The sequence below is a fragment of the Schistocerca nitens genome, chromosome 5 (assembly GCF_023898315.1).
Source record: "Schistocerca nitens isolate TAMUIC-IGC-003100 chromosome 5, iqSchNite1.1, whole genome shotgun sequence".
Classification (NCBI taxonomy): Eukaryota; Metazoa; Arthropoda; class Insecta; order Orthoptera; family Acrididae; genus Schistocerca; species Schistocerca nitens.
The window spans coordinates 636,506,947-636,579,035 of record NC_064618.1 but is presented as its reverse complement, the minus strand read 5'-3'; positions in this window follow the sequence as shown (position 1 = coordinate 636,579,035).

The following is a 72,089-nucleotide window of genomic DNA, read 5'->3' as shown; positions in this document are numbered from 1 at the left end:
TATACTACACTAAACTTAAGAGGCCCAACTCCTTTTACCAAGAGCTCCCAGTGTGTTGATAAAACCGGCCGAGTTGCGTATATGGTGTGAACGTTTGCCAAGAAATGGTCTACGCAAGAAAGGAAAATGTTCGGCTAAATCATGTGTACGAGTATCAGTGTTACTATTGGTCGCAAAGGTAGACCCACTTTACGAATTTTATGAATGCAGACACTACCACAGGCGATAACTGCACAACATTCCATGATCAAATTCACATAAATAAATGGACGATGCGACGTTAGTCTGCCTCACGTGAATGGTCACATCACATACGCAATGTGGCCAAATTGTTACAATCAAAGACGACAGAGTACGTCAATGGCCATGACGAGCGACAACACTTAGGACTTTTTGAGTTCCACAGTTCCTCCAGTGACGCGCTGTTCGTCAGATACTGTGATCAGTCTCTCTCCATTATGTTAACGCAAGTGTGGAGTGCACAAAGCACGATTCTAAATAGCATGACAGGGTAAGTCTTCTTCGGCCTTACATGGCTCACATACAGATAACTGTCAGGTACCAAGTCGAGGGGCAGTCAAATGACTAACTTTATTTTATATGCTGAAGTGACCAGGAACATTCTCATAGCACAGTGTAATAATTAAGGGAGATTTAACATAAGTTAAACTACGATAAATTTAAGCCGTAATATTTAAAACAGAACTTACGTAACCATTCCCCGTCCGAGTTTCCTTATAGGGGTGACTCGTGCAATGCAAATGGACTTGCACATTGTATCCTACAACACCAAAAAAAAAAAAAACTGAGTTAACCAAGTGCCTTGAATCTCCACTACGACACGCACTTACCTTGCTAGCTGAAAATTTTGTCTAAAGGTAAGAAAGTACTATCATTGCTGAAGGCTGTTCATTCCCTCTCGACTTTAAATATGGATATGGGTTTGCATACATAGGATGAAAGGTGTCTACAACAGTCGGATTTCTAGGAAAATACACAGTTCGGGCGCTGAGGCGTGTGGAAGTTTGAGAACCGTTGTGTCGAAGTTTCTTCGGACTTTGTTTGAAATCCTATCGAGTTACGCAACCTCTTAGCCATCAGTATAAGGTGAATGCACGAGTTGCGATAGTAACCTTCCAGTACATATGGTTCAAATGGCTCTGAGCACTATGGGACTTAACTTCTGAGGTCATCAGTCCCCGAGAACTTAGAACCACTTAAACCTAACTGACCTAAGGACATCACACACATCCATGCCAGAGGCAGGATTCGAACCTGCGACCGTGGCGGTCGCGCGGTTCCAGACTATAGCGCCTAGAACCGCTCGGCCACCCCCGCCGGCTCCAGTACATATTCTGCACCTTTACATAGTCCTTATCTATGTAACCGCGTAGTTGTGATGTGTACCACCGCAGTAATGTTGTTCCCAACATTACGACCTGTTCCAGTACCTAAATACCGAAACGAAACTGCCAATACACCAAAGAGACTAAAGTCACGGAATTACTGCTAATATCGTGTTGGACCTCCTTTTGCCCAGCGTACTGCTGCAGTTCGACGTGGCATGTGCTCATCAAGTCTTTGGAAATCCCGTGGAGAAACACCGAGCCATGCTACTCCCATAGCCGTCTAGAACTACGACAGTGTTTGTGGCGCAGGATGTTTTACACGAACTGTTCTCTCGTTTACGTCCCATAAATGTTCGATGGGTTTCATGTCGGACGATCTGACTGGCCTGATTATTTGCCCAAATTGTCCAGAAGGTTGTTCAAACCCATCGCGATCAATTGTGGCTCGGTGACATGACGCATTGTCATCCGTAGACATTCCATCTTTGTTTGAGAACATGAAGTCCATGAATGGTTGCAAATAGTATCCAGTTAGCCGAACATAGCCATTTCAAGTCAATCATCAATTCAGATGGACTAAAGGCCCGAGTCCATTCCATGTAAAGACAGTCCACATTATTATGAATACACCGACAGCTTGGGCAGTGCCATCCTGGGCTCATCGCTTCGTGGGATCTGCGCCACTATCGAACTCTACCGTTAGCTCTTATTAAATGAAAGCGGGACCCATCTGACCAGGCCACAGTTTTACAGTTCTCTAGAGCCCAATCGATATGGTCACGAGCCTACGAGAGGCGCTACAGGCGATGTCAAGTTGTTAGCAAGAGACTCGCGTCTCTCTTCTGTTGCCACAGCCCATTAACGCCAAACTTCACTCCATTGTCCTAACGGACACGTTAGTCGTACGTCCCACATTAGTTTCTGTGATTACTTCACGCAGTGTTGCTTATCTGTTAGCACTGAATACTCTACGCAAGCGCAGCTGCTGTCGGTTGTGAAGGCCGTCGGCCACTGTGCTGTCCATGGTGAGAGGTAATGCCTGAAATTTGGCATTCTCGGTACACTCTTGACACTGTGGATCTCGGAAAACTGAATTCCTTTACGATTTCCGAAATGTAATATCCCATGCGTCTAGCTCCAATTACCATTCCGTGTTCAAAGTCTGTTAATTCCCATCGCGTAGCCCTTATCGCATCGAAAACCTTTTCACATAATCACCTGAGTACAAATGCTGCCAATGTACTGCAATTTTACACATTGTGTAAGCGATACTACCGCCATCAGTATATGTGCGTATCGATATCCCATGACTTGTCACCTTAGTGTATACTCCTCGTAAGCATCAGAGTTGATGGCGACAACGGAGCTGCTCCACAATTCTGTGCCGAAACGTTTCCAAACGGAAATACTGTCATTCCTCTTTCAGAAAAACTGAGAGTAGTTTAAAAACTAGAAAGTTGCAAGTTTGCAAGTAGGTGCAGTATATTCCGCCTAGAGTGTTCCCTAAATCGTTCCCTAAATCGTGGCAAACAAAGTGCATTTTTTGTCCTAGATACATTTTATAATATTATTCTTTTTTTCATGACCGTTATGATGAGTCGAAAATGAACTCCGGCCGTCCACGATCGGTCGGAACAGCTGCCTTTTAAGAGGAAGCTCTGAAACATGTCCGCTAGTACTCGGAAAGTGGTGCAAGCATTTGATACATTGTCGTGTCGTGTCCTGTCATAGGTGGGAGAGGGAGAAAAGGGGTTACTGGTCAGTCTGCGCTCCCGAGCGGTACAGAGCAGAAGGCAGAAGGACAATTCACGGTGAAGGCATTTGATTGTTTTCTTCTATCTAAGCCAACACTGGTACAGGCATTTACTATAAATGCAGGTGGTGAGACTCGGTAGGGAACTCGTTGTGGAGACTCTTGGTTAAAAAGGGTTTGATATAATTGTTTATTCCATACAGGACTAAATAATACACTGGAGGCTAGTTCTAGGGCTAGAAAAATCATGAATAACACTGTTACAACAAAAGCCGGTGCAGAAGTCCCAGGAGTGGATGCTAACCACAGTAGCAAACACTCGCAGGATCTTAAGGCAACAACTTAGTTGCAAAACAAAGCATACTGAATGTGACACTGTTCACTGAGGCACTCCAAGTGAGAGAGCAGACTTACGCGGAGCTGGACTGAGGCTGGAGTCGACGGACGCGGATTCGGCGCCCAGATCGTCTGACTGAGAACTCCGCCAAAATTCGAAATCTAGGGGTTTTAAAGAGTCGCGTGAGGGCTCTGTTTTTCCCACTTAAAGCCACCCAGCCAATCCCGTAGGTCTCTTGCAGCCGCCTGCCAAACACGGTTTAGTTAGGTTCCCTCTACTGCTCCTAAGGCCGGTATGTTAATGCAGATGCAATAAGTCCGTATTTTGAATCAACATTGTTCAGCTGAAAGCTAAACGTAACTGCTCTGCCAAATAAGGCTGGCAACATTATTGTTATACGTCATTTAGCCCCGCCCCTCGGGCTCTCCGGAGTAGGGACTGCTAGGCCAACAGTTTTCTAGTGTTGTCGCTCTCTTTCTAACCCTTGTGAGCCTACTGACGTTGCTGTTCTCAGGGCAGGTATCAAACTGGCTTTATACGCTAGTACGTGCCTGTTGGTTACAAACTTCTACGGTGGCATCTACCACAGCGTCTAGGCGACATATGAAGTTACATTTTAATTCCTTAAAGAGTAACTAACGCCCTGGGACCGCGTCTGGGGGCGTCTGCATTTTAGCAAGGTTCTCCGTTTACGGTTTACTTCATGTAACAATATCTCTCCTTGTTTCGTCTGCCCTCAGCATCGTCTCTGCTTATGCGCCTTGGAGCGTCTGTCCTCCTTTCTCACAGCTTCAAGATAACACTACAGTAGCAAAGAATAATCAATACATTACAACATATTAACGTATGAAGAGTTGTCTGCACCATCTGCAGAAAGCCCAGGCACTACTAGCGGAGAGCCACCCACGATGGCATGGTATTTACTGCGCTGATACTCGAGCCCCAAAATTCTCGACTTTGGTGCTAGTCCCCAATCGATACACGTTCAGCAGAGACGACTCGTGAACTGCCACGACGTTCGTATCTGGGGCAAACAGAACTTGCCACGACGTTCGTATCTGGGGCAAACAGAACTCCGTGTGAGGAAGTGGTAGTCAATACAGGTTCAGTGTGCTCGATAGGGGGGGGGGGGGGGGGAAATCATACAATTTTAACTATCACTTCGAAATAAATCAGGTTGCGATCTTGAAACATCGTGGTGGCGTTAGTCCTTCTTTACGTGTTCACCCATAAATGTGACACATTTTTCCAAACAATAAATGACTCGGCTGAGACCTTGGTCGCGTAAACCTGTCCGATCTCCCGCGTAACGGCCGGCTGCACACAGCTGTGACTCTGCAATGCTGGAACATGCGGACACTCTCATTCGACGTGATCGACGGGTCACAAACATCTCACTGCACAACTGGACGTCTCTGTTGGTAGTGCTGAAACACTCGTCCACCAGTTTGGGTACTCAAAGTTACGCCACCTAACAGAAGACCATAAAGATCAACCAAGGACCCTCAGCGAGGAGTTGCTAGCGCATTACGAGTCTGATCGTAACAATATTTGGTACTTAAAATCTACGAACGCTACAAATAATTCAATACCTTCTCTTGCTGACAGTACGGGTAATGTAACTGATGATGATAAGCAGAAGGCCGAAACTCTAAACCTAGCTTTCACAAACTCGTTTACGGTAGAGGACTGCAGCACCATTCCCCTTTCAATTATCGAACAAACGCAAGGATGGCTGACGTAATGTTTAGTGTATCTGGGATTGTAAAACAGTTAAGATCCTTAGACGCCCGCCAGGAAGGCATCTGGCCCAGACGGTATCCCCGTAAGATTATATGTTGACTATGCTACAAATATAGCACCATTCTTATCCGTCATCTATCAGAGATCATTGGAACAGTGGAACGTTCCACGGGACTGGAAGAAGGCCCAGGTCATAGCAATCTATAAAAGGGGTAGAAAATCAGATGCACATAATTACCAGCCAATTTCACTGGCATCGATTTGTTGTAGAATCATGGAACATATTTTGTGTTCAGACATAATGACCTTTCTAGACTCTGAGAAGCTCATCTGCAGAAACCAGCACGGTCTTAGGAAACAGCGGTCATGCGAGACACAGCTGGCCCTCTTTGTGCATGATATACAACAGGATCTAGATACCGGCTCCCAGGTTGATGGCATATTTCTCGACTTTCGAATGGCGTTCGACTCAGTTCCGCACTGTCGCTTGCTCCAAAAAGTGCGCGCTTACGGTCTATCCAGTGACATATGCGGTTGGTTAGACAGTTTTCTAACAGACAGGGAGCCGTATGTCGTCCTAAACAGGGCGACTTCAACAGAAACAAGCGTGACTTCGGGTGTGCCCCAGGGCAGCGTAGTAGATCCGCTGCTTTTTACAATTTACATAAACGATCTGGTTGATGGTATTGACAGCGGCATTAGACTGTTTGCCGATGATGATGTAGTCTACAGGAAAGTAATATCACATAAAAGTTGTGAACAAATCAATGAGGATTTGCAGAAAATAAATGTGTGGTGTAATGACTGGCAGTTATTTCTCAATATTAGTAAGTGTAACCTACTGCGTATAACAAGGCGAAAATCCCCATTAATGTACGAGTACAAAGTAAATGTCCAGTCATTGGAAGCGGTAACATTCGTCAAGTATCTGGGTGTGACAATTCGAAATGATCTCAAATGGAATGAACAGATTACACAAGTAACGGGTAGGGCAAACTCTAGATTGCGGTTTATTGGTAGAATCCTGAAGCGAAGCAGTGCTTCAACAAAGGAAATAGCTTACAATATGTTAGTTCGACCAGTCTTAGAGTATTGTTCGTCTGTATGGGACCATTCAAGAGATTGAGAAGGTCCGCCGCTACGGTCGCAGTTTCGAATCCTGCCTCGGGCATGGATGTGTGTGATGTCCTTAGGTTAGTTAGGTTTAAGTAGTTCTAAGTTCTAGGGGACTGATGACCTCAGAAGTTAAGTCCCATAGTGCTCAGAGCCATTGAGAAGGTCCAAAGAAGAGCGGCAAGATTCATGACTGGTACATTTAGCCATCGCGAGAGCGTTAAAAATTTCATAGAAAGTTTGAAGTGGGATAGACGGCGCGCTAAACGGAAGGGGGCGCTCACTAAATTCCGAAATCCGATTTTCACCAAGGATGTAGATCATATACAGGGTGATTCAAAAAGAATACCACAACTTTAGGAATTTAAAACTCTGCAACGACAAAAGGCAGAGCTAAGCACTATCTGTCGGCGAATTAAGGGAGCTATAAAGTTTCATTTAGTTGTACATTTGTTCGCTTGAGGCGCTGTTGACTAGGCGTCAGCGTCAGTTGATGCTAAGATGGCGACCGCTCAACAGAAAACTTTTTCTGTTATTGAGTACGGCAGAAGTGAATCGACGACAGTTGTTCAGCGTGCATTTCGAACGAAGTATGGTGTTAAACCTCCTGATAGGTGGTGTATTAAACGTTGGTATAAACGGTTTACAGAGAATGGGTGTTTGTGCAAAGGGAAAAGTTCTGGACGGCCGAGAACGAGTGATGAAAATGTAGCACGTTATAGAATTGGCTGTTCCCTCAGCTCGAACAAGAAGCACAACAATTCATATTTCAGCAGGATGGAGCGCCACCACATTGGCACTTATCTGTCCGTAACTACCTGAACGTCAACTACCCGAGGCGATGGATCGGCCGCCAGGCAGCCCGTGACAGAGCACTTCATCACTGGCCTCCAAGAAGCCCTGATCTTACCCCCTGCGATTTTTTCTTATGGGGGTATGTTAAGGATATGGTTTTTCGGCCACCTCTCCCAGCCACCATTGATGATTTGAAACGAGAAATAACAGCAGCTATCCAAACTGTTACGCCTGATATGCTACAGAGAGTGTGGAACGAGTTGGAGTATCGAGTTGATATTGCTCGTGTGTCTGGAGGGGGCCATATTGAACATCTCTGAACTTGTTTTTGAGTGAAAAAAAACCTTTTTAAATACTCTTTGTAATGATGTATAACAGAAGGTTATATTATGTTTCTTTCATTAAATACACATTTTTAAAGTTGTGGTATTCTTTTTGAATCACCCTGTATTATTACCACCAACTTTCAAATCGCGCAATGATCACCATTCAAACATAAGGGAAATCTGAGCTCGTACTGAGGCGTTCAGACAGTCGTTTTTCCCTCGTGCGTTCCGCGAGTGGAACAGAGGGGGGGAATATGACTTCGGCGCGAATTGTGCCCTCCGCCACACACCGCTTGGTGACTAGCTGAGTATATATGTAGATATGTAGAATATCATCACAGGCGATGAAACATGAGTTCATCACTTCGAACCGGAAACAAACCAGCAACCCATGGAGTGGCACCACATCACCTGTCCTCCAAAGAAAAAGTTCAGCCGGTAAACTCATAGCGGCGGTCTTCTGGCACGCTGAATGGGTTATTCCGTTTGATGTCCTCCCTCATAGTGCAACGATCATCTCTGAAGAGTAGTGTGGTACCCTCGGGAAATTGAAGAAACGCTTTCAGCGTGTACGTCGCCACGAAAATGCAAAAGAACTTATCCTTCCCCACGACAACTCAAGGCCTCACACGAGTTTGCGCATAAGAGAAGGAGCACACAAAACTTCATTAGACTGCTCTTCCTCATCCACTCTACAGCCCGGATCTCGCAGCTTCGGACTTCCATTTGTTTGGCCCAATGAGGAATGCAGTTCGCGGGAAGCAGTACGTGGAGGTTACGGATGCAGCAAGATGTTTGCTCCAACGTCTACCAGTAGAGTGGTACCATTCGGGCGTACAGGTCTTTCCAGTAGGGTGGCACAAGGAAGTCGCACGGAACGGAGATTACGTTGAAAAATAGAGTTTTATAACCAAAAGATTTGGAAATAATACGGTGTATTGGAATTCTGAATAAAACCAACCCATTTTCAGAAAATAAATGTATTGCATTACTCATTGAACGCCTCTCATATTTAACATTTGAAACATTTCTTTCATTCGTCTAAGTCCGTTAGAATCACTTTTGTTATGAGTTTGACAAGCAATCACACAAAATTTGCTCGCAATAAAACATATGACTTTGGATACAGTAAATAGTCCGACAGGTAAAGACAAATTTTACAGTTAGACAGTGTAACCTCGCAACAGAAAAATAATTATAAAATTCACATTTAGTGTAACCTCCCAACAGAAAAATGTGGTTTAGGTTTCTAATAAAAAATTTCTTTCCAATAATAAAATTTCAAGTTTTAATGTGACCTTCCATTAAAGACTGGCTGCATATCGAGATTAATAAGTTTTGACGTCAGCAGCGCTGCGTCATGGCCCTGTGAAATCATCCTGAATAAACTGAAAAATGTCGCCGGGTAACGCTATGTATATATCTGCTCCTGTAAGAAATTTTTGGCACAGCCCGGTGCAATGCTGGCCACTAGATTTTCATTTGTAGGAAAACAACTGATTTTCTTTTGCTTAATCAACATGAGTATGCTCAGGAAAAATTCGTAAAATCTTTAAACTCAGATAAATGACTGGCAAAAGTTTTCTTCAGAACAAAAGTTATTATTGAAACATTTCTGCAAGGAATTACGTGGGACTTTAACATTACAATTGTGGTTACAACATATGCGAGCGGCACCGAAGAACAATATATAAAACCTTATACTTTAACCTTATAATACATCGCTCAGGCACTGCCATCGTTGTGCACGACCGGCCCAACACAAGTCAATCGCTGGACTGCCGTGTCCGAAATCCATAACTCAAGTTCTCTGTGCGAGCTACAAAACATGACTGCTCTCTGCGAGGTACTAAACTCGACTTACTGCCAACACTGCTCTGACCTGCGATTCTATTCTAGCACAGATACTCCATATCGCAGGCAGCGCTTGAGAAATCCATCGAAGTTACATCTGCTGAAGTACGCTAGTGAATAATAATGAACCCCTAATGAACCCCTTACAACAGATGGACACAGATTCACTGATATAAAATCTCAAAAAATTTAACGCATGTAATACTTTTATCTTTCTTTAGTAATGTGCAGCAATTAAATAACAGCGCCGCAGACGCGTTCAGCAGCATTGTCTCCTGAGGGTTGGCCGTCGGCAGGTAGGTTTTGCGCGACCGGCGTTAATCAGACACGCCACAGAGGAAGTACGGGAGTTGCGCTGCTCTACCCTCTCTCGGTGACATGCAACTGACTAAATAAAGACAATTATGTAGTTGCTTTTACTACTTTAACAGTAATACATTACAGACATTACTTGAAAATAACATATTGTCCATAATTTTACTAGGAACGGCGTGCTAAAATGTTTGTAACACTACAACGGGACTTTGTTTCCGGATCTATCCGGTGCTGTTCACACTTACAATCAATGTGCGTCGAAACAGCGTGTTGTTTTCAGTGGCACCCCAAAAATCGCAGTCGGAGTTTTTTGGTTGTCTATGTGTGTTAGTGCCCGGTTCATTTCACAGTTGGTGAGAGGGTATCCTTCTTTCAATTATCGTTTCCTTCACTCTGCCGACGATTTTTAGGATTCTGTACCTCAGTCGGTAAAAACGGTACCCTTACATGATCGCTGTCTGTGTGTCTGTTCGACCGTTAAAAAACCCTTTTCTCATAAATGGGTAGATGTATCAAACTAAAATGTATGTCACATATTAAAGTGTACGTACCATTGACGGTGTAAGATGTGTGTTCAAATGTGTGGGAATTTCTAAGACGCCAAACTACTTAAGTGATCGGCCCCTAGACTTACACACTACTTAAACTAACTTATGCTAAGAACAACACGCACACCCATTCCTGAAGGAGGAGTCGAAACTCTGGCGGCAGGGGCCGCGAAGTCAGTGACATGGCGTCTCTAACCATGCGGCCACTTCGCGCGGCGACGTTGTAAGAAATCGAAGCTTTTAAGTCAGTGAGCTCAAAAGAAACGGCCATTTATATCACAAATTTTTATACTCACAAACTCACTCATCAAAACCTACAGGGTATTTCTCGTTGATCCAAAGCCATGAAATTAGGCAAGAGGCAATGTTTCACAGTACAACTAAAGGAAAAAATCCGAAAATCATTATTTTGCAATTATATCACACGAAAAAATTGTATGATCTGCTATCCGACTGTACGTCTGTCCGACTGTTAAACACCTTTTTCTCAGAAACGGGTCGACGCACTAAGCTCAAATTTATGTCTCGTACAAAGGTCCATGGTCCCTTGGCGGTGTATCGCCTTTAAGCTTCGAAGTCAAAGAATTCAAAAGATACGGACTTTTATGTCACAAATTTCATACACGCAAACTTTCTCATCAAAACCAGCATGGTAATTCCTGTTGACGTGGAATCAGATATTTCGAAAGAAGCAAGATTTCACATTACAAGCAAAGGAAAAAATCCGACAACTGTTAATTTGCAATTGTATCACATGAAAAAATATACGTTTTTTGACATTTGTCACACGACTGTGCCGGCCGATGTGGCCGTGAGGTTAAAGGCGCTTCAGTCTGGAACCGCGTGACCGCTGCGGTCGCAGGTTCGAATCCTGCCTCGGGCATGGATGTGTGTGATGTCCTTAGGTTAGTTAGGTTTAATTAGTTCTAAGTTCTAGGCGACTGATGACCTCAGAAGTTAAGTCGCATAGTGCTCAGAGCCATTTGAACCATTTCACACGACTGTCTGTCCTATTAGGGGCCCCTTTTTCTCAGGAAAGGGCAGATCCATATCTTGCCTGTATTGATATCGATAACAGGCTAAAATCACCGAGATTTCCGATTCCTGGGATGGCTGATTCATCCGCATACATAATTAAGTTTGTACGGAACACACGGTGCACGAGTCCTTCACGCACTTTTCCGGTTCTTTTTTATACGTAAAAAAATTGGCCATTTACCCCATTGTTCAGAGTATTTAGTTATTTAGCGTATGGCATTGCATATGAAGAGTTACTAGTAATTGTGGATTATATAGTTTTACAAAATTTTTCAAAAATACACTCCTGGAAATTGAAATAAGAACACCGTGAATTCATTGTCCCAGGAAGGGGAAACTTTATTGACACATTCCTGGGGTCAGATACATCACATGATCACACTGACAGAACCACAGGCACATAGACACAGGCAACAGAGCATGCACAATGTCGGCACTAGTACAGTGTATATCCACCTTTCGCAGCAATGCAGGCTGCTATTCTCCCATGGAGACGATCGTAGAGATGCTGGATGTAGTCCTGTGGAACGGCTTGCCATGCCATTTCCACCTGGCGCCTCCGTTGGACCAGCGTTCGTGCTGGACGTGCAGACCGCGTGAGACGACGCTTCATCCAGTCCCAAACATGCTCAATGGGGGACAGATCCGGAGATGTTGCTGGCCAGGGTAGTTGACTTACACCTTCTAGAGCACGTTGGGTGGCACGGGATACATGCGGACGTGCATTGTCCTGTTGGAACAGCAAGTTCCCTTGCCGGTCTAGGAATGGTAGAACGATGGGTTCGATGACGGTTTGGATGTACCGTGCACTATTCAGTGTCCCCTCGACGATCACCAGTGGTGTACGGCCAGTGTAGGAGATCGCTCCCCACACCATGATGCCGGGTGTTGGCCCTGTGTGCCTCGGTCGTATGCAGTCCTGATTGTGGCGCTCACCTGCACGGCGCCAAACACGCATACGACCATCATTGGCACCAAGGCAGAAGCGACTCTCATCGCTGAAGACGACACGTCTCCATTCGTCCCTCCATTCACGCCTGTCGCGACACCACTGGAGGCGGGCTGCACGATGTTGGGGCGTGAGCGGAAGACGGCCTAACGGTGTGCGGGACCGTAGCCCAGCTTCATGGAGACGGTTGCGAATGGTCCTCGCCGATACCCCAGGAGCAACAGTGTCCCTAATTTGCTGGGAAGTGGCGGTGCGGTCCCCTACGGCACTGCGTAGGGTCCTACGGTCTTGGCGTGCATCCGTGCGTCGCTGCGGTCCGGTCCCAGGTCGACGGGCACGTGCACCTTCCGCCGACCACTGGCGACAACATCGATGTACTGTGGAGACCTCACGCTCCACGTGTTGAGCAATTCGGCGGTACGTCCACCCGGCCTCCCGCATGCCCACTATACGCCCTCGCTTAAAGTCCGTCAACTGCACATACGGTTCACGTCCACGCTGTCGCGGCATGCTACCAGTGTTAAAGACTGCGATGGAGCTCCGTATGCCACGGCAAACTGGCTGACACTGACGGCGGCGGTGCACAAATGCTGCGCAGCTAGCGCCATTCGACGGCCAACACCGCGGTTCCTGGTGTGTCCGCTGTGCCGTGCGTGTGATCATTGCTTGTACAGCCCTCTCGCAGTGTCCGGAGCAAGTATGGTGGGTCTGACACACCGGTGTCAATGTGTTCTTTTTTCCATTTCCAGGAGTGTATATTAAATTCGTAATTTGTAATTAAAAAAAAATAAGTCTATAAATTAATATTTAATTTGTCGATCCATTCAAGGGCTGCCTCTGTCACTTCAAAAAAATCTTTCAGGTTCCCATGGTAGGCTCTTCTGCTACAGCTTGTTTCAGTGTGATGGATCGTCTGGTGTTCATTTCCACAGTCACACTGAGAAGATGAAGCCCTTCTCCATCGGTAGAGGTTTTCAGCACAGATACCGTGCCTGTGCGGATTCGATTAATTGTTTTCCAGGCACGTCGCGTTAGTTCCATACCTGCTGGTCTTGTGTAAGGTCTCTGGAGTGTCTGATGTTCCTCGTGGGTAAGAGTGTTCCACATTTCGAATGGTTCAAATAACTCTTAAGCACTATGGGAGGTCACCAGTCCCCTAAACTTAGAACTACTAAACCTAGCTAACCTAAGGGCATCACACACATCCATGCCCGAGGCAGTATTCGAACCTGCGACAGTACCAGCAGCGCGGTTCCAGACTGAAGCGCCTAGAACAGCTCGGCCACAGCGGCCGGCGTTCCACATTTCTGTCAACTTTTTGTTGATACTGAAAGTAGCCGCCTGTAGCGATTCTGCCAGTAGGATAGATGGATGCCTCGATTTTAATCGGTTCACTCGGAGTGCAGGAACGTCAGAGTGCATTGGAAGCTCGGGGATTTTAAGTAATTTTTGGTGTTCCCTGAGGAGGGTGTTCTATCTTCGGAGGTCTGGTGGCGCAATGTTGCTTAGAAGTGGTAGATTTTATGCAACCTGTTATTGTCAAAAATGGTTCAAATGGCTCTGAGCACTATGGGACTTAACATCTATGGTCATCAGTCCCCTAGAACTTAGAACTACTTAAACCTAACTAACCTAAGGACAGCACACAACACCCAGTCATCACGAGGCAGAGAAAATCCCTGACCGCGCCGGGAATCGAACCCGGGAACCCGGGCGTGGGAAGCGATAACGCTACCGCACGACCACGAGCTGCGGACCCTGTTATTGTCCTCATTGCTGCGCTTCGGCTCTGAGCACTATGGGACTTAACATCTGTGGTCATCAGTCCCCTAGAACTTAGAACTACTTAAACCTAACTAACCTAAGGACATCACACACATCCATGCCCGAGGCAGGATTCGAACCTGCGACCGTAGCAGTCACGCGGTTCCGGACTGAGCGCCTAGGCTGCGTTTAGCTCAACGTCAATTTTTCTCACATGTGTGCTATTGAGCCACACTGGGGGACAGTATTCGGCAACAGAATAGAGCAGCCCTAAGGCAGCGCATCGCAGAGAACGTGTAGCTGTTCAGAGTAAATTATAGGTTAGAGGAAGGCAAGGGGGCCCACTACCACCAACAGGCCTGTACTAGTCAGCTTCTGATACCTATGTAGGCAAACTTTGACTTCTTCCACAACTGTGTCGTTCGTTATTTGTTTGTTATTTTCCATTCTCCTACTCTTCGTCACCTTTGTCTTTATTCAGAGGGATGTCGCTGCCTATGTAGATGAACTCTTTCACATCTTCCACTACCGCGTCGTTCCCCGTTTCGCTGTTTCGAAGTTGGGCAGTTGTTATTCTCCATTCGCCTACTCTTCGTCACCTTGGTTTTGTTTAACCTTGAGCCATATTATGTGCATAGTACGCTCCACATTCCGCTCAATAGGTCTTCCTAGTCTTTGTTACACTCGACCACAAGGGGTTCCTATGTCATCTACTAACCAGTTTGCACTATTTCTTCACATTGGGAAATGTGTACTTTCTTCACTAGGTAAAAATTTGCGTTTATTAGGTACCGCAACTACCGTCAGATAAGGTACACAGGGGCAGTATAGAGTATGGCGCCACATAGTTATGGGATTACTCGCCACAAGATTGCACCTAACAGGGACCATATTATGCGGCAGTAACGAAGCCCTCGAGGGGAAACACAGACTGTACGTAATATTTTTTACTGATGTTTTTTCGCTTCGTTTAGTTTAACAGTAAACGGAACTAACTTTGTGTTCATTTGCCGCAGTGAAATAGCGACGACTTCCTTATTATACGGAAACGGCATTTGTTTTGGGCTGTGCCTCCAAAAAGAACACAAACAGGTGGGACTGAAAGGCAAAGAGCTAGAGACACAAAATTTTTACATAGACAAAGTAATAGTAATAACGTTGACATTGATAACGGTATTACTACTTTTGTTTTGAAAGATGCATTTAAATGTGCACTGAGCGTAATGCCAACTAATTTTAGAGTTCTAAAGAATAGTTAGAAAGAACAGTTCAGCTCACCTAAAAAAGCAATACTTCGTGTGGTGGACTGGATGGATGGTGCACTTCCACAAATTATTATATGCGTTTTTTTGGAACCAAAGTGAAATTCTTCATCATTAATTGCTACCATGAAAAGAAGCGATAAAATCTGCCACTTATACAGAACAGCTAAGGCGATTCGTTGCTGCTATTGAAAACAAATTAGTCCACGATAATTCATACCCGCCTACGACTAGAACCACCAAAGACGCTAGTGCTGAACTTGGTTGGGAACCACTTCCTTACTTTCCACGTTCAGCGGGCATAGACCTTTACGATTATCATGTTTCTGACTTCTCTTTAACAATATTCATGAAGAAGTATTTCATGACGAAGCTCTTCTTAGCAACTGCTAACAGAATTGTTCACTTCTAAACCGCAACAGTTCTACAGGAGAGGCAGAAACTCCCATCTGGATGCTGGCAGGCGGTCATAGAAAAAGATGATGATTACATCACTGATTGCGAGTAGTGTATCAATCTTATTAATGTGTATTTTCTGTTAAGTAATGCAGTGTATCCTATATTCATGAAAGAAAGTTATGGCAATGGCAAAGTGGCACGAATTAATGCACCAACCTAGTACTCTTTGTCACTGTTATATGTCTGTGGTTGTCGAGCCTTAAGTGCCAAATTGTAACGAATCTAAAGTGTCAAACTGTTAAGCGCCATTTTGCCGGAGAAATTGTATCTAGTCGTCTGTTAGGTTAGTTCTTTCATTGCTCCTCGACACACCCAGGAAGTACTAAACTGCACCCTAAAACGGCATGAAAACAAAGGCGGACGAAATTGCCCACACGAGATGGAAAAACTTCGTAGGAGCAAATAAAAGCTACGTAAAAGGAGGTGTAAACGCCTTTACGGTGGTTCTTCCTTTACTCCAGGCTGATCACCGTGACTGACGAGCCGGCTTACGTCACCTCGGGTTCCTCACGGATAAGAGGAAGATAGGACCACGGGGATCCCGAAGTCTACACACTAGTTTCCACCGTCTTCGGAAGAGCGTGGTTAAAGTGCTTGAACACATTGTTTCCACGTACTGCACTCGTCACAGAAGCAATTCATGTACAACTTGGCCGTGCGGTTAAAGGCGCTGCAGTCTGGAACCGCGAGACCGCTCCGGTCGCAGGTTCGAATCCTGCCTCGGGCATGGATGTTTGTGATGTCCTTAGGTTAGTTAGGTTTAACTAGTTCTAAGTTCTAGGGGACTAATGACCTCAGCAGTTGAGTCCCATAGTGCTCAGAGCCATTTGAACCATTTTTTGAACCATGTACAACTGGAGTCCCAATCCCTCTCAAGTTTTGATTTCTAACAGTTAGAGCTACAATGTAAGAATTATTTAAGTGCTGCCCTTAGTAGCGTGAACCCGAAATCCATTGACTACAGTTTGGAGGTATTTGCGAAATATTATCCGAGTATCACGGTCTCGGGATGTGTATTGCAGTGAAAATAACTGCACACCACTGAAAATGTCGACGAAATGCACTGTCTGTCGTGTTTCGGAATTGAGATGTTCCATTCAGTCACGATACTTATTATTGACAACAGTAGTGGCCACTTTACTCTTCGCCCTCAAGCTTGCATTCAGCACTCCCCCCCTCGCCCCCCCCCCCCTCGTCTTCCAGAGCCATGTAGATTATAAGTACGTTAAGATCACTCACGTTAAAATATGCGGTTACTAATTTAATGAATATTACATTAAATATTACCTGTTGAACGCTTACAATGACTGTCAGATTGCAAAATTTGCCAGCACCAAGAAGTGGCAAATGTCTGTTAGTTGCCGATGCTAATTTGGGCTTCGCCTCCCTACTCGTTATGGGCACAAGTTCGTAAACTTCTTATGTTTAGGACTGCTGCCAACTTCAGTGATCTAAAGTTGTGGCACTCATACCCCATCCTCCAGATGTCAAGATGTCACACACTCAGATTGGTACTGCACGTTGGTGTGTCTTTAGAGTTCAACCAGAACACCGACTTAGTTCGAGCTGTGTGCCGTTGTCACATAGAACATGCGTAAACGGTAATTACAGGTAAGATGAGAACTACGGAGCACAGCAAAAGCATGTCTGTGAGTGATTGTTTTGTAGACTTCGCGTGGGTGAGTTGGTAGAGCGTGAGGTCATCGTAGCAAAGATACCGCGTTCGAATGCCGTTGATGTCAATTTTTTTAACGTTTACGCTTGAAACTGCTATAAAGGAGAACATTTTCCTGCTTTGTAAAAGAACTTTTCGGATTTCGTAGCAATGTTCTTTTGGCAGCCTGCTTTCGCTTCGTTAATTGAAAGCAGCAAACCTACAGAGTACGTTTGTAGTGATAGGTGTGTTGTTCTCTCGGGCAGTGCGACAAAACACCACACCTATCTATACAAATGTACTCTGTAGGTTTGCTACTTTCAATTAACGAAGCGAAAGCAGGCTGCCAAAAGAACATTGCTACGAACTCCGAAAAGTCCTTTTACAAGTCAGGAAAATGTTCTCCCTTGTAACAGTTTCACGTGTAAACAGTTAAAAAAAATTGACGTCAGTGGCGTTCGAATGCAGCATCTTTGGTACGATGACCTCACGCTCTACCAACTCATCCATGCGAAGTCTACGAAACAATCAGTCACAGATACGCCTTTGCTGTTCTCCGTACTTCTAGTGTTACTTTTAGATACCATTTACGCATGTTCTACTGGACGACAGCACATAGCACAAACTAAATCGGTGTTTTGGTTGATACTCTATCGATATACAACGTCTGGTCAGATCTGAGCGTCTGACATCTGGAGTTTGGAGTGTCAATGGAGGATCATGGGCCTAAATTGCATGGAGGCCAGAAAACATAGTGGAAAATCCCCGTTCCTTCCCTTTTAATGTACACATACCTAACGAGCACAACCAGCAGCACCACTATTGCTACAAAATGCTTTATTTGTGTAGACCGATTTGTGCATCCGTTCCAGATGCTCAGTTCTAGTTTCAGCTCCGTAAAGCAATCACCTGATTTTTGATAGCGCCGTCAGTGAAGTCGTGTTTTTGGTGTGTGTTACAAAAATGGAACAGTGGAATTTAGGGCAACGTTGTGCCATCAAGTTTTGTGTTAAACTTAGGAAATTCGCGAGTGTGACCTCTGAAAAATAGAAACAGGCCTATGGGGAACATTTCTTATTAAGAGCACAAGTTTTTCGCTGGGACAGAACGTTTTCGGAAGGCCGGTAACACGATGGAGATGGACCTCGCACAAGGAGACCTTCAGCTTCACAGACGTCGAGCGTGTGCGTGCTCTTGTGGGATCAGACCGACGTTTAATAATAAGGACGATGGCTTACCTGTTAAACATTCCCACTGTACATGCACATGCATAACGTTTGTGCCAAAATGGTGTCGAAAAATCTCACAACTGAGCAGGAGGATAATCGAAGAAACATGTGCGTTGATGTCCTCTAGAGAATTGCAAATTATGACGAATGGTTCAGTCGATCCTGTGACAAAGCGACAAAGTGAGGAGTGAGACACTGAGACATCTCGACAGAAAAAAGCTCGAATGAGCAAATCAAAGAACAAAACAAGGATGATCTGATCATAAGATGATGGCTTTCACGACCGAATGACATAGCTGCTGGTGGTAAACCTTTCGGGATGTGAGGTCGTGGTCCAAGAAACTCTTCTTTTCGCGACGTTTCGTCCAGGACTGCGCTGGACATCCTCAGAGGCGCTCCTCCGCTGAGTCTTGAGTCGGCAGGCTCACGACCCCACATCCTGAAAGGTTGCCAGCAGCAATGCTGATCTGCTTTTTTGGCAGTAGGAGTATCATGTGCAAAGAATTTATTCCTCCAAGACAAACTGTCAACTAAGTATTTTACGAAGATGTGCCTGAAAGGCTCAGGTAACGGGTGTATCGAGTGAGACCAGAGATTGCAGACGAGTGGATGCTGCACTATGACAATGCCTCATGTGACACGGTTACTTCCATCACGAAATTTTTGACTTCAAAAGGCATTTCTTTCGTTCCACATACTCCCTATTCATCTTATCTGAGTCCTTGTGACTTTTTTCTTTTCCCAAAATTGAAAAAAACGTCATAAAAGGACGGCATTTTGGGACTCTGGAAAACATTCCAAAGAATGTGACCGACATTTTGTAGGCCCTACCAGTTGAAGCCTATCAGCACTGCTATCAAGACTGGGAGCAACGACTCCACCGGTGAATAGCTGCGAAGTGAACTACTTTCAAGAGGAAAATATAATTGTTTGGAAAAAAATTAAAAAATTTGATAGATGAAAAATCAGTTGGTTACTTTTCTTACAGACTTTGTAAATGACCTAGGGGGATAACATCGGAAGCTCTATGAAGCTGGTGACAGATAGTGGTGTTGAATATTGTAGAGGAATCGTAATGCTAGAAAATTGTACCGAAATGCAGGAAGACCTGTAAAGGACCGATGTTTCGTGTTGGTGTTATGAGTTGACTCTCACCTTAAGCAAACGCACCGTATTTAGTATAAACAGGCGTAATTACCCATTGTCGTACGGTTACGCTGTTCTCGAACAGTCACATTCATTAGACATCGGGAGCTTACGGAACGACTTAAAGTGGAACTATCACTTAAAACTAATCATATCAAAGGCTTATACCAGACTGAGATTCTTTGAAAGAACGCTCAAAAAGTGTAGGCGATCGAAAAAGGAGATAGTTTAAGAAACCACCGCGAAAAATACTCGAATATTGCTCGTTACTCTGGGATCCATGCCAGATAGGATTGATAAGGAAAACAGAGAAGGTCCAAGGAAGTTCAGCGCATTACGTTACAAGTTCATTTAATAAGCGCAGAAGCGTCACTGAGATGCACAGTCGACTCCCGTGGTAGACGCTGCAAGAGAGGCATTCTGCATTCTTTTTTTTTTTCCTTTGTTGGATTTCGATTCCCTCCGAAGGGGGAGAGCTGGCAGCAGCTTAATACGCCGCTCTTCAGCCTACAGAGTTTTTAAAACATAAGAAGATAAGAGACAATAAAAACAGGCGATAAAACGGTGACGTAGAATGTAAAATGGTGGAAAATTGTGGAAAGTTAAAATATAAAACTAATGCTGGGCGATGATAATAAAATACATAGGTAGCAGACAGGGAAAAGTAGACAGACAATTAAAAAAACACGGCGACAGTCTGGATTCTGTTCGCAAGAGATATAAAAAAAATCACACCCAGCGACAGCATGATGTCCGTTCGTAACACTTCAGAAAAGACACACTTAACAATCACTAGGAACACTGTACTAAAAGGTCAGCACGAAGATGACACTCCACAGGCAAGGGAAGATGGGAGGGGGGACCTGGACAGAGGAGGGGGAAGAAAAAAGGGGGGAGAGGAGAGGAAGAAACGAAAGGCAAGGGCAACGACGACGAAGGGAGAGGACTCAGAAGGGGGCAGCAGGGTAGACCCAAGAGGGAATGGGGAAAGGCAGAGGAAGGAAAACGGAAAAGGACTTGGGGGAGAGAAGGGAGGCAGAGAGAAGGTAGGTGGGGAAAAAACAGGATGGAGGGGGGAGGGGAAGAGGGAGCCCGGGAAAAGGACAAAGGAAAGGAGTGGGGGAGAGGATCAGAGTTGATGGGAGGGATAAATGGAGGGAGAGAGGGCATCTTCCAGGAGGGGGAGTTGATGGAAGCTACCTTGGGAAAGGAGATGAAGGGTGTAGAGATGTAGGGTAGGGGGGACACAACAGTGAAGGCGTGGCAGAGGGCGGGGTTGGAGAGGAGAGGAGCAACCAGGGGATGGGGGGAATCAAGGCGGTGGGAGGTGCAGAGAATGCGGATATGTGGAGGAATAGGAGCAGATGGGGGAAAGGAATGAGGTCGTAGAGGATCTGTTCTGCATTCCAGCATACTATTATTTTTAAAATTCCTAGAGCGTATGTTGCTACAAGAGTTAACTAATATAATGCTTAGTCCTGCGTATTGTGAAGCAGGATTTCGGTGGGAGTGGTGTTTGGCATACAATCAGAAAAAACTTAACCTACGAGGGACGTTCAATAAGTAGTGCAGCAATTTTTTTTCGGCCAGTTTCGCTGGAAAAATGTATTTCTTGTGGAGCATCATGGAATATTTCAGCTTCAGCCACTGTGCTTTCATGAAATTCCGATAGGTGGCGGCAATATGCGTAGCCTTGTAAGGGGTTCACCACCCTGCCGGAACAAATGTAATCTTGATGTATTGCTCACTTGCTAGGACGATAATTCACAGGCGCTGCCACATACATAAAATATCTTTGCCCCTGTCAAAAGAGAGCTGCAATAGAGTCGCAGGTCAGAGCAGTCTCTGCCACAGTCGCAGTCGCTCGCTGCTACAGTGTACTTGTAGTCTGTCGCTGGTAGAGCACAGTTTACAGTTAGTAGTTGTTAGAGTCACAGTGCAGAACAAATTGTAAAATTTTATTATATGGAACTGAATAATAATTGTGATCAGCTGCAAAGTTAAATGACACCATGGAATGAGATGATGATGAACAAATGAATAATTGTTAATATAATGAAAAATCAACAGTGTAATTAAGTCAACCATCTATTATAAGGTAAATTTTATTATTTTTATTGGCATGCGTGTAGTTAAGTCACTTGTCTGAGATGTAAATATGAATTTTTTTCAATCTTTTCTTTTGTGATTTATCAGCACCAGTTGACCCAGATTTGTAATATATTCAGTTTGCTCATGTAATGGATTGTATATCTTTATCAATAAAGTAAAATATTTTCAGAATATAATTTTTTTACCAGTCAACTATAAAAGTATAATTTCCCCTTAAGTCATTGCCAGTCCCGATCCAGTCATTTATCTAAATTAAAATATTCCAGAATTTTTGTCAGATCATAGCCATGTGTTCTTTAGTAATCAGACGACCAGTTGTGCAGCTGTGTCACTAAGTAAAGTCTGTTTTTCTCGTAAATCAGATCTCAGACACATGTGATCCAGTATTAGTAGATAGGCCAGCATTGCACTAAACTGGGCCGTTTACAAGCAGTTATATAGACAGCGTTATCCGGCGACACCATCAGGAGGTAAGATGTTTTCAGTTTATTTCTCACAGAGAGATTCAGATTGATTTCACAGGGCCATGGCGTAGTGCTGCTTATGTTAAAATTTATCAGTTTTTCATGATTTAAGATTTATCATTTTTCATACATCAGAATTTAATTATCCAAATTTAATTATTTTTATTTTTTATTTTCTGCTCGGGAAGGTTACACATCATTATTTTATATATTTTTTTTATTTATGTGAGAAAATGGCGTTGTAACGGAGGTGCGTTCCTAGCAGAAAGCTCTCATTGAGTTTCTTTTGGCAGAAAACAGAACATCGCAGATATTGATAGGCAGTTGCAGAACGTTTACGGAGATCTGACAGTGAACAAAAGCACGGTGAGTCGTTGGGCGAGACGTCTGTCACCGTCACCGGGTAAACTTGTTCGATCTCCCACGTGCCGGCCGGCCGCACGCAGCTGTCTCTCCTGCAATGTTGGAAAGTGTGGACACTGTCATTCGAGGCGATCGACGGGTCACAATGAAGCACCTCGCTGCTCAACTGGACGTCTCCATTGGTAGTGCTGACTCACTCGTCCATCAGTTGGGGGACTCGAAGGTGAGTGCCCACTGGCTTCCTCCGAGCCTAACAGAAGATTATAAAGAGTGACGAGTGACCATCTGTGGCGAGTTCCTTGCCCGTTACGAGGCTGATCGTGACAATTTTTTGTCGAACTTCGTCGTAGGAGATGAAACATGGGATCATCATTTCGAACCAGAAACACTCCTTCCGAAAAAGAAGTTCAAAGCCACACCCTCAGTCTGCAAAGTTATGGTGACAGTCTTCGGGAATTTTGAAGGGGTTATTCTGTTTGATGACCTCCCTGAAGGTGCAACGATCAACTCGGAAGTGTATTGTGCTACCCTCAGGAAATTGAAAAATGACTTCTGCGTGTTGGTAGCCACAAAAATGCAGTCGAACTTCTCCATGGCAACTCAAGGCCTCATATAGATCAGCGCATCCGAGAGGAATTCACAAAACTTCATTGGAATGTTCTTGTTCATCTACCCCAAAGCCGGATCTCGCACCTTCGGACTTACATCTACTTGGTCCAATGAAGGATGCACTCCATAGGTAGCAGTACGTCGATGATGGGGAGATTATTGATGCAGCTGGACGTTGGCTCTGACGTCGACTAGTAGAGTGGTACCATGGGGGCAAACAGGCCCTCCCAGTAAGGTGGTGTGAGGCCGTCACATTGAACGGAAAGTATGTTGAAAAACTGCAGCCAGAAGAGTGGGAAATAACATGGTGTACTGGAATCCTGAATAAAACTAACCTTCTTTCAGGAAAAAAATGTGTTGCATTAGTCATTGAGCGACTCTCATTGTACACACACCAACCAATATAGTTACTTCACCCCATTGAGACTGCTTTACAAAAGGGGCAGTCAGTATAACCTACAACAACACATGCAGGTCAACAAGGGAGCACAACGACACTCCACTATGTTCAACCCCTTAAGCAAACACGGAAGACAACACAGACAACGGACACAAACAACAGTAACATAATAACCAAACGTGCATCAATTATCAAGAGCCGCGCGGAGTGGCCGCGCGGTTTGAGGCGCTATGTCACGGACTGCGCAGCCGCTCCCGCCGGAGGTCGAGTCCTCCCTCGGGCACGGGTTTGTGTGTTGTTCTTAGCATAAGTTAGTCTGGGTAGTGTGTAAGTCTAGGGACCGATGACGTCAGCAGTTTGGTCCCTTAGGCATTCACACACATTTGAACATTTGAATTATCAAGATGCACAGAAACTCAAACTGAACCCCTAAAAGCTTATTACTAAAATACAATTCCTCAGATAATTCACTGCCTGACAATATACAGGCCCTACACACCTCACCACATCTCATCAAAATACAATCCACATATGCAATACAACACACATCAAATTACAGGCCCAATAGCATCCCCATGTTTCATTGGTTCGAAATCTTGGCAATACACTAATGCCACCACATACTCCAAGGTCAGCACAAGAAAATGGCCACAAGTCATTCTTGCGCACAACCTTCCGCTTATTGTAACGGAAATCTTCTTCCCAGAAACGCTTCCCGACTCCCATCTGCCGTATCCTCTAGCAAACGCCGTCTGCTACTCTGGCAAACAACGCTTTACTTAACAGTAGGCCACGCCCAACATTGGTGGGCCGCAAACCCACGTTTTTGCTGCATCTACGCTATTTGCTCCCGATTCCAGGTGGCACTCTCGAGCGACCTCCAGAAAGTGTTTGGTTTCACCAGTAGATTCCAGGTGCGGCTGCCTCACGCTGGCCTCTGGTCGCCTGTCCTCTGTCACACAAAGCCGTAAGGACACCGGCACGTCCTCAGCCGGTTCCGGCGATACCAAACGAGCTCTGTTGTCACGCCAGTTTTCGGCAGCCAGCGATGCACCACAGACTTGCTACACATTTCCCACGGCACACAGTGGAACAGAATCCTGAAAACCTGGGGCCAAAAATTTAGAATCTTCCCCAATATGACCAAAAATTGGTATAATGGCAGTTCTTATCCTTTTGACAATGATTTTTATACCAAAATTGAAAAAATTCAAAATTTCGAGTCCAATATGGTGAAAAGAATCTGGAGAAAGATTAACGAAGCGGACAAAACATGTTTTCGGCGAACGTCTATAATTTTAATGGTAAACTTTATCACAAAACTGCCTCTATTACTCTCTTTACTACCGAAAACATTTATTAGTACCAGAAGTTTAAAGTTTTATAAGTCTCGAACTATCAGTTTAATAAGTCACGGCTGCAAAATACTAAAACGAACTCCTTACAGACGAATGGAAAAACTGACACAAGCCGACCTCTGGGAAGATCAGTTTGGATTCCGTAGAAATTTTAGAACACGCGTGGCAGTACTGACCCTACGACTTACCTTAGAAGATAGATTGAGAAAAGGTAAACCTACGTTTCTAGCATTTGTAGACTTAGAGAAAGCTTTTGACAATGTTGACTGGAATACTCTCTTCAAAATTATGAAGGTGGTAGAGGTAAAATACAGGGAGCGAAAGGCTATTTACAATTTCTACAGAAACCAGATCGCAGTTATAAGAGTCGAGGGGCACGAAAAGGAAGCAATGGTTGAGAACGGAGTAAGACAGGGTTGTAGCCTCTCCCCGATGTTATTCAATCTGTCTATTGAGCAATCAGTAAAGGAAACAAAAGAAAAATTCGGAGTAGGGATTAAAATCCATGGAAAAGAAATAAAAACTTTGAGGTTTGCCGATGACATTGTAATTCTGTCAAAGACAGCAAAGGAACTGGGAGAGCAGTTGAACGGAATGGACGGTGTCTTTTTTAAAGGAGGATATAAGATGAACACCAATAAAAGCAAAACGAGAATAATGGAATGTAGTCTAATTAATTCAGGTGATGCTCAGGGAATTAGATTAGGAAATGAGGCACTTAAAGTAGTAGATGAGTTTTGCTATTTGGTGAGCAAAATAACTGATGATGGTCGAAGTAGAGAGGATAAAAAATGTACGCTGGCAATGGCAAGGAAAGCGTTTCTGAAGCAGAAAAATTGGTTAAACAAAGTGTATAGATCTAAGTGTCAGGAAATCTTTTCTGAAAGTATTTGTATGGAGTGTAGCCATGTATGGAGGTGAAGCATGGACGATAAATAGTTTAGACAGGGAGAGAATAGAAGCTTTCGAAATGTGGTGCTACAGATAGAAGCTGAAGATTAGATGGATAGATCACGTACTAATGAGCAGATACGGAATAGAACTAGGGAGGACTTTGTGGCACAACCTGACTAAAAGAAGGGATCGGCTGGTAGGACATGTTAGGAGGTATTAAGGGATCACTAATTTAGTATTAGAGGGAAGCGTGGAGGGTTAAAATCGTAGAGGGCGACCAAGAGATGAATACAGAAAGCAGATTCAGAAGGATGTTGGTTGCAGTAGTTACTCAAAGATGAAGAGGCTTGCACAGGATAAAGTAGGATGGAGAGCTTCATCAAACCAGTCTCTGGACTGGAGACAATAACAACAAGAAGTTCAAAAATGGTTCAAATGGCTCTGAGACTTAACATCTGTGGTCATCAGTCCCCTAGAACTTAGAACTACTTAAACCCAACTAACCTAAGGACATCACACACATCCATGCCCGAGGCAGGATTCGAACCTGCGACCGGAGCGGTCACGCGGCTCCAGACTGAAGCGCCTAGAACCGCGCGGCCACACGGGCCGGCCCAACAACAACAAGTCTTCTTAATCTTCCTCTTCTTGTGCTTCTAGTTATTCATCTTCTTTTACTTCTTGATCTCCTTCCCCACCGACATTTGTATCCTATTCATCATCCTCGGCATCTCATTCCTCGTAATCCTCTACTGCAGGTACCAGGACGGTGACAGCTTCCGACGACAAAGTGCTCACTTTCCTCGGAGATAGTTTCCGCAAAGAAGTACAGGGACCGTCTGTTGCCAGAAGTCTCCGGAATACATCCTCCACATTTTTCACGCCAGACGACTTCGCGGCAAAGCTTAGACGATAATACCTTATTAACTTGTTTGTTGATTACTCCTCATCTTCCGACCTCTGGCCGTTTGGTAAAATTGTAACAGCTATTATATCTGGCCCATGAATCAACAGTTTATCGACTCCTGTTGGCAGATTGTACCGTGAGTACTCATTGACATAATGCCTGGCTGTTGCAATGGCATCGTGAACTTTTCAGCCTCAATTTCTGTTTTCTTCGCGTACACGACGGCATTTTACGACTGTCACTTAAAAAGTGGCCTAAGGCGAAGGTGTGGCTAGTAGTTGGATTATAAAACTGATTAGCGAAGATAATATTGTAGAGGGCGTACTGAAATTCCCGTTACAAACTTGAAGGAATTAGAGACGGGAGCGAGTACATAACACGTTCAACAGGAATCCATGTCGGGAAACGTACCGTTTCCGTTCTATGACGCTTTTAGTTCAAATGTTTAACTCATCCACTTCTGCTTGAGGAACTCATTTAGGCGAGATGCAGTGCAATTATTGGGTAACAATACGAAACATAACGAAATGACCCTTTGGATCAATTAAGTGCTTAACACTTAAACATTACGAGTTTACATTGTTCCAAAACAAAAAATAACCCAGCATTCCGTACATAAAGAACACTACTGATGCATTACAACAGCGGCTCGATGTGGTGACCACCAAAGATGTTACAGACATTGTGCTTCCGAAGCAGAACGCAAATTCTCCATCCTACTTGGTGTCTCTCCAATTTCTAGTCCAACGACCAGAATTCATCCCAGCAGATCTCCTTGTGTCTCTACAAGGAGGCTCATAAATTAAGCAAAGCAGACGTTAAATGAAATCAGATGACAGCCCAACGTAATGCACGTCATCCTGTCTATTCTATCAGGACAAGTAACTGTTGAGACTGTTTTGCTCTTTCCCTCAGCAGACATGGACGCGTTACACATCTGAATTGAAACTGTCGTAGATCGGAAACGGTACGTTTCCGGACATGGGTATTCATGTTACTATGTACTCACTCCCCTCTACAAATAATACAAGTCTGTAACGGGCATTTCCGAACAAACTGTATACTTAAGGGCGGAATGTCGGGAAATATAGGACTCGTTTTTTCACTCGCATTTTACGATTTCCTTGTTGGCATTTTGGTAAAAAGTTAATTAACAAAAATCGGTTGTTAATTATGATTAAGTAATGAAATAAGTGTTCGTAATTAAGTACGTGCTTTCTAGAATAGCCTCCAACTAAAAAAATCAGTCTGATTTCGCTGAACAAAAATATTTCATCGACACGATGCAGTTCGATTTTACACAGAGAACGCGAAGGAACTTGCCCCCCTTCTTGCAGCGGTGTACCGTAGGTCTCTAGAAGAGCGTAGCGTTCCAAAGGATTGGGAAAGGGCACAAGTCATCCCCGTTTTCAAGAAGGGACGTCGAACAGATGTGCAGAACTATAGACCTATATCTATAACGTCGATTAGTTGTAGAATTTTGGAACACGTATTATGTTCGAGTATAATGACTTTTCTGGAGACTAGAAATCTACTCCGTAGGAATCAGCATGGGTTTCGAAAAAGACGATCGTGTGAGACCCAGCTCGGGCTATTCGTCCACGAGACTCAGAGGGCCATAGACACGGGTTCCCAGGTGGATGCCGTGTTTCTTGACTTCCGCAAGGCGTTCGATACAGTTCCCCACAGTCGTTTAACAAACAAAGTAAGAGCATATGGACTATCAGACCAATTGTGTGATTGGATTGAAGAGTTCCTAGATAACAGATCGCAGCATGTCATTTCAATGGAGAGAGAAGTCTTCCGAAGTAAGAGTGATTTCAAGTGTGCCGCAGGGGAGTGTCGTAGGACCGTTGCTATTCACAATATGCATAAATGACGTGTGGATGCCATCGAAAGTTCACTGAGGCTTTTTGCGGATGATGCTGTGGTATATCGAGAGGATGTAACAATGGAAAATTGTACTGGAATGCCGGCCGCAGTGACCGAGCGGTTCTAGGCGCGTCAGTCCGGAACCGCGCAACTGCTACGGTCGCAGGTTCGAATCCTGCCTCGGGCATGGATGTGTGTGATGTCCTTAGGTTAGTTAGGTTTAAGTAGTTCTAAGTTCTAGGGGACTGATGACCTAAGATGTTAAGTCCCATAGTGCTCAGAGCCATTTGAACCATTTTTGTACTGAAATGCAGGAGGATCTGCAGCGAATTGACGCATGGTGCAGGTAACGGCAATTGAATCTCAATGTAGACAAGTGTAATGTGCTGCGAATACATAGAAAGAAAGATCCCTTATCATTTAGCTACAAATAGCAGGTCAGCAACTGGAAGCAGTTAATTCCATAAATTATCTGGGAGTACGCATTAGGAGTGATTTAAAATGGAATGATCATATAAAGTTGATCGTCGGTAAAGCAGATGCCAGACTGAGATTCATTGGAAGAGTCCTAAGGAAATGCAATCCGAAAACAATGGAAGTATGTTACAGCCCACTGCTTGAATACTGCTCAGTAGAGTGGGATCCGTACCAGATAGGGTTGATAGAAGAGATAGAGAAGCTCCAACGGAGAGCAGCGCGCTTCGTTACAGCGAAAGCGTTACGGAGATGATAGATAAACTCCAGTGGAAGACTCTGCAGGAGAGATGCTCAGTAGCTCGGTACGGGCTTTTGTTGAAGTTTCGAGAACACACCTTCACCGAGGAGTCAAGCAGTATATTGCTCCCTCCTACGTATATCTCGCGAAGAGACCATGAGGATAAAATCAGAGATATTAGAGCCCACACAGAGGCACACCGACAATCCTTCTTTCCACGGACAATACGAGACTGGAATAGAAGGGAGAACCGATAGAGGTACTCAAGGTACCCTCCGCCACGCGCCGTCAGGTGGCTTGCGGAGTATGGATGTAGATGTAGATGTACTTTCCCATCCCTGCTAGGTCAGCACGCGGCTTACAGGTGAATGCCGCTATGATACTGAAACAGCAGGCCGCTTCTGTGACAGGGACTCAGTAATCCCAATACTTCTCTAGCCAATCTATTAAATTAAACTTCTTAAACTCCGCACTTTCCTTCCACATGGTCACTTTTCTCGGACTCTGACCTAATGCGCGGCGGCCGGACACTGGCTTCCAGAAGATGTGGCTGATTCCGTACCAGGTGTGCAATCCATCTGTACCGAACTGCGTTCACTGCAGCAAATCCGTGGGATAGCCACACAATGCTGAATACCTTCGGCCGGTGCACCGTGCAAGGATCGCGGCGCCACGCAGTGACTTGTCGACCGCTGCCCACAGTCGAAGTTTCCGCTCCAGTTCCAGCTGACATTAGGCATTAGGCACCCTGCACTGCCAGAACACACCTCGGAGCGGCGCTGCGTCCGACAACTAGTAGAGAGCCTGTATAGGGAGAGAGTGGCCAAATAAATAGAGATGGGGCCCCTCCACGCCCGCACCAACGTGGTGACCAAACCAAAAGTTCTACTGTCACCTCCGTAAACATGTTAGTTATCTAGTAGGTGGATCACAGGATGCTGGGCTGTGATGTAGTCCGTGCGTCTGGGTATGGCTACGCATTAACACGGTCCATCAGGTGATAGATAGTGGACGAAACGCGAGTGAGGGTAGCGATTTGAAGAGCAGAGGGAAAAAAGTGCCATGGCTCGTGCCGTGGGAAAAAAACCTCTGCGACAGTGGGATGGGTAGTGAGAGCAGTAGTGGCTTACTAGCTGCGATAGCTCATGCAAGGTTGGATTTGTTAGTATAGGTATCATGCATCATTACCGTGACAAGCGATGGCGATGTGCCCCAGTTGCTGCAGCTGCTACATTCCTGGAACAATCAAGATCGTTTTACAGTAGTGGGAGATCGGCCATAGATCATATCACTGTGTGGGGGATGTGTGGAGCTTGTTTGCATGCAGTGTACGGTACGGCTTCCCTGTGTGGTGCCAGTTACTCGGCAGTGTATTTCAGCTGGAAATCCAGTAAATGCGTCTGATTAACAGGGGCTCGCCTGTGCCGTTATGTTTGCGTATGCTTGGCCATAGATGTTATGTCCTTGCAAGTATGTCTTTTGGAGAGTGGCCAACCGGCAACCGGACGATACGGCGGTCATTTTTCTGCCAAACTGCGGGCGGGACTTTTGAATGGCCAGTAGTGGAGTGGTGGAGTACACACTCGCCGAATCAAAAGCACAAGACAATATGGCGAAATGATTCGTTAAATGCCTTTCTTTACAGCTATAATATACTCATAGTAGCCTACTACGTACAGCACAGGAAAATTTGATACAGTGGCTGTAAAAATTATTCGTTACTGGCATTTATCTCCTGCTAAAGATTTGACGTACGTGTATTACGTCACATGAATGAAAGTCGTATGCAGTTGTTTACTTGTGACATGCAAAAAGTGTGAGACGTTTTAGAACTTCTTGTCACGTCTTCAAACTTTTTGCATGCCACAAGTAAACAACTGCTTAGGATTTTATTTCATATATATACTGAATGCCTCTCGTAGATAACAAACGAAAATGATTACAAAAATCAGGTAATGTTAAATGTAGGCTACTGTAATAACGACCAAATATAACAAGAAAACTACCGTAGCCCTTCTACCCCACAGTAAGTAGGCCATTTAAAAATTGTCTTCAAGAGTACCTACAATTATTTACTACGAATAATGTTTCAGCAACCACGACAACTGCGGAAAACATGCTTACAACTTGCCTGCGTCAACAGTCAGGCACTAATACTGAAACCAAAATAATGCCTAGTGTTCTGATTCGGAACGAAATAAAGTTTGACGCTATAAAGTCGAATGAGCATGACACAATAATTACAGGAACTTCCCGTTTCCAGCAAGGACTGTCAAATAATGGCTTCAGAAAAGCTTGTGATGCTACCAGTATGCAAGAACTGTTAAAGAAATGAGAGCTTAAAAATGCAGTAAATTGGAACAACCAAATGCAGCACAACCTGGCATCGTTTACGAACGTCTGCAGAACGAATTACAGATGTCAAAAACAATACTGTACAATTACTAAAGTGTTTACCTCAAACATGTAGGCCTACCGACTTCATCACAAAACGCTTCATTATTTCAACTCGTATTTAAGATCGCAAACGCTAATTACGTACTAAAATCGATATACAACTAAATCGAACATGTATGCACAACGCATAACAAGTCTCTCAATAATTCAAATACCTTTTAATCGTTTCCAAAAGTCCTCTTAACTTCAATTCAACTCAAAAGCACGGCGAACATCGGAAGCGCGAGGAACGTTTGGCAGAAAAATGGCGCCAATCACGGGCAACTTCACCTACGGCCACTGCCTTTGTATACAGGCTCTCTACAACTAGCCGATGCCCGCACCCTCTGGTGCGACTGGCGCGAGCTGCTGGCCGGGGAGAGAATTCAAGCAGGCAGCGTGTCTCACACAGAGTCCACTGAAATAAAACAGGAATGACTCGAGCTCGGAGGCCTACCAACATTCGTTGGCCCCGTGCACCATCCCCAGGCGGTGCACGAAAAGGGGAAAGACACAGCGGTACACAAAGTGCCCTCCACCACATAGCATAACATGTCTTGCTGAGTATAGACGTAGATGCGGACGTTAAGGTATGTACCACGTTCTCTCACCCTGCACAGCACAATATTTTACAGTAGTGGTGAAAGGGAGAATGTTTACACGGATCCAGCGGTGAAATAAAGTGAAAAGTCTCTATTTATCTACACTGACGGAAAAAAATGCTAACACAAAAAAATAACTAATGTAGAGTAATGAAATTTCAGGAACACATTTCTCTAGGTAACATATTTAAGTGATTAACGTTGCGAGATTATAGATTTACGTAAGCGCGAGAAAAACCACTGCAAACATTGGCTTGGTTCAAATGGCTCTGAGAACTATGGGACTTAATTTCTGAGGTCATCAGTCGCCCAGAACTTAGAACTAATTAAACCTAACTAACCTAAGGACATGAACACATCCATGCCCGAGGCAGGATTCGAACCTGCGACCGTAGCGGTCGCTCGGTTCCAGACTGTAGCGCCTAGAACCGCACGGCCACTCCGGCCGGCTATTGCAAACATTAAATACTGGCACATTAATAACCAGTGTAACGGCCAGAATGTTGCACAGGTGCCGAATATCAGTTTGTGGAATGAGGCGCCGTGCCTGTTGCACTTGGTCGGTCAGTACAGGAACGGTTAATGATGATTGTGGATGACGCTGGAGTTGTAGTCCGATGATAGGTGGTTGACTGGAGACAGCTCTGATGATCGAGCAGGCCAAGGTTACACGTCGAAACTCTGTAGAGCATGTTGGCTTACAACAGCGGTATGTAGTCGAGATTATCCTATTGGAAAACACCCCCTGGAACGCTTTTTGCGAATAGCAGCACAACAGGACAAATCACTAGACTGTCAGACATTTTCAATTAGGGTGCATCGTATCAACATGAGAGTGGTACTGCTGTCTTGAGAAATCGCACCTCAGTCCACAACTCCGGGTGTAGGTATGGTGTGTCTAGGCAACAGACAGGTTGCTTGCAAGAGCTCACCTGGTCTCTTTCTAACCAGACACGGCCATCACTAGCACCTAGGCACAATCGGCTTTCATAAAACACACAAGAGACCTCCACTCCTCCCTGAAATGAGCTCTCGCTTGATACCACTGAAGTCGCAAACGGCGGTGATTTAGGTTCAGTGGAATGCACGCTACAATGCGTCTGGCTCGGAGCTGTGCTTGAAGTAAGCGATTTGTAACAGTTTGTTGCATCACTGTGGTGCTAAATGGTGCCCGAACTGCTGCTACAGACGCAGAGCGATGCTCCACAGCCATGCACAGAACACGACGTTCTTCCCTCTCCATAGTGCCGTGTGGCAGTCCGGTGCCCAGTCGTACTGCGACCGTATATTCCCATGCCCACGGCTGTCAGAGATCATGCAAAGTGCCGAGTTTTTCTGCAGTATCGCAGAAGGAACATGCAGCTTCTCGTAGCCCTACTAAGCGACCTCTTTCAAACTCTTTTAGCAGTTGATAATGGTCTCTTCGTCGTCTTAAAAGCATTCTTGACGGACTTCAACTCACTACGTCCAGTCTCAAAGGTAGCTAACGCTCACGGTCGCTACAGCTCGTAATTCAAGAAACCTGATTTGCATCCTCTATTGGCGCTACCAGCGCCACTACTGTGCAACTGGCGCGAAATCTGAATAGACGTCATCTTTGAGATGTACGAACACTCCTGCCAGCTATCGTTTATCTCGCACAACTCCTTCTTGGTGTTGGGCCCCAGGAAGCCGACGGTTCAAACCCGCTACGACCCTCCAGATTTTCCGTAGTTTCCTGAATAGCTTCAGGCAAATGCCGGGTTGGTTCCTTTGAAAGGGTACGGACCATTTCCTTCCCCATCCTCGACATAATCCGAGCTTGTGCTCTCCCCCTAATGACTTCGACGTCGACAGGACGTTGAAACCAATCTTCTTTCCTTTCTACTTCCTGTATGATTCGATTGCAGGTTTCTTGCCAAATAAACCTTAACATTCGATAGTTTGTAATGTAGACGTACATGTTGAATAACTAAGATGACAGGGTGACTACGACGAATTTCAGAGGATGCAGAACTAGTGATATAACTGGATGTTGACTGGGAACTCCCTCGTTAAAAAATCTGATCTCTGAACTAAATAGCTTGCTGTCGATCGATATACGTTCGATTTATAACGCCTTAGCTTCAAGAAATCGATTGTAATCAACCTAAAGGTGGACTGGAACATCTTTGATTACTGATTTCTTGGTGTACCAAATTTTCGTCGTCAATTTTGATAGACATTTTTAGTGGAAAAATGTTGTCTGTCTGCTTTTGAAACGTAAATATGAAATTTTGCTACAATGAAGTGACGGAATAATCCATTTCTATGAAAAATGTTTGCACTTGCCGTACCTTTCTGATATCAGTATCATAACGCTGATCAGTTGACAAGTATTATAATATCATCACTCCAAGTACATTTGCGATTCCAGTCGTAAACATGCATAATTAACTTCATCATCTGATCTCAGCCATTAGACTTTTTCCAGTATTGCCCTAAAACATTAGAATTATTAAGTATTCACTGATTATGAGTGAAATTTTGTCAAATGAATATGTAGACGCCATTACGTGAATATATACGCTTCACAAAACTGAATTTCCAATTACTAAAACGTTATACACGAAATAGATGGTATTTTTTATACAAAAGGAGAAACGTAGCCGCTGACAGGTGTTACAGACTTACGTCACATGTTTCATTATTTCATAAACAGTTAATGACTTCCATATTGAGATGTCTATGCATAGAAAGAAATACTGCTATATGTACTTTCTGTTCATTCATCCTCAGTGAGAAAATTCTCAAGGATGTGGAACGTACCATAAAAACAAAAATACAGATTACGTTATTTACAAACGAAGAGATATACGAATGTTTCTTCCACAAATACTAAGAGAAATTACGCTCAAGGAAATGGAATAAGTAGAACAATGATGAAATGTTATTTTTCATTTAAAGTTAATTTTCGTTGCCAAATTTATGGCTGATGGCTGGCGTTCTGGAGCCAAGAACTAACTATACATATCAAACACACTCATAAAACTAGTCTATGAATTTTTATGAGCCTCAGAATACGTATCAAGATTTATTAAAAGGCTGTCAATACTTCGTTTAGCTAACTGTCTAATTTTATGGTACGATGAGCATCATGTGACTCGTGTAACTGTTGTCAGTGTAGTCACTTGTAAAGGTGGTCAGTAGTCAATGTGGGATGCTGAGTATCAGCTGTATAGAGGTTAATGACGAACTGTTTGTAACTTAGATGTTCCGAATCGAAATGACAACACTTGATTATTCAGTAATGGAGATGTCCAATTGACAGTATATACAGCAGTGATCATTCGTCAATAAAAAACCGACTGACATCTAAAGCGTAATTTCATTTCACATAGTCGCTTCCTATAGCACAATATTTGGCAGTGCAGGTCTTCTTTAACTGGGTGCGTGATTCCCCGGACAACATGAACTGCAGAAATTACTCAGTTTTATGTGAGTGACTGAGACTGGAAACTAGATGTACAGCGTAAGGTACTAGAGGCTTTAGTCATTTTTCAACCATATAGGATAACGGTTTGATGGTTGAGAAGCATTGTGATGATGATGTTTGGTTTTTTTTGGGGGGGGGGCGGTGGGGGGGCACTCAACTGCGCGGTTATCAGCGCCCGTACAAATTCCCAACCTTTGCTTAGCCCAATCTCGCCACTTTCATAAATGAGGATGAAATGATGAGGACAACACAAACACTCAGTCATCTCGAGGCAGGTGAAAATCCCTGACCCCGCCGGGAATCGAACCCGGGAGAAGCATTGTGTGACACATGCGGTGTTCGAACAATGTACGCTGATGAAGCTGAAGAAAGCTTTCCGCTGTCTTTCACAGACGTACTTTCCAATTCCGTCCTCTGGGAGAGACAGATGACGAGTTTAACACGACGCGGGCAGATTAGCGATGTGATTGATGAGCCGTGTAGCGCGGGTGACGTAATTAGCGATGCCGCGCTCTGGGTTTTGTTCACCGAACTAGGCCCTTGATCCCGTCACTTTCATTCGCGAATAGCTGGCGTTTTCCTCCGTGCTGTTTCGGAACAAAGAACTGCGGGTTTTATCTTCGATAAGAAGTGCAATCATCGTTAATGCCTACTTTAGGGATTTACTACGCTCATAAATGTCGAAAGGTCATTATTTCGGGTCGCGAGAACGGAGCAGCCAACGTTTCTTAACTTCTCCTTTAGAGCTTACTGTAGGTGAAGGAGGTAGAAAAGATAGATTAGTGTTTAAAGTCACGTCGACGGGGCGGTGATAGGAGACAGAACACAAGCTCAGATTGGGCAGTGGTGGGAAAGGAAATCGACCGTACCCTTGCAAACGAAAACCTGTAAAGGTATAGCTCTAGGGAGCCTATAAAAAATTTTTATCCTTTTATTATTTTGTTTCATTCATTATACTCGTATTTAGTAATAAATGCCATTATATTATTTTAATACATCTATCTACACATAACTTTTGCAATCTAATTTTACATGGTATCTTTGCTGTAAGAAAGCCTGCATCAACAACTGTCGAAACTCAGTTCTAGAGTGTTAGGGTTCAGTGAGAAAAACGGTGACCGTTGGAATGACGGCATGACCGGTGGGTTGGGATTATGGATGGAAAAAACCGAATGGCTAAAACCGATACCGGTGTTTTAGTACTGAATAATTACTAGTTTTCGGGATTTGTTTGGTGTCGATTATAACAGGTTTTATTTATCTATTTTTTAACAAATAACCTATAAAATAAACTGAAATATAAATTAGCCATAACAGAAGTACAAAATTTTTTGGTTTTCCATCGATCTTTTTTAAAAAGCAGTAATTTTTATTGGTAAAATTTGCATTGGTTTGAGATATTACGGTATTATATAAAACGGGAAAAGCGATCAGCGCTCTTTTAATAACAATGCCGACCGAAATAAGCAACAAACACTTCTACATCTACATCTACAGGGTTATTCTGCAATTCACACTTAGTGCCTGGCAGACGGTTCATCGAACCATTTTCATACTACTTCTCTACCATTTCACTCTCGAATGGCGCGTGGGAAAAAGGAATACTTAAATCTTTCCGTTCGACCTCTGATTTCTCTTATTTTATTATGATGGTCATTTCTCCCTACGTAGATGGGTGTCAACAAAATATTATCGCATTCGGAAGAGAAAGTTGGTGATTGAAATTTCGTAAAAAGCTCTCGCCGCAAAGAAAACCGCCTTTGTTTCAGTGACTGCCACCCCAACTCCCGTATCATATCAGTGACACTCTCACCCCCATTGCGCGATAACACGAAACGAGCTGCCCTTCTTTGCACTTTTTCGATGTCCTCCGTCAATCCTACCTGGTAAGGATCCCATATCGCGCAGCAATATTCCAGCAGAGGACGGACAAGAGTAATGTAGGCTGTCTCTTTAGTGCGTTTGCCGCATCTTGTAAGTGTTCTGCCAAAAATGGTTCAAATGGCTCTGAGCACTATGGGACTCAACTGCTGGGGTCATTAGTCCCCTAGAACTTAGAACTAGTTAAACCTAACTAACCTAAGGACATCACACACATCCATGCCCGAGGCAGGATTCGAACCTGCGACCGTAGCGGTCTCGCGGTTCCAGACTGCAGCGCCAGAACCGCGCGGCCACTTCGGCCGGCTAAGTGTTCTGTCAACAAAGCGCAGTCTTTATTTCGCCTTCCCCACAATATTATCTATGTGGCCTTTTCAATTTAAGTTGCTCGTAATTTTAATTCCTAGGTATTTAGTCGAATTGACAGCCCTTAGATTTGTGCGATTTATCGGATACCCAAAATTTATCTGATTTCTTTTAGTACCCATGTGGATGACCTCGCACTTTTCTTTGTTTAGTGCTAATTGCCACCATTCGCACCATACAGAATTTCACTCTAGATCATTTTGTAATTGGAATTGATCGTCTGATGATTTTACTCGACGGTAAATTACTGCGTCATCTGCAAACAATCTAAGGGGGCTGCTCAGATTATCACCTAGATCATTTATATAAATCAGGAACAGCAGAGGGCCTATGACACTACCTTGCGGAACGCCAGATATCACTTCTGTTCTACTCGATGATTTACTGTTTATCACTACGATCTGTTACCTTTCTGAGAGGAAATCACGAATCCAGTCACACAACTGAGACTATACGCCATACGCACGCAATGTGGTTAATAGTCGCTTGTGAGGAACGGTATGAAAAACCTTCTGGAAATCTAGGAATATGGAATCAATCTGAGATCCCATGTCGACAGCACTCATTGCTTCATGGGAATGAAAAGCTAGCTGTGTTGCACAAGAACGATTTTTCTGAATCCGTGTTGTTTATGCATCAATAAGTCATTTTCTTCAAATGTTCGAGTACAGTGTATGCTCCAAAATCCTACTGCAAATTGAGGTCAGTGATATGGGTCTGTAATTCAATGGGTTACTCCTATTTCCCTTCTTGAATATTGACGTGATCTGTGCTACTTTCCAGTCTTTAGGAACAGACCTCTCGTCAAGTGAGCGGTTGTATATGATTGCTAAGAAAGGCGCTATTGTGTCTGCATACTCTGAAAGGAACCTGATTGGTATACCGTCTGGACCGGAAGACTTGCCTTTCTTAAGTGATTTGGTTGTTTCGCAACACCTAAGGTATCTACTTCTGTGTCACTCATGCTAACAGCTGTTCTGGTTTAGAATTCTGGAATATTTACTTCGACTTCTTTCGTAAGAATTGGTACAGCACTGCTGAAACAATAATGTCCCTGTTGCCATGTGTAGTGGCTTAAGGCCGACGTGTACGTTCAGTGTACAAGACCAGCCCCCACCTGCTCCATGCAAAACTTCTCGTTGTAGTCCCCGGAGGTCCCTTGTGTTGCAGATTGCCACCAACCCTAAACCAGAAATATTTTTGCGAACTGTCGTAGCAATGAAATATAATGCTTCATTTGCCTTAAAAAATTATAGTTTTGTCTGACATTTCTATGAAGTAATACAAGGGGAAGGAAATTATGATAACTGTAATACATTGAAATCTTAAACAACTCATTCATAGTATACAATAAAAATAGAAGGTGACTGATCTGCTGCCTGTGTCTACAGAATATCCCATTATCTGCTCGTAGCCCTTGAAAATGGAGAAATTAACACGAAAAACATTCTTCAACGTCAGTTGTCACCTTTTAGCACTGACTATTGGTAATTCCCAAACAGCGGTATGATCTCAGATTACAACTTAATTTTTGAGTAGAGTTCCCTAAAAATTATAATCAACAGGAAAATACTGGTGGTTTTGTGAAGTATTCAAACATATATCACTTTTCGAGAAAAGTTACATATGTAATGTAATATTTTAATGCTATGTATTTTGAAATTGAGAGAGTCAAAATTTTTCTATCTTTGTTTTATTTCTTTTGCTACAGCAAATAATAAAAACAAAAAATCGAAAATCGATTATTTCAGGAACCGGTTATTTTGAACAGTTTTAACAGTCAGTGGCATGGGAAAAAAACAGTATGACTGAAAACTGGTTATTCCAGCGATAACCACTATCCATAATGGGATTTCGTGTGAAGACTTGGATAAAGCATTTAAAGTAGTATATGCGCCTATCAATGTGAACTGTAGAAAGACAGTAATTACTGTTGAGTAAACTGTGGACTGTGTGCTGTGCTCTCATTCCTGGTTGAACTAAGTTTTCGCGTGTGCAAGGGATGCCTACCGGTCGACCGCTGATCAACATTACCAGGAATCTGTTTTGCTGTGAATAATCTTTGAACTGCGTCGTGTCACTCGATGAATTGAGGTTGTTTCGTAGGTGCCATGGAGTAGCATACCATATCGACAAATATACTTCGTAAACAAGTCAGAGCCACGTGTTTCAAAACTGTACAATTGCAGAACTGCAGTCTCACGACCTTAAGCTACTGGCGGCAGCTGCCACAGTACAGATGTTGTATCAATACCTGGAACAGGTATATAACAGACCTGGAGACATCATTTCAACGCGTCGTCGTCGCTGCAGTACCTCAGTGTTCTGCAATAAGGTCAGACGCAACGAAAGTGAAGATTTTTCAAACAGTCTGCTAAATACGATGAACAGGATCTCAAAAAAGCAAAAGAGGTGTACTATGTGTTTTGTCTCTAAAGTAAAATGTTGTCCCAGACGTAATACTCGTATTGTCTTAGACCGAGAGTGTTGTCACGGATTGCTGCAACAGTATCAACATCTAAATGTAGTATTTGCTTCACATCCCTCCCTATAAATTTTCTGTTTGGTTATAAAATTGAAGTCACACGTACTCCCATTCATTCAATGAATTTTTCATGTTCCATACATTCTGATTTTCAGTAATAAATACTATAGATTATGAACTAGACATATTTGCAAACCGCCACCACATGGTGTGTACGTATACGCGCTTTGCTCTGATTGGTCGAGAATCGCAGCAGGTGCTGCATTAAAATCTGATAGCGGGAGTACATGTCTTTGGTCACACTGTGTCTCCAATGTTATTGGAGGTACATGGGCTGGACGCATCAGCGTATCTCGAGTTACTGAGTGTGTTTCGTGGTGCGTGTACGCTTATTATTCAACAACGTTCGTCCAATACATTTGCGAGAGATATATTTAATGTCGCAGAATGATGTTTCATTTTCTTGACCATTCTTTCCTCATGCTTGAGTAGTGGTGCAGGGAGAGCATACGAGAACATCTTTGTTGATTTTGAGTTAGGGAGTAGATTAGTTTCATTCTTTTTTTATCTCAGAATACCACCTGTGTAATTAAACAATCTTGACTAATACCCTTTAGTTCATTCAGTGTAACGTAAGCAGATTAGGTCAACACTTAATTACACAGTCATTACATTATTTGAATTCAGGTTCACCATCTCGTTGTGTTATAAATCGATCTAGGAAGATCACGGAAAACCTAAATATGGATGGCCTAACAGAGGTTAGAACACTCCTCCTCCTCAATACGAGTCCAATGTTTTACCATTGCGCTGCCATGCTCAGCCTTAAGTGGATGAACACTGGAACGCTTGTAAATGGGCACAACACACAGCCATTTCAAACTGAGAACGCACTACAGTTTAGTTTCATAGGATCACTCTACGTGTGCTATGCAATCAAGTGATGTGTCACTTCAGTAAACGAATAACAACGAGATACACTGAATATTAATAATAATAATGTTTGTGAAAGTGGAATGTAAGCCAAAATAACTTTTTGGTAGAGAATTCACAATCGGGCAGCTAGCCAAAAGGGAAAAAAAGCAAGAAGAATAGCACCACTTGGCCTGAGGACAGGAAAAGAGCCCTTTCTGAGAGAATGAAAACAACACAATTTCAAAGAAAAGACAAAACAAAATTCTGAATTTCAGTTTGTTGAGAATTCCATGGCCCAGTAGGGCAGAAACGTGACTAACAACGATAATAATGTTTTTATTGAATTAATTTACGTTTTACACGAAAATGTCGACAGCACTGATGTGAATAACTATAAAATAACATGATTATTATTACTAATGGTCACATACAAACGTAGTTCACAATGGCTTCTTCCTCAAGGGGAAAATACAGTTTGAGCCTGTATTTAGAGAATATTGAACTGCATTTAGACCAGATATATCTTGTCGAGAGTACATTCTGAATCTATAAGAGGTATTCTGTTGTCATCTATGGGACAGCTACACAACATTTTTCAACAGTCAAAAGCTAATGAACAAAAAATATAAATAGAAATAAATTAAAGACTATTAGTCATCATATGGATAGTTGGTTCACCTTCCCTTTAAATCTGAACTTTATGAGTTTACAAAGTGAGCTGTTAATTATCTTAAAAACTTTGTCATATGAGTGGGACAGTGAATGGACACAGAACTGAATCCTCAGCAATATTTTACAAGAACTCTGTGGACTGTGCACTATTTTTTTTAAAACACTGAATTCACCCTAATAAAATAATTCTCTATGTGATGATATCTCAATAAATTTTGCATTACTAGTATTTACTTATAAAAATTCCAGCTGAAGACTATCACAGATGGAACCAAAATTTATTTCAGTATATATAATTAATTTTATGACATCAATTCATAGATGAATCAGACATTGTGAGAAACTTTTGTTAGCTATAAATAAGATGAATTTCAGTACAATATTACTTTCAAGTCGTGAGTATGTAATTATTTCCCTTTTAAAAATCCACTTAAAGAGAAAAACTAGGGACTACTAATCGACTTTCAAAACTCTCAAATTTTTTTCTGAAAACTCATAATACAACGTGTTTCTACCACGTTTGATGTTTGGATTCGAGGAAACAGCAAGATGCTGTCCAAACTCAGTGTAGAATACATCTTATTGCCAGGTTCAAGCACGTTCGCTGAGTTCACCACAGACCTCATACATAGTCTATAATATGTATTTCTCCATTTTCTTCAACAGCTCTCTGTGCAACTGTGGCATACCTGTAATTGGCTGATTTCCTTCTTGAAGTTCGAAACACCACTAACATGAATGTGCCTGGCATGATATTTTCCACAGTTGGTTCTGAGCAAGTAACTTCAAGATTGTGTCAGCAGGTCATCGAGAAATCTGCATACATGAGACAGAATGTGTTGGGTGTATGCTGAAAAACTTAATTCCAGTGTCTGGATTTTTTCCTTAAAAAATGCTTTCTTTACTGCCATGTTCACGTAACGTTTCTGCAAGCTAACTCTATTCCCAGTTGCTGATCTAGAATAGACTTGACGTCTTTATATGAGGTGTTTGCCTCCTGATTTTGTCATATGTGGAAAAGATTTGTGTCTTCCAGATTATCATGTTAAAGTTTACAAGATGAAGTTTTCTTGACCACTAAGAAAATCTGTTTTGCTACCTCTTAAGGCAGGCTTTCCCATATAAACCTTTGTATGACTGCTAATTTTTTGAGATGCTGGACAGAAACACCTTCTTTACTCAAGAAATAGCTACGTCGAGCGCCTGAAGGGATTTGTATGATCCTTTCTGGAAAGCACAGGTCTCAAACTCACCTTCAAGAGGTACAGATTTCAGTTCAATCCTTTACATTCTTTTTCTATAAGCTTCCTTCTTGCAATGTTCAGTTAATAATTTTTCATGGGAGGTTGCCTTTATCTTCATCTTCTAGCCTGCACCCTTCCCTTTTCTTTAAGCGTTTTATATATGCTGCCGTCTTTCAGCAACTTTTCTCTGAGTTTCTTGTACAATCTACTGATATCGTTTTCCCCATTTTCTGAATAAATAATAAGTCAGTATTAGTGTAAACCATTAAGGCACTAGTTATACCAACCAACATAGCGTTATAATGTCAAAAGGTGTTAAATGGTGGCAATCCAAGGAAGTGTCACAGATGGGACACAATTACTTTCAACATTTATACATGGTCATTTTCTTATTATATACTGCTTTGTGGGTCACTATACGTATTTATTGGTTTTTCTTACTCCTAACGCAATTTAACAGAATTGCTATAATTGCTGAGTCAGAGAATAAATTTTAATAAATTAAACAGTATCAGTCACAAAATATTTCATTCGTGGTAAATGGTTGAAGGTCATAATCAGACCTTTAAGTGTCTTCTATAGCGATGTGTGGAGATTGCGAGTAGAGCCAAACATATGACAAAAGCAGTCAGTGAATGTGCCTTTTGGTATATGTTTGCCTCCTCTCACTGACTCCGCAGATCGTTAATCGGGAACTTAATGGTGTGATGATAATCTTAAGAGACTGTAACCGGTTACCATGAATAAAATGATTTGCAGTCAAGGTTGATTACCTTATTAAAACTGAACTTTTATTTAAAACTGAATTTAAATTGCTGTTTTTCAAACATTTTATCAATAATCATTAGAGTACAGTTATTCATGTATTTTTAGTGATGGGTGGGACACTAAATGTATAGCTATTTTTGTAAACTCAATGAAAAATACCATTTTTTAGAAACTTAAGCTTGTCTGGAAGATAAGGACAGCTCTTAAAATTTAATGAATGATTAATGACCATGGCTGTAGCCTAAATTTAAATAGCAACGAATACAAATAAACAAAATTATTGTCCTCCACCCTCGTCTACAGAAGTTTTAACTTTTTTCAATTATTCCCTTAAGTAGTTTTATAATTCTAAAGTTTTTCAGGACAGTAAAATTTATCTTTCCTAGATTCAGAAGATTATGAGATAAATTAAACTAAAAATAAAATTATGAAAAAACTGAGGCTCATCTTCACATGGAATCACCCACACCTAATCTTCAGGCAAAAAAAATTTCTGAAAAAAACTACTATGCACATTTTCTGATATAAAAAAGCTTACGATTCAATTTGAAAGAATAAGCTTTTTCTGTTAGAGTACTCAGTCTGAAGACTGGTTTGCTATTCCTCTCCATGCTAGTGTACCCTATGCAAGCCTCTTCATCTCTTCATAGCTACTGCAGCCTATAACCACTTACATCTGCGTACTCTATTCGAGGCTTGGTCTTTCTCTACCATTTACACTCTCACATTTTCCTCTATTACCAAATCCATAATTTCTTTATGTGTCGGTAAGTTTCTATCAATTGATCTCTTCTTTTAGCCAAGTTGAACGATAAATTTCTTTTCTCTCCAGTTCGATTCAATATCTCTTCATTAGTAGGGCGATCTACACAGGTAATCTTTAGCATTCTACTGCACCATCAAATTTCAAAATATGCTATCCCCTTCTTGCCTAAACTATTTATCGTTCACTCCCATACAAGGCTACACTCCCGAAGTGTAGAAAACACTTCTTAACACAAATTTGTATTCGATGTTAGCAAATTTCTCTTTTTCAGAAACACTTTCCGTGCTCTTGTCAGTCTGCATTTTATGTCATCTCTACTTCTGCTATCGTCAGTTAGTTTGCTGACGAAGTAGCGATTCACACCTACCGTTTTCCGTGTCTCATTTCCTAATCTAATTCCCTCAGTATCGCCTGATCTGATTCGACTGCATTCTATTACGCTTGTTTTAATGTACTTTCGTTGTTATTCATCTTGCAATCTCTTTTCAAGACACTATCCGTTTTCAACTAACGTTCCAAGTCGTCATCTATGTCTGATAGAATTTTGACGTCATCGTCGAACCTCAAAGTTTTTATTTTTTCTCTCGGCATTATAATTTACTTCCCAGTTTTGTCCTTAGGTTCCTTTACTGCTTGCTGAATGGACAGATTGAATAACAAACCTTTCTCGCCCCTTCTGAATTACTGAGACCTTTTCATGTCCAAATATTCTTATGACAGCAGTCTAGTTACTGCATTAATTGAAGATAAACTTTCACGCCCTCTTTTTATCTCCTCTACCTTCAGAATTTCAAATAATGTATTCCAGTCAGCATTGTCAAACGTTTTCTCTAAATATGGAAATGCTATAAACGTAGGTTCTTGTTTCTCTGCAAGTTTAATATCTGAGATAATTGTAAAAGTCGCCTTCTAATAATAAGCAAATGCTTCAGATTATATACAGTTCTGACTCCGTTAAAGGACTATCGTACTTACGGCTTAAAGAATTCATGGCGAAGTTTCGGGAAAGAAAAAGAAATGAGGGATCGTAAAGAAGACGATCACATTTATTGTGCATGCGAAAAAAGTCTAGTTGCAGACAAGTGAAAAGTCGTCTCGTTTCTGTAACTTACAGCGAAAGAAAAGTTGGCAAAAAATACGAGGTGACGTCTGAGGGAAGAAGGCTGCATAAAAAATGTCCACTGGGACAGTCGAGCGGCAGCTGGTGCTTCCTTCTGCCCTCAGACGCTGCTGACCACCACCACCACCACAACAACACGTTTCCATGGGGAGGACCACCATACGCACTGCGCTCGCCAAAGAATGGGGTGCTGTTATAACGTCCTCAAGTCATCGGCGTGTACGTTGCTACAGGTGCACAATACGAGGGTGAGTCAATAAACAACGCCGGAATACCGCACATCTGCAATCTGGCAGGAAGCTGCTGTTGACTGGAAAGATATTGCGACACAAATTTATTAACGTATTTGTTATAAACACAAACCTATTTATTAAGAAAAAAATATTCTTTGAGGGCAACATGAAGCTAAAAAAATATTTGATAGATGCTTATCACAGAGGTCTAATCAGATCACAAGTCTATACAATTAACCTGTATATTCCACATTACAAGTTTCAAAAAGATATTGAAAAAGCTAACAAGTCATTAATATCAGCAATCCATTTGTCACTTGACTGTTTGCAGACAATTAGAAGGAAGACTTCTGGTTCCAAGAAATCGGAATAACCCGACAACATTAAATTCGAAGTATGATACAAGTGGGAGTTACAGAGCCAAGAAATTTCTCTTTCAAGCTATCATGTAACATAGGAACGACTAATTAACAGTTTTCATTTATAACACAAATAGACACTGTAAGTATACTTGAAAAAGGCGAACGTTGCTCATGAAGCACCTGGTTCCAAAATAAATAACAAATTTTAATTGCAGGTGCGGCCGAACTTAGTGAAACAGCTAGAGCACACCTAGTTGAGTCATACACGTTCACGGAAACGTAACTTGAGTGAAATCAAGTAGGTGTTATGATGAGTTTGGTAAGAATCAAGAACCAACGGATACTATTCACGGGATGCACCTGCACCCGGTTCTTGAAACTGGTTCAGATGTTCAAATGTGTGTGAAATCTTATGGGACTTAACTGCTAAGGTCATCAGTCCCTAAGCTTACACACTACTCAACCTAAATTATCCTAAGGACAAACACACACACCCATGCCCGAGGGAGGACACGAACCTCCGCCGGGACCAGCCGCACAGTCCACGACTGCAGCGCCTAAGACCGCTCGGCTAAAAACGCGCGGCTTGAAACTGGTACATAGGATCACAAGCCGGTACCACAGTCGACACAGGCTTCTTGCTAATTCAAATGCAGAGAGCAAGTCGGGTCCGTGCATCGCGCAGCGACAGCTTTCTCAACGAGCAATGTTCACGGCCCCAGGCGACACTCAATCCCTCCGAACCCACAGTGACTAAAAGCGCGACTTTAGCAGCGGGTCAAGGGTACTATCGGCCACGACTTCACAGCCTTTTCTCTAGCCACTGTCGATCACACCGTTCAACCGCCAGTCACTTCGAGAGCGCCTCGTGGCTGCGACAGCGCTTACATTCTGGCCCACACACCTGCCCTCTCCAGGTGACGTACCGCTCGAGAAGCTACTGCGGCCAGAGAGGCTAATAACGTGCGGAGATTATCGATGTCGAAACGTACTGCACGGCAGAATATCGTTTTAAATTTAGCGCCTTCAGGTATGTAGAAGGTGGCAGCACATGTCGTGTGGAAGGTAGTCGATACATAAGATTCCACGGCCAATGGTTAATGATCTGCAGTCAGATCAAGACGTCAGGTATGCCATGAGTACGTACCCGACTAGACAATACGGGGTTTTTGCGAGAGCAAAGAGCACGTCCATAGCGAAATTCATCCTGAATATGGTTACAACAGTACTTCACGTAAATTTGTGTTCGACTGGCTACAGGAATTCAGAAAATGACGAGAAACATCTCAAACAGATAGTATTCTCGCCGCACTGATTATCCAGTGGTGCCTGATTCTTACCCCATCTAGGGGTATTTCACTACACCCACGACAAATCGGTCTTGTGGGTTGCAGCAAGTTAAGGAAGCAAATAAGCTTCTTATATTCCAATAGGTCACTCGTTAAATGCGAACGCTGCCACAAGAATTCCATGTCGCAGGCTTTTAACGCCTTATCGAACCCTCCTTAAATCATCTGCATACCAATAATTTTAAATTAAATTTCTCTGTACTTCAGTTAGGAGTGAACACAACATGCTGTACATAAAGGTGCTGGTGTCACGCAGCAATAAGTTTCTTCGATGCGTTGTTTGACGTAATTTGGGATTTCCTTATATGGGTCAAGTGATTTAAATAAGTTTGCCACTTCATCTAACTGGGTGAAATTACATTAGCTGTTCCACAGGGTTCAATATGGGTCCCCTTCCGTTCTTGATATATGTGAACGACCTCCCTTCCTATCTGAAACAAGAAGCTGAACTGACACTGTTTGTTGGTGATACAAGCATAATTATTAAACCAGAAAAGAAACTACAATTAAAAATGATACAATCAAGGTCTTTGGAAATGTCATTAATTGGTTAAACTTTGAAAAAACACAGTACATCCAATTTTGTGCTGCAAAAAGTACAGTTCCTTCAATAAATATAACACATCAGCAGAAGTCAGTAGACAGGGTAAAGCATACTAAGTTTTTGGGTGTACATATAGATGAGGATCTTAATTGGAAAATTCATATTTTGGATCTTCTAAAGCGACTAGGTTCAGCAACTTTCGCAATCAGAATAATTGCCAATTTTGGGGATATAGAAATTAGTAAGCTAACATACTTTGCATACTTTCACTCTCTGATGTCATACAGAATAATATTTTTGGGTAACTCAACCTTTAGACAAAAAGTATTCACTGCTCAAAAGAAAGTGGTTAGAATAATGTGTGGGGTTCATTGTTGCACATCTTGTAGGAAGAAGAATACCAGAAAAAAGAAAGATTTACACTATCCTTTACTCAACCTATCTTTGACACAGAAAGGGGTAAAATATGCTGCTATAAAAATTTTCGACAAATTACCAGATGAAATAAAATGCCTGACAGATAGCAGTAATAGCTTCAAAAATAAATTGAAATCATGTCTCCTTGACAATTCCTTCTATACCATAGACGAATTCTTGAATAGGAATAAATATACTATATGCATTTTTTGCATATATACTATATGCATTTAGGCTAGTATGCATGCATACTATATGCATGTAGCATGATTTGTGAACATGGATTCATCGGAGAACATTATTCACGGCACATTCACAGAAAGTAACTCTCTTACTGAGATCGATCTCATGCGGTTCCTGTGTCAGTGACAGATGCTACAGAACTTGTGACCGTGTACTATTCACCTCATAGATGTAAGGCTAGTGGCCGCAGCAACGTTTCATATATATATATATATATATATATATATATATATATATATATATATATATATATGCGCATTTCTTGTGCACTTGACACGTTCCACCTCATAGATGTAAGGCTAGTGGCCGCAGCAACGTTTCATATATATATATATATATATATATATATATATATATATATATATATATGCGCATTTCTTGTGCACTTGACACGTTCCACATCTTAACGGCTACCGTACCGTGCGACTGATCAATGGAACACGCAACCAACTAACTAACTAACTAACTAACTTGGATTCGGGTACATAAACACGGTTCCTTAAATTTCCTCACCTAGACTGACATTTCCGAAGAAACTACCTAATTTTTCTACAGTAAAAGTTCGACCATGTCACCTGTCAGAGTACCTACAAAGTAATTTCGTCCCCAAGATTCCACACCACAGGTTAATAGAAAACCTCTGTTGATAATCGATATGACATACTCACCTAGGAATTTCTGTGACCCAGTAATGCTATGGCGGCACACTGTAGCATGATTTGTGAACACGGATTCATCAGAGAACATTATTCACGGCACATTCACAGGAAGTATCTTACTGAGATCGATCTCATGCGGTTCCTGTGTCAGTGACAGATGGTACAGAACTTGTGACCGTGTACTATTCACCTCATAGATGTAAGGCTAGTGGCCGCAGCAACGATTCAAACGTCGAAATGAAGATCGTGGTTTGCTGCACCTAAAACAAACGTTTGCATATGCTCACTTTTGTTGGCCTTCTCCTACCACTGCCACGTCTTCTCGAACTGCTTTTTTCTCGAAGTTGTTCTTCAGAACGTAAGAAATTTAATGTTAATGGCCGATTGATCTCTTCGTCCAGTATATGTCACGCCTAAGTCGTCGATCCCTCAGTTAAATTGTGTCGGTGTGTGTGTGTGTGTGTGTGTGTGTGTGTGTGTGTGTATGTGTTGGGACTTATGCGCTCTCAGTGTCGAGGTCATCAGCGCCCTGACACATATCAAAAGAAACGAATGTGGACAAATTTAGAAAAATGGGAGCATACACGCAAAGAAAGCGGTAAAAAATAAAAAAATGCTGTATAAGAAATAAAATTCTTTACACACGAATGGAAAAACTAGTAGAGGCCGACCTCTGGGAAGATCAGTTTGGATTCCGTAGAAATATTGCAACACGTGAGGCAATACTGATCTTACGACTTATCTTAGAAGGTAGATTAAGGAAAGGCAGACCTACGTGTCTAGCATTTGTAGACTTAGAGAAAGCTTTTGACAATGTTGACTGGAATACTCTCTTTCAAATTCTGAAGGTGGCAGGGGTAAAATACAGGGAGCGAAAGGCTATTTACAATTTGTACAGAAACCAGATGGCAGTTATAAGAGTCGAGGGGCATGAAAGGGAAGCAGAGGTTGGGAAGGGAGTGAGACAGGGTTGTAGCCTCTCCCCGATGTTATTCAATCTGTATATTGAGCAAGCAGTAAAGGAAACAAAAGAAAAATTCGGAGTAGGTATTAAAATCCACGGAGAAGAAATAAAACTTTGAAGTTCGGCGATGACATTGTAATTCTGTTAGAGACAGCAAAGGTCTTGGAAGAGCTGTTGAACGGAATGGATAGTGTCTTGAAAGGAGGATATAAGATGAACAGCAACAAAAGCAAAACGAGGATAATGGAATGTAGTCGAATTAAGTCGGGTGATGCTGAGGGAATTGGATTATGAAATGAGACACTTAAAGCAGTAAATGAGTTTTGCTATCTGGGGAGCAAAATAACTGATGATAGTCGAAGTAGAGAGGATATAAAATTTAGACTGGCAATGGCAAGGAAAGCATTTCTGAAGAAGAGAAATTTGTTAACATCGAGTAAAAATTAAGTGTCAGGAAGTCGTTTCTGAAAGTATTTGTATGGAGTGAAGCCATGTATGGAAGTGAAACATGGACGATAACTAGTTTGGACAAGAAGAGAATAGAAGCTTTCGAAATGTGGCGCTACAGAAGAATGCTGAAGATTAGATGGGTAGATCCCGTAACTAATGAGGAGGTATTGAATAGAATTTGGGAGAAGAGGAGTTTGTGGCACAACTTGACTAGAAGGGATCGGTTGGTAGGACATGTTCTGAGGCATCAAGGGATCACCAATTTAGTATTGGAGAGCAGCGTGGAGGGTAAAAATCGTAGAGGGAGACCAAGAGATGAATACACTAAACAGATTCAGAGGGATGTAGGTTGCAGTAGGTACTGGGAGATGAAGCATGGAGAGATGCATCAAACCAGTCTCAGGACTGAAGACCACAATAACAACAACAAGAAAATAAAACGTATCGACAATCGCCGAGCGTCAGCAACAAGGCAACGTAGTCATCGGATGTATATGGCATGCTTATTCCACGTCAATATCTGTGGCAGACCAAATCTCGTACGTTTGTCCAGTCCGCATTGCTTACGGAAGTTTCTATAATCTAACGGAATTACATAACATTGATATAAATTTTGTTTAAATCGATTTGAACACAGTTTCAATCCAGCAGCTAGATGAGCGAAAAAAGTTATGTTCTGTTTGGGAGATTAAGACTTGTTGCTGTAACTCTCTGGAAAATAACTAAGTACACTATGTTCATAACTCTGCAGAAGCAGTAACGTTTCTTACCTTTACCTCTCTAAATGAATATTCCTTTCACTTGTTAATTTGTACGGTGCAGAGAAAAACAACTTATCTGAAACACCATATACATATACACTCCTGGAAATTGAAATAAGAACACCGTGAATTCATTGTCCCAGGAAGGGTAAACTTTATTGACACATTCCTGGGGTCAGATACATTACATGATCACACTGACAGAACCACAGGCACATAGACACAGGCAACAGAGCATGCACAATGTCGGCACTAGTACAGTGTATATCCACCTTTCGCAGCAATGCAGGCTGCTATTCTCCCATGGAGACGATCGTAGAGATGCTGGATGTAGTCCTGTGGAACGGCTTGCCATGCCATTTCCACCTGGCGCCTCAGTTGGACCAGCGTTCGTGCTGGACGTGCAGACCGCGTGAGACGACGCTTCATCCAGTCCCAAACATGCTCAATGGGGGACAGATCCGGAGATCTTGCTGGCCAGGGTAGTTGACTTACACCTTCTAGAGCACGTTGGGTGGCACGGGATACATGCGGACGTGTATTGTCCTGTTGGAACAGCAAGTTCCCTTGCCGGTCTAGGAATGGTAGAACGATGGGTTCGATGACGGTTTGGACGTACCGTGCACTATTCAGTGTCCCCTCGACGATCACCAGTGGTGTACGGCCAGTGTAGGAGATCGCTCCCCACACCATGATGCCGGGTGTTGGCCCTGTGTGCCTCGGTCGTATGCAGTCCTGATTGTGGCGCTCACCTGCACGGCGCCAAACACGCATACGACCATCATTGGCACCAAGGCAGAAGCGACTCTCATCGCTGAAGACGACACGTCTCCATTCGTCCCTCCATTCACGCCTGTCGCGACACCACTGGAGGCGGGCTGCACGATGTTGGGGCGTGAGCGGAAGACGGCCTAACGGTGTGCGGGACCGTAGCCCAGCTTCATGGAGACGGTTGCGAATGGTCCTCGCCGATACCCCAGGAGCAACAGTGTCCCTAATTTGCTGGCAAGTGGCGGTGCGGTCCCCTACGGCACTGCGTAGGATCCTACGGTCTTGGCGTGCATCCGTGCGTCGCTGCGGTCCGGTCCCAGGTCGACGGGCACGTGCACCTTCCGCCGACCACTGGCGACAACATCGATGTACTGTGGAGACCTCACGCCCCACGTGTTGATCAATTCGGCGGTACGTCCACCCGGCCTCCCGCATGCCCACTATACGCCCTCGCTCAAAGTCCGTCAACTGCACATACGGTTCACGTCCACGCTGTCGCGGCATGCTACCAGTGTTAAAGACTGCGATGGAGCTCCGTATGCCGCGGCAAACTGGCTGACACTGACGACGGCGGTGCACAAATGCTGCGCAGCTAGTGCCATTCGACGGCCAACACCGCGGTTCCTGGTGTGTCCGCTGTGCCGTGCGTGTGATCATTGCTTGTACAGCCCTCTCGCAGTGTCCGGAGCAAGTATGGTGGGTCTGACACACCGGTGTCAATGTGTTCTTTTTTCCATTTCCAGGAGTGTACATTCGGGCCGAGTATTGTGCCATGCCCTTGTCAAGCTTAATACAGAAACTGCGAATGAATTAGCTCCATCTTTGACTGTAATATACTGCACATACCTTCAGTAGGGATGCGTTCCCCGTGACTGAAAGGCATAACGTACCCACAGAACTCACATTTATTTCCAGCTGAATACTGTACTCCATTCTGAGTGCAAAGTTTATAAACTATTTTGAAAAATAACCTTGTCCATGTAAGTGAGTAACGGGTGCTGTAAACATCGATCACGCCAAACTCAAAAAAATGGCTCTGAGCACTATGGGACTTAACTTCTAAGGTCATCAGTCCCCTAGAACTTAGAACTACTTAAACCTAACTAACCTAAGGACATCACACACATCCATGCCCGAGGCAGGATTCGAACCTGCGACCGTAGCGGCCGCGCGGTTCCAGACTGTAGCGCCTTTAACCGCTTGGCCACCACGGCCGGCACGCCAAACTCAACTCGCGCTATTCTCACACCATAGATTGTGCACTCCACCGACAAACTTTCAGAGGTCATTCAAGGATACGTTCTGAGTATTTGGTAAAAGGAACCCACAGTCTCCGGTGGATCGCTATAGATTAAAAATGTAATTACGATTTATTTTGTTTTTTACCCTCGTTTCTGTACAAATACCGCCACAATAATGAAAAAGATAGTAATATGTAATCACCAAAACGTACGAAGGGCGGTCAATAAATAATGCAATTTTTTTCTCGGCCGATTTCAATTGATCAAATGCGGAATCTGTTGTGGGCCATCGTGGAATATTCCCGCTTCAGCCCATGTAGTATCATGCTGTTTCGACAGCTATTGGTGGTATACGTAGCCTTTAAAATTGTGTCTGTAATGGAGGTCCGTTCCAAGCAGTGAGCTGTCATTGAATTTCTTTTGGCGGAAAACGGGAGCATCGCAGATATTGATAGGCGCTTGTAGAATGTCTACAGAGGCCTGGCGGTGAACAAAAGCACGGCGAGTTGTTGGGCGATGCGTCTGTCATCATCGCAACAAGGTCGTGCAAACCTGTCCGATGTCTCGCGTGCCGGCCGGCCGCAAACAGCTGTAACTGCTACAATGTTGGAATGTGTGGACACACTCTTTCGAGGTGATCGATGGATCACAATCACAATTCTGTCTGATGTCCTCCCTGATGGAGCAACGATCAACACTGTTGTGTATTGTGACACCGTCAGGACACTGGAGAAACAACTTCATTGTTTTCGTTGCCACAAAAATACAAACGAACTTCTCCTTCTTCATGATAAACGCAAGGCATCGCACAAGTCTTCGCAGATGAGAGGAGCTCACAGAACTTCATGGTACTATTCTTTCTCATCCATCTTACAGCCTGGATCTCTCACCTTCCGATTTCCATCTGTTTGACACAATGAAGCAGTACGCAGATGACGTGGAGATTATTGATGCAGCAAACGTTGGCTCCGACGTCGGCCAATAGAGTGGCATCATGACATCATACGGGCCCTTCCAGTAAGGTGGCGTAAGGCCGTCGCATTGAACGGAGATTGTGTTGGAAAATAGAGTTTTGTAGCCAAGAGAGTGGGGAATGACACGGCCTACTGAAATCCTGAATAAAAGCAACCTGCTTTCAGAGAAATTACTTATTGAGCGTCCCTCGTACAACTCGTCCTATTCCTCACAGAAGCCTATGGAAAGATGCAAAAAAAAAAAAAAAAAAAAAAAAAAAACCGTGAGTGGTTGTCGTAACCGCGGGAAAAGCGGTCTATTGACACACAGTCAACATGGGTTTAGAAACCATCGTTACTGCGAAACACAACTAGCTCTTTATTCACATGAAGTGCTGAGTGCTATTGACAAGCGATTTCAGATCGATTCCGTATTCCTGAATTTCCGGAAGGCTTTTGACACTGTACCACACAAGCGACTCGTAGTAAAATTGCGTGCTTATGGAATATCGTCTTAGTTATGTGACTGGATTTGCGATTTCCTGTCAGAGAGGTCACAGATCCTAGTAATTGACGGAAAGTCATCGAGTAAAACAGAAGTGATTTCTGGCGTTCCGCAAGGTAGTGCTACAGGCCCTTTGCTGTTCCTTATCTATATAAACGATTTGGGAGACAACCTGAGCAGCCGTCTTCGGTTGTTTGCAGATGACACTGTCGTTTATCGACCAATAAAGTCATCAGAAGATCAAAACAAACTGCAAAACGATTTAGAAAAAATATCTGAATGATGCGAAAAGTGGCAGTTGACCCTAAATAACGAAAAGTGTCGGGTCATCCACATAAGTGCTAAAAGGAACTCGTTAAACTTCGGTTACACCATAAATTGTCTAATCTAAAAGTCGTAAATTCAACTAAATACCTAGGTATTACGAACAACTTATATTGGAAAGAACACATAGAAATTGTTGTGGGGAAGGCTAACCAAACGCTGCTTTTATTGGCAGGACACTTAGAAAATATAACAGACCTACTAAGGAGACTGCCTACACGATGCTTGTCCGTCCTCTTTTAGAATACTGCTGCGCGGTGTGGTAGGACTGACGGAGTACATCGAAAAAGTTCAAAGAAAGGCAGCACGTTTTGTATTATCGCGAAATATGGGAGAGAGTGTCACAGAAATGATACAGAATTTGGGCTGGACATCATTAAAAGAAAGGCGTTTTTCGTTGCGACGGAATCTTCTCACGAAATTCCAATCACCAACTTTCTCCTCCGAATGCGAAAATATTTTGTTGACACAGACCTACATACGGCGGAACAAACACCACGATAAAATAAGGGAAATCAGAGCTCGTACGGAAAGATATAGGTGTTCATTCTTTCCGCGCGCTATAGGAGATTGGAATAACAGATAATTGTGAAGGCGGTTCGATGAACCCTCTGCCAGGCACTTAAATGCGATTTGCAGCGTATCCACGTAGATGTAGATGTAGATGGGCGTCGTTGTGCCGGTCTTGCACTGCATTCGGTCAAACCATACACGAAACGCATACCGGCGAACCCTTCACCAGTAAACCTACCTGTACTGTTGTGTGTCACGTTAACCAGAGCGGGCGAGGGTAAAGTGGACATTATTGCTGTAAGCGACAAGTACCGTGTGTGAACGCATTAAGTCGGTTTCCAAACAAGACACTCAGCATACAGTCGACATTTACGCTGTAGAGCACTACTTTCAGTGAAATAGAAACATAAAGCTAATACTACGTGTACGTCTACAGCAACATGACTACTCTGTAATTCAAACCGAAGTGGCTGGCAGAGGGTTCTTCGAACCACCATCAGACTACTCTACCATCCTACTCTTTAACAGAGCGTGAGAAAAATGAACCCTTGAATTTTTCGCGCGAACTCTGATTTCTCTTATTTTATAATAATGATCATTTCTCACTATGTACATTGGTGTCAACGAAATATTTCAGCATTCGGAGGAGAACGCTCGGAATTGAAATTTCGTGGAAATACCTTCCCGCAACGAAAAACGTCTTTCTTTTAATGAGTGTTTCCTCAATTTGTGTATCACATCCATGATTCTCTCTCCCTGTTTTGCGACAGTACAAAACGAGCTGTCGTTCTTTGGACTTCTTCGATATCCACCGTCAATCCAGTCTGGTAAGGATCCCGTACAGCTCAGCAATTCTCTAGCAGTGTACAGAAAAGAGTAATGTAGGCAGTCTCTTTAGTGGTTGTGTTTCATCATCTACGTATTCTCCCAATAAAACGCAGCCTTTGGTTTGCCTTCCCCACAACTTAACTATGTGATCGATGCAATGTAAGCCGTTGATAATTGTAATTATTTGGTATTTAGTTGCATTGGCAGCACTTAGAATTGTGTGATTTATCATGTATTCGAAATTTAACGGATTCCTTTCAGTACTTCTGTGGATGTCCTCACACTTTTCATTATTTGGGGCCCATTGCCACTTTACCATCATATCTTGTGTAAATCATTTTGCAGTTGGTTTTGATCGTCTGATGACTTTAGTAGACAGTAAATGACAACATTATCAGCAGATTGTCTCCTAAGTCGTTTATATGGATTAGGAAGAGCAGAGGCTCTAGAATATTTCCTTGGGGCGAGCAGAGGGGTTGGGTTGTTTTGGGGAAGGAGACCAGACAGAGAGGTCATCGGTCTCATCGGATTAGGGAAGGACGGGGAAGGAAGTCGGCCGTGCCCTTTGAAAGGAACCATCCCGGCATTTGCCTGGAGCGATTTAGGGAAATCACGGAAAACCTAAATCAGGATGGCCGGACGCGGGATTGAACCGTCGTCCTCCCGAATGCGAGTCCAGTGTTTAACCACTGCTCCACCTCGCTCGGTGGGGCGAGCAGACATCACCTCTGTTGTACTGGATGACTTTCCGTCAATTACTAGAAACTGTGCCCTTTCTGATAGGAAATCAAGAGTCCAGTTGCACAACTCAAACGATACTCCGCAGGCTGGATTATAAACCGCTTTTGAGGAACGGTATCAAAACCCTTTTAGAAAACTAGAAATATGGAATCAGAATGAGATCCCCTGTCGATAGCACTCATTACTTAGTGAAAATAAAGTCTGATGACTTAAGTAGACAGTAAATGACAGCATTATCGGCAGATTGTCTCCTAAGTCGTTTATATACACTCCTGGAAATGGAAAAAAGAACACATTGACACCGGTGTGTCAGACCCACCATACTTGCTCCGGACACTGCGAGAGGGCTGTACAAGCAATGATCACACGCACGGCACAGCGGACACACCAGGAACCGCGGTGTTGGCCGTCGAATGGCACTAGCTGCGCAGCATTTGTGCACCGCCGTCGTCAGTGTCAGCCAGTTTGCCGCGGCATACGGAGCTCCATCGCAGTCTTTAACACTGGTAGCATGCCGCGACAGCGTGGACGTGAACCGTATGTGCAGTTGACGGACTTTGAGCGAGGGCGTATAGTGGGCATGCGGGAGGCCGGGTGGACGTACCGCCGAATTGCTCAACACGTGGGGCGTGAGGTCTCCACAGTACATCGATGTTGTCGCCAGTGGTCGGCGGAAGGTGCACGTGCCCGTCGATCTGGGACCGGACCGCAGCGACGCACGGATGCACGCCAAGACCGTAGGATCCTACGCAGTGCCGTAGGGGACCGCACCGCCACTTCCCAGCAAATTAGGGACACTGTTGCTCCTGGGGTATCGGCGAGGACCATTCGCAACCGTCTCCATGAAGCTGGGCTACGGTCCCGCACACCGTTAGGCCGTCTTCCGCTCACGCCCCAACATCGTGCAGCCCGCCTCCAGTGGTGTCGCGACAGGCGTGAATGGAGGGACGAATGGAGACGTGTCGTCTTCAGCGATAAGAGTCGCTTCTGCCTTGGTGCCAATGATGGTCGTATGCCTGTTTGGCGCCGTGCAGGTGAGCGCCACAATCAGGACTGCATACGACCGAGGCACACAGGGCCAACACCCGGCATCATGGTGTGGGGAGCGATCTCCTACACTGGCCGTACACCACTGGTGATCGTCGAGGGGACACTGAATAGTGCACGGTACGTCCAAACCGTCATCGAACCCATCGTTCTACCATTCCTAGACCGGCAAGGGAACTTGCTGTTCCAACAGAACAATGCACGTCCGTATGTATTCCGTGCCACCCAACGTGCTCTAGAAGCTGTAAGTCAACTACCCTGGCCAGCAAGATCTCCGGATCTGTCCCCCATTGAGCATGTTTGGGACTGGATGAAGCGTCGTCTCACGCGGTCTGCACGTCCAGCACGAACGCTGGTCCAACTGAGGCGCCAGGTGGAAATGGCATGGCAAGCCGTTCCACAGGACTACATCCAGTATCTCTACGATCGTCTCCATGAGAGAATAGCAGCCTGCATTGCTGCGAAAGGTGGATATACACTGTACTAGTGCCGACATTGTGCATGCTCTGTTGCCTGTGTCTATGTGCCTGTGGTTCTGTCAGTGTGATCATGTGATGTATCTGACCCCAGGAATGTGTCAATAAAGTTTCCCCTTCCTGGGACAATGAATTCACGGTGATCTTATTTCAATTTCCAGGAGTGTAGATTAGGAAGAGCAGAGGCTCTAGAATATTTCCTTGGGGGGACCAGACATCGCCTCTGTTTAACTGGATGACTTTCCGTCAATTACTAGAGACTGTGTCCTTTCTGATAGGAAATCAAGAACCCAGTCGCAGGCTGTGTTTCACAAGAAAGAATCTCTGTAAAAGTTCGGAAGCGAATACTACGAAGTGCTTACTATAATTTAGGAATCAAGATGAAGTGGCAACGGTTGGACACCGGGGAGCGCGGTCGGTAGTACAGCACTTCACAGCCACCATCGGTCGAATAAATCAGTCACAACTTACGCCATATGCGTGCGAGCGTTGTCCTGCAAAATGATGGACGGGTCCTGCGGAAAGTTTCGCCGCTTCTTTCTCTAAGTTGGTCGCAAACTGTATACGAAAATAGCTTAATAGACTTTGCACGCGGAATGATAATTGGGGCTAGACGCATAGGACATTTCAATTCGGGAATCGTTAGAGAATTCAGTATTCCGAAATCCGCAGTATCAACAGTGAGCCGAGAATACCAAATTTCAGGCATTACCTCTCACCACGGACAACGCAGTGGCCGATGGCCTTTGTTTAACGACCGAAGGCAGCGGCGTTTTCGTGCAGTTCGCAGTGCTAACAGACAAGCAGCACTGCGTGAAATAGCCGCAGAAATCAATGTGGACTTACAACGATAGTATCCGTTAGGACAGGCAGCGAAATTTGGTATTAACGGGCTGTGGCAGCAGACGATTGACGTGAGTGCCTTTGCTAGCAGCACGACGTCGCCTGCTGCCCCTCTCCTGGACTCGTTAACATATTAGTTGGGCCTTAGATGACTGGAAAACCGTGCCTGTTCACACGAGTCCCGATTTAAGTCGGTAAGAGCTGATGGTAGGGTTCGAGAAGGGCGCAGTCCCCACGAAGCCATGGACCCAAGTTATCAACAAAGCTCTGTGCAAACCGATGGTGGCTCCATAATGGTGTGGGCTGTGTTTACGTGGTCCAACTGCACTGATCATTGACTGGAAATGGTTATGTTCGGGTACTTGGAGACCATTTGCAGCTATTCATGGACTGCATGTTACCGAACAACGGTGGAATTTTTGTGGATAACAATGCACCATATCACTGGGCCACAAGTGTTCACAGTTGGTCTGAAGAACATCCTGGACAATTCAAGCGAATGACTTGTCCACCCAAATTGCCCGACGTGAATCCCACCGAGAGATCATTTCACGCATAAAATCCTGCTCCGGCAACGCCGTCGCAGTTATGGACGGCTACAGAGGTAGCATGGCTCATTATTTCTGCAGCGGACTTCCAAAGACTTGTTGAGTCCATCCCACGTCGAGTTGCCACACTACGCCAGAAAAAGGAGGCCCGACACGATACTGGAAGCCATTCCACGACGTTTGTCACCGCAGTGTATATCTATCCCGTATAGATCTTTCGGATAAAATTGTGCTAATGCCGGCTCGCATAAGCATTCTTCCCATACTCCATTCGTGAATGTTGCGCGGTGAAACTTTAAAGCATGCTATAATAAATTTGAAATTTGTGGTAAGGACTATGGGACCAAACTGCTGAGTTCATCGGTCCCTAGGCTTACACACTACATAAGCTAACTTAAACTAACTAACGCTAAGGGCAACACACACACCCATGCCCGAGGGAGGACTGGAACTTCCGACGGGGGGAGCCGCGCGAACCGTGACGAGGAGCCTGAGACCGTGCGGCTACCCCACGCGGCAATGCTACAATAAAAAGAGCACTCTGCCTGGTACATCACGATAATTAGTAGAGTGCAGATTTAGATAGAGAAAAAGTAAGTGCAGCACATACACTACTCGCCATTAAAATTGCTACACCACGAAGATGACGTGCTACAGACGCGAAATTTAACCGACAGGAAGAATATGCTGTGATATGCAAATGATGAGCTCTTCAGAGCATTCACAAAATGTTGGCGCCGGTGGGTTGGCGCGTTGGTCGAGATCCAATAACTGTTAGCAGAATATGGAATCGGTGGGTTCAAGAGGGTAATACGGAACGCCGTGCTGGATCCCAACGGCCTCGTATCACTAGCAGTCGAGATGACAGGCATCTTGTCCGCATGGCTGTAACGGATCGTGCAGCCACGTCTCGATCCCTGAGTCATCAGATGGGGACGTTTGCAAAACAACAACCATCTGCACGAACAGTTCGACGACGTTTGCAGCAGCATGGACTATCAACTCGGAGACCATGGCTGCGGTTACCCTTGACGCTGCATCACAGACAGGAACGCCTGCGATGGTGTACTCAACGACGAACCTGGGTGCACGAATGGCATAACGTCATTTTTTCGGATGAATCTAGGTTCTATTTACAGCATCATGATGGTCGCATCCGTGTTTGGCGACGTCACGGTGAACGCACATTGGAAGCGTGTATTCGTCATCGCCTTACTGGCGTATCACCCGGCGTGATGGTATGGGGTGCCACTGGTTACACGTCTCGGTCACCTCTTGTTCGCATTGACGGCACTTTGAACAGTGGACGTTACATTTCAGATGTGTTACGACCCGTGGCTCTACCCTTCATTCGATCCCTGCGAAACCCTACATTTCAGCAGGATAATGCACGACCGCATGTTGCAGGTCCTGTACGGGCCTTTCCGGGTGCATAAAATGTTAGACTGCTGCCCTAGCCAGCACATTCTCCAGATCTCTCACTAATTGAAAACGTCTGGTCAGTGGTGGCCGAGCAACTGGCTCGTTACAATACGCTATTCACTACTCCTGATGAACTGTGGTATCGTGTTGAAGCTGCATGGGCAGCTGTACCTGTACACGCCATCCAAACTCTGTTTGACTCAATACTCAGGCGTATCAAGGCGGTTATTACGGCCAGAGGTGATTGTTCTGGGTACTGATTTCTCAGGATCTATGCACCCAAATTGCGTGAAAATGTTATCACATGTCAGTTCCAGTATAATATATTTGATCAATGACTACCAGTTTATCATCTGCATTTCTTCTTGGTGTAGCAATTTTAATGGCCAGCAGTGTAACAGTAACCCAATATTAAACTGGTCAAGCTGAAAGGGAAACTAACTGTAAAATGCTCAAAACTAAGTTTTCGGAAATTGATGTTTTCCTTGTGACCAGAGAGCCTGTAAGCATGCATATAATTGAAGTTATTTCTGGTATACGTCAAGAACGTTGTGCCACCAACCGACAAATTGATAACACTAACATACCTGACATGGACAAGTAGCTCCGATGAACGTAAAACATGAGGCCGTAAGTCAGCAAACACAAACCAAGGAGATGTGACATTAAATCTCTTCAAATGGAAGAAGAACTCGCGTACTGAGCGAGACGTGAACTGGCACGACAGATATGACATCGACATACATCTCCCTACAACTATTGTTGCCCTTGTCTCCAAAGTGAAGTTTAACAAGAAGTATAAGATAATACTACTTTAACTGTGTAATGGCAGTTATATGCGTTGTCATTACCATAAATTGTTAATCTGTGCTGAAATAACTGACTATTAACTGTTATTTGAAGTTAACTTGGCTTTAAACTAATAAAACACAGACAGTCAGCACTCTTCATTTATGTTATTCATTCAGTTCGCTATATTTCCGAACTATTTTGCTGAATTAACTGTTTGGTTCGAACTATTTGCATGTGAATTCCATTTTCCATGCATAGTTAGAGCAGTATTATCAAACAACTGGACTGTCATCCCAATAACATGACTTAAAATAATCTGCATATAACTGAAGTATGATAGACATGGCAATAGTGAACGACTTATAACGGTGACATTAATTACAGCTTACTTTTCTACAAGTTCTTACAGTGGCAGTACATTGTATAACGAATCGCTCTAATTTTAGTCATTTGCATAGCACACTTTTTCGTGAGTGTTTGTGATTCCTATTCATAAACACGTTTGATTTTACTTTTTGTGGAAAGCTATCTTGTAACTCCTTGCAGAGTCATAATTGTAACAGAATCCAAATCTCACCACTTTTATTCAAGTTTTGTCAGTTTAAAGGTCGTTTTCATCTGTAATCAAATAAGTGAAAGATACTTAGAACTCGTGTTGCTTTTAAAGACTTTAATACGACATTTATTCCAGAATGAGATATTTCCACTGTGCAAAGGGGTTTGCGCTGATATGAAACGTCCTGGCAGATTAAAACTGTGTGCGGGACCGAGACTCGAACTCGGGACCTTCGCCTTTCGCGGGAAAGTGCTCTATCAACTAAGCTACCCGTCCTCACAGCTTTACTTCCGCCAGTAACTCGTCTCCTACCTTCCAAACTTCACAGAAGCTCTCCTCCGAGCCATGCTGTGAGGACGGGGCGTGAGTCGTGCTTGGGTAGCTCAGTTGGTAGAGCACTTGCCCGCGAAAGGCAAAGGTCCCGAGTTCGAGTCTCGGTCCGGCACACAGTTTTAATCTTCCAGGAAGTTTCATATCAGCGCACACTCCGCTGCAGAGTGAAAATCTCATTCTGGAAACATCCCCCAGGCTGTGGCTAACCATGTCTCCCCAATATCCTTTCTTCCAGGAATGCTAGTTCTGGATGGTTCTGTTAAGTTTGGAAGGCAAGAGACGAGGTACTGGCGGAAGTAAAGCTGTGAAGAGCGGCCGTGAGTCCTGCTTGGGTAGCTCAGATGGTAGAGCACTTGCGTGCGAAAGGCAAAGGTCCCGAGTTCGAGTCTAAATCCGGCACACAGTTTTAGTCTGCCGGGAAGTTTCACGACCATTATTAATTACACTGAAATGCGCTGCGTATTGACATAGGTTAGCGCCACTATGTGAACGAAGATTTGAAAATAATATAAATTTGAGTACAAACTCATTCCATGCATCGTCTACAGTTTTTTAAAGTACACACGAGAGAAGTAAATACCGAAGCATTAATAAATCGTAATATTGCGCTAGACACATTCTTTTACGCAGTCGACCTCAGTATTGTACAAGAAATCGATGAGCTCAAAAGATCAGTCTACGATATTTATACACTGCATGACAAAGCAGCCAGAAGGGCTCAAACTTCAAGAGCTGAGAGGGTAAGTGATTTTACTTCAGTCGTTATAATATCGAGTCAAATTTACAAAGAAGTTGGCAGGATGAGGCAACTCACCAGCGTCGTGAAGTTGGAGCCTCTCTGGCCTCGATGCATGCATTGATTCGGTTGGGAAGGGAGCCGCAAAGCCGTTGTATCCTCTCCTGAGGCGAGCTGGACCACAACTGGTCCTTGATATCGTGGATACTGTCCCTAGGACGGAGTTGACTTCCAACCTTGTTCCACAGTATTCTATCGGGGACACATCTGGGGATCTTGCTGGCCGTGGGACTATCTAGCGCATCGAGTCACGTGCCATCTCTGGACGAGCATTATAGTATTGAAAAATGGTACCATTATACCGTCGCTTGAGAGGTAACACATGAGGACGCAGGATGTCCACTTCGTATCCTTGTGCCGTCGTAATTCCCTCAGTCAGTAGCAGCCATGCCCTGAAGTCATACTCGATGGCTCTGCAGACCAGGACAACATATGTAACACTGCTGTTTCTTTCCAAAACACTGAAAGAGTGAGACCTCTCCCCAGGTCGCCGCTATATACGTCGATGACGGTTATCTAGAGTACTGCAGAACCGCTCTTTATCTCTGCACACAATGCGACGCCATTCATGGACAGTCCATGCTTCCCTGTTGCGGCACCACTTCAAACGCAGCCGTCTGTGTAGTGGCGTTAACTGAGCTTGCGCCGCGCGGGATTAGCCAAGCGGTCTGGGCGCTGCAGTCATGGACTTGCGGCTGGTCCCAGCGGAGGTTCGAGTCATCCCTCGGGCCTGGGTGTGTGTGTTTGTCCTTAGGATAATTTAGGTTAAGTAGTGTGTAAGCTTAGGGACTGATGACCTTTGCAGTTAAGTCCCATAAGATTTCACACACATTTGAACATTTTTTGAACTGAGCTTGCACATGGACGGTAATTGCCTAGTCCGATGGTGCAGGGATGATACAGAATTTTACAGAGAGTCCATTAACTGTTCTCAGATGGAAGGGGGTTACTACGAGGGGCGTCTGAAAAGTCCGTTCAAAGTCCGAGCGATGGCACCACCGGCGCGTATGTTTAGTTAGTAGCATCTTTGGAAAGAACGCATACCAAGTTTTAGCCATATTGGTCTAGTTCTTTGTATTTGGCATTCGTGTGAATCAAGCAAGTCGAGTGATTGTCAAAAAATGGACGAAGAAGAATTTCGTGTGGTGATTAAACATTACTTTATTAAAGGCAAACCACCAGTGACTCTGCACCTTCGATCAGAACAGTTTATAAGTGGTTTCAAAATTTTCGGAGTGGTCATATGGGCACAAGTGATGCTGAACGTACTGGACTTCCTGTGGAGGTTACGACTCCATAAATCATTGATAAAATCCATGGTATAGTGATGGATGACAGAAGAGTTAAGGTGCGTGAGATTGCTAGTACTGAGGGCATCTCTAATGAATGGGTACATAATATTTTGCACAAACATTTGGACATGAGAAAGCTATCCGCGAGATCGGTTCCGCGATTGCTCACGCTTGGCCAAAAACGGAATCGTGTGAAGCGTTGCAAGGATGGTTTGCAGCTGTTCAGGAAGAATCCGCAGGACTTTAAGTGTCGTTTCGTCACTGTGGATGAAACATGGATACATTACTATACTCCTGAGACCAAACAACAATCTAAACATTGGGTTACCAAGGGAGAATCTGCACCAAAAAAGGGGAAGACCAGTCCTTCGGCCGGAAAGGTTATGGTGACTATCTTTTGGGATTCGCAAGGGGATAATCCTCATCGACTATCTGGAAAAGGGTAAAACTATCACAGGTGCGTATGTATAATCGTTATTGGACCGTCTGAAAACCGAGCTGCAAGAAAAACGCCGGCGATTGGACCGCAAAAAGTCCTTTTTCATCACGACAATGCACCAGCATACACCTCGAAACGTCCCCTTAGAAAAATTATACATGACTGTGTTTAAACTGACACACAATATTTTTAGCGCAACGCAATCTGACTTTCAAAAATCCTTACAAAAGAAGGGCCCTGACTAACATTAACCTATACCTTTCACAAATCACTTACCTCACAAAAATCTTCGTTACTCAAGCTACAGCAATACAGCGAGCGCCACTACTGCCAGCTAAATAAAAGATTCAAACTACCGAAGGCACTAACTACTGATAGGCATAGTTAGCAAATGAAAGATTTTAATAGAGAACAAACAATGTATTTACCTTAATAGTTATAATATATATAGCAGTTCATGACATCCAGTCTTACAAATTTCAAAACTCCGCCATCTCTCTCCCCACATCCACCACTGCTGCCGGCTCACCTCCAACTGCGCAACGCTATGCGCTGTTAACAGCCAACAGCCAACAGCCCAACACTACAATGGCGAATATTACAACAATGCCACCCAGCCACAGACTGCACACAGCACAGCTAGTGATTTTCATACAGAGCGCTACGTGGCGTTACCAATAAGAAAACCTAAACAGCCTACTTACATAGCGCCCATGGTCCCCCAAAAAAAATTTTACAAATTGTTTTGGGCAGTGGTCAATAACGATTTGATAAAATTTTTCATAATTACAATAACAAAGATATCAAATGCACACACTTATTGATACAATGTTGGTCAAAAGCTAAAATTTTCTCACAGTACATAAAGACAGTCCTTATCGTTCATCACAGTAAAATAGCAGTGTTTTTCTCAAAGTCTTAGCAGTAAAAGAAAATGCACACGGAAGTAGTGGATTTCCATGCAGTCTTGAAGAAGTAGTGTTGTCCTTCCAACGGAAAGACAGTGCTGACTATTGACTTGCAGACAGGTAATGGGCCACAACAGAGCAAACCGACAGTAGAGTCATTCGAAGCTTTGAAGAATACTGGTAGGTAGGTCATCACAGAGCAGACCCACTGTAGTCCTGGTAGAGATTATGGTATTGGTGGGCCACCAGAGGTGCAGACCCACTGCAGTCCTTGTATAAATAATGGTATTGGTGGGCCATCAAAGATGCAGACCCACTGTACTCCTTGTAGAGACGGCCAGCAACCATCTCTTGCGACTGTGCAGGTGCACAATCACCATCAAAGAGTCTTGCGGACAATATAGCAAGTCCATAAACCACCACTTGTGTACTCACAAAACTTTTTGGAATGTCCTTAGAACCAGCAATGCTGTTATCCAGTCCCTTGCTGAATTATCAACACATGTGCAAACACTAACAGTCCCTACTTATCACATATTGTCCATATACTATGACCAACAGAAACGTGTGCAGTGAAATATAACTTACAAGTTACTTAATTTGATGAACTGGTGTCAATTACAATTTTATAACGTAAGAATACAATAACAAAGGTACAAAATACATCATTAAAGAACATAACAATACAGACAACATTTGTGGTAATGCAGGCTTTACAGAAGAATCGAAATAACATATATATCAGTGTTACAGGAATTATGACATAAGTAAATACATAAAAGATCAGAATAACTTTTGAAACATCAACTTTACACATGAGCATTAAAACAAAACAGAATAAATAATGTCTAAACATCTTTACAAAGTAAATAACATAGTATTTGAAAAATTCTACAAGCCTAAATCTTATTAGCTAAAGACTTAAAGACAGGAAAAAGACAAATACACAAGAGTACATATACACATATCGGAATAATACAAAAGGAAAGACAGGGTTCGTTTTCAGTGTGACATTTGGTAATGCAGTCCAACCCAAAACTTCGTTCTGTAGATCTTTCCCCTTATTTCAACATTTGTTTCCACCAAAAAAAATCCTATCCAAGCATGCTTTCTGTATTCTGTTCACATCGTCTTTCGAAATTCTTTTTTTGGCCAAACCATTTTCTTATAGCTTCCCAATGCATTTCTTCCAATTCATCACAACTCGTTCTCACATATAGCCTACCCCATCTTAAGCTAACTTAAATCTACTGAGCTCAGATGCTAAACTAAGGGATGAGGCAATGCAGCAGCACAAAACAATTAACACAAACAGCAATGACAAAAAAATGGAAATTGGCAAAGCAAGCTACAGTAAATCTAAATTACCAATCAAATGCAACATTACAACTAATATGAGCCAATGTGCAGCAACAAGAAAAATAAATCAGTAGTAAAACTAGCTTAACAGAGTAATACAAAGTGAAATTTAGTAGCACTATGCCTGGCAAACAGCAGCAGCAAATGCAATAACTTATATCTAAACATGAAAAAGCTCAAGCAGAAAAAATATTACAGTAAAAATGGCCATGTTTAATGCCTATGTCACATCTTAACACTAGAGTGATGCATCACGAGAACTTACACTAGCAGATAAGTTACCAAATCATAAAAAAATTATTTATGCAATTCCTGTTAAGGGAAATGTCTATTTATGTGCCCTCGTTTTCTTGGAAGTAGATCATAAATTTCTTATTGACTGGATCTGTAGGCATAAAATAACTATATTAGTACATCTGTTAAATTTTATTTTAACCAATGCTGCAGTGCAGCTAGAAACTGGATATTAAACAAAATGAGCAATCTCTCAACTACAAAGACAATAGATGTAAAAATGTTTCACATCATTTCATTAGGCAATTTAGTAAATATCAAATTAAGAGCTCCACAGTGTAATAATATGTTTTCAAGTTTGAGCGTGTCGTATTTGTGATGCTTTCTACAAAGGAATGTCAATAGCAAGGATAATGGTCTCTTTTTTTTCTCCACCTGTGCCCCTGAAAGGCACACACTAATGGCTTTTTTCCAGGCGATTGTCGCGCAGCTGGGTGCCCATGACGCATTATGTGAAGGTGGTCACTTAACTTTCTTACCGAAATATTTACGACAGCAGTGACAGTCTCATATAAAAATTTCACAGGTCGAGATTTTGCGTTACAAATGTGTAGAAACAAAATCCTATCAATATAACAAAGTCCAAAAAATTTTCAGGGGCATTGTGATACATTCACACATGTACACACATTTCATAATTCTAAAGTACGATTCTTGGTTTCCAACATCCTTTTCCACAAATCAGAGTCCCTAACCACTACTAATTATTCCTTATCTTATTATACATATACATATTCGTTGACACTTCTTCAATATTTCATCATAAGAAATACGCAGCATAATCAAATTCCTCATATACGGTATCATCATCTTATTGATAATAAACATACCTCAACAGCATAATACATATCGTCGTCGTAATAATATCATAACATCTCAGACAATTCTCAAAATCTTCGTAGCTTCCTCCAATACTTTCAAGTGTGAAGTTGAAAGGGTACAGTACCGCCCGACATTGAAAATAGGTACAACATACTTCATTATTTTTGTCAGAACAACACATTTTTTTTTGTAAAATAACTCAATTTCAATTAATACAGCGAAGCCGGTAGTTGCAGAGGTAGTGGGTTATGCATGTTCCTTTTGTACAATTTATTTATTTAATTGATCACATGTGCACTCCCACAAAATAAATCCCTACATCCAGTTTGGTGAGATCTGTGAAATGAATGAATGTATGTTCGTCTGCTAACCGCAGATAGTGAATGTGAATATATGATCATCTTTGAGACGATCGGCCGGCCGAAGTGGCCGTGCGGTTAAAGGCGCTGCAGTCTGGAACCGCAAGACCACTACGGTCGCAGGTTCGAATCCTGCCTCGGGCATGGATGTTTGTGATGTCCTTAGGTTAGTTAGGTTTAACTAGTTCTAAGTTCTAGGGGACTAATGACCTCAGCAGTTGAGTCCCATAGTGCTCAGAGCCATTTGAACCATTTGAGGCGATCCTTTGGCCACCTTTGGTGGGACCAAAGAGATGAAATTTACCTGAGCTTTGAGCGCCTGAAATGTGGCTGACCAATACGGTAGCAAGGTGCTCCCCCACTTCGGCAGAGGTGCGAGAGGACCTGAAGAACGGCCATGTTTCAGCACTCTGCCGCTGGATCTTGTGCTTTTAAGACCTGTCTTAGGTGTGCTCCGTAAAGATGAAAGAGTGGAGACATGGTATGCATGTGGAATATTTAAGAGTAGTTTGAAATAATAATTTCTCTATTTCAGAAACTTTTGTGGGGAGAATTAAATGTCAGGCAGGTAATATTAATGGGATCATAGTAATCTTCGGAAGTGACCAACGGTCACAATGAAACCACGTGTAGCAATAAGTTGAAATACTTCCGTGTGCTTAAGTTAAGCTGAATTACTAGCGTGTGTACAATAAGTTGAAATACTTCCGTGTGCTTAAGTTAAGCTGAATTACTAGCGCGTGTACAATAAGTTGAAATACTTCCGTGTGCTTAAGTTAAGCTGAATTACTAGCGTGTGTACTATAAGTTGAAATATGTAAGAAATGGCGTGTGCAGGACTTGAAATTAGAGACGAGTACTTCCACGTGCTGAGTACTGTGAGTCTCAATCTGTGTATGAGACAAAGGATAAAGAGAAGTACTCGTCCATGGTATCAGTTGAGGACTCGTGTGTGTGATGAATATGCTCTTAATATTACTTTGCATGTTATGTTTCCGTGTGACGCTTGATTCAAACTCTGAGAGAGAAGCAAGGTGAGTCAGCCGTCTATCCAGCAACGCCACTTGGCTTGCATTGCACAGGAAGACGTGCATATATCTCCAGAGTTCATAGTAGGAAAGTAGAATTACGAAGTGGGGCAGTGTCGTGTGAAACTGGGATAAATACTAATTGAAGTGGGAAAGCTGAAAGTGATAGTGTTATGACTATTTATTGTGTTGTATTCCATATTGTAGTGTGGTGTATGTCATGTAATTTGGGTATGTGTGGTTTGGATGGGAGAGTAGCTAGGTAGTTGCAGAGGTAGTGGGTTATGCGTGTTCCTTTTGTACCGCTTGCTCTGGAGGAAAGTTTCGTGATGATGGTTGTGAGAGTCGAAGTGTGAGATATACCAAGAAGATCCACCATCCTATCCAGAAAGTGCACTGTAGTGTTAAATAATTACGAGACCATAAGATAGAGTATCACCACTGGGCGGAATTTCTCATGTGTTATTGTTGTACGTTATAGAATTTGTGTGTTTAGGTTATAGAATTTATCGGAATAAATAAGATAGTGAAAAGAAAAAGATTGGTGGACTTTTCCTTCGAATTGTATGTTGTCATGATGTCCTGAATTTATAATGTGTGCGCCATTCATATTCAGTGCGATGGCCACGTGTTGATAAAAGCCGTTAAATAAAATAAAAAAAGAAAATGTGGTATTGCCAGTGCATAGTGAACAGTCAGAGTTCTGTAAATTACTGATAGTCAGATGTGCATTTCCGTTGCGTAATATTCATACTGAAGAATAATTTGTTACTTAATTGTGAGTACGAGAGTTCATGTTACTCGATAAATAAGAATGAATCCACTCGCTTGGCAGATCACTCATCTTGCAGGCCTGACTGCTTGATGCCATAGTATCAGC